The 52,500-nt window shown below is 40.6% G+C and overlaps 1 protein-coding gene across 3 annotated transcripts; it reads left to right on the plus strand.

The window, feature by feature from the left end:
* The first annotated feature begins 15,385 nt into the window (after positions 1-15,385).
* On the plus strand, positions 15,386-37,909 carry LOC123508228 (RAD52 motif-containing protein 1-like). 3 transcript variants are annotated; one of them, XM_045261781.1, is made up of 9 exons: positions 15,386-15,602; positions 15,637-15,738; positions 18,243-18,338; positions 22,687-22,766; positions 22,928-23,147; positions 24,195-24,361; positions 24,635-24,779; positions 26,668-26,830; positions 37,424-37,909. In XM_045261781.1, exons 2-8 carry the CDS (start codon positions 15,700-15,702, stop codon positions 26,788-26,790), a joined length of 870 nt encoding a protein of 289 aa, XP_045117716.1. In that variant the 5' UTR covers positions 15,386-15,602; positions 15,637-15,699; the 3' UTR covers positions 26,791-26,830; positions 37,424-37,909. The 3 variants fall into 3 exon arrangements, with proteins under 3 accessions (XP_045117716.1, XP_045117718.1, XP_045117717.1); XM_045261782.1 differs by lacking the exons at positions 15,386-15,602; positions 15,637-15,738; positions 18,243-18,338 and adding exons at positions 20,120-20,289; positions 20,595-20,692; XM_045261783.1 differs by lacking the exons at positions 22,687-22,766; positions 22,928-23,147 and having other exon boundaries at positions 15,386-15,738.
* Positions 37,910-52,500: the final 14,591 nt, after the last annotated feature.

The raw sequence follows: 52,500 nt of genomic DNA on the forward strand, positions 1-52,500 counted from the left end.
TAAAAAAAATTCAATACATAGAAATAAATGCGGAAAAAAACTATAACTAAACTATTACAACTTAACCTAACATTAAAAAAATAAATAAATAAAACCTACTCAACTTTATCCTACCCTAACCTAACCAAACCACACCAATAAGACACCTACACACTACAAACTGCACTAACAACACCCTTCCCCTTCCTCTGAGCATCAAGGCAGGGAGCGATTACCCTAAAATAGAAAGCAAACAAAACGCCTCGCTACTGACAGCCTCATCTCGGGCCCCGCTGGCTGGAATATTAAGAGGAAATCCCCGGGGCTATATTGGTGTATTACTGCTAATGGAAGCTCATGCAGCCCGCGTAATTATATAATCAAATAGACAGTATCATATTAGACACAAAAGCGCAATAAAGGAATGATAATGATGATGATGGTGGTGGTGGTGGTGGTGGTGGTGGTGGTGGTGGTGGTGGTGTTGCTCTCTTTGTGTGTGTGTGTGTGTGTGTGTGTGGTCATTCAGCATTATGCGTTTTAAGATAATTGTAATTACATTTCTCTTTTTCAGACACACACACACACACACACACACACACACACACACACACACACACACACACACACACACACACACACACACACACACACGATTCCATTTCATAGACATTGAGAGAGAGAGAGAGAGAGAGAGAGAGAGAGAGAGAGAGAGAGAGAGAGAGAGAGAGAGAGAGAGAGAGAGAGAGAGAGAGAGAGAGAGAGAGAGAGAGAGAGAGAGAGAGAGAGAGAGAAAGAGAAGAGAAGAGAAGAGAAGAGAAGAGAAGAGAAGAGAAAAGAAACGATAAAAGACGCTTTCATTAATGCTACCAATCACGTAAATTTCAAAAAGTGTAAAGCAGAAAAGAAAAGAAAAGAAAAGAAAAAGAGGAGGAAAAGAATAAAAAAAAGATAAGACGCTTTCATTAATGCTGCCAATCATGTAAATTTCAAAAAAGTGCAAAGCGAGAAAACAAGAATAACAAAAAATATAATTCTGTAAACACTTTTCCGCATGACTATAATGAGCAAGGATGAGAGAGGGAGAGAAGCGGATGAAGAGGATGAAGTGGATGACGTAATGAGGTAATGTGGTGGGTGAAACATTGTCCGGGACTCCCTTTACTCCCGGCGCCTCCCCTCGTCCATCAAAAGCACGACAGACTGAAGAGAACAGGAACTCAGGTAAGCGGTACAGTCCAAAACGAGCGAACTTGGGCAGGAGAGTTTGGCGTGATGTTAGCAGCTCTTAGTGTGTGTGTGTGTGTGTGTGTGTGTGTGTGTGTGTGTGTGTGTGTGATTGGGCGACACGAGGTGGTGACTGGTGTGAGGGGAGAAGGTAAGGATGTGCACCTCAAATCCTTCCTTTCTTTGGTTGATTTTATCTATTCTTTCACTCACTTGCTTGTTGCTTGTTTCTTTCTTCCTTTTTTCGTGTGTTGGTGAAAGTGTTAAATTATGTCTCTATTTATTGCTTGCTATTTTTTCTTCTTTACATGTTGGGAAATTAATTTGTCCTATATCTTTTCTGTTACTTGCTGGATTTTCTATTTCTATCTGAGCTTTGGTAAAATTGCCTTATTTTTTTCCTACTTCTATCTACTATTTGCCTTCTTTGTTTTCCTTTTTTGTTTTCATACGATGTAAAAGTACAGACTAAAACATTTATATAATTACATGGCACACTGATTTAGCAGCATCGTGCATTTGTTGTTGTGCTAGTGTGAAAAAGTAAAACATTGGAATGAAAAAAAGTTATCTCTCTAATCTAGAAATTTATGTTTTTCCAAAATAAATATATGCACATGCATAAATAATAATAAGTACATATATGCACATGTAAACAGTTGCAGTTTTGCGTCATATCACTTGAGGTCACCCAGCTCAACACATCGAGATCGCAAGCGTCCACTATGGCTCTGTGACCAAACTTCTTCCCATCTGGCGGCTGGGTTGAGACAGCAGGAGAAGGCAGACAGCATGTTGACACTGAAAACTTTTTAATGTTATGCTATTAGACAGCCACCCAAGGGGGTTCCACTTGATGCATATTCCTGAGATAAGTTTAACGAAGGAGATAATACGAGCAAAATGAGAGCGTATATGAAACTATGCCGTGCTTATTCGTTATTTCGCTGCCATATGGAAAAAATAAAAAAATAAATGAAAACCTAGACTTGGATTTCAATTCAGGTCATATCTAGTGAAGAGAATCCGTGAAAATTTGACACTTTAGGTGAATGAGGAAGGCTAAATGAATTGGAATACAAAGGTCAATGGGTGACGAGGAAAATAATCACTTGAATTCAACTTTTTTTTTCGGCGGAAAGCACACACGCACGTTTACTACGGTGCAAGACGGAACCCAAACACATCTCAGGCGTCAGTGAGGCACCAAACAAATTACAGGTTTCAGCGATAATCAGGCATTTATACCGAGACTCTTGACACTGCCCACTCCTTGCCCCACAATGCACCGGACACTCTTTCCCTACCCCACTCCTACTCTGCCTCACTCCCCGTTCCGTCCCAACATCTATTCCTTATTTTCCTTCAGCGGAGTTTTCTCGGAGTGTTGGTCGCCGGCGGGTAAGTCTTTACCTATTCCGTGGTAATTGAGTCGTTGGGAGTTCTGGCTGCAATAACAAGAATTAATTATGAATCCGACGAGCCAGCTGTGTCCTTTGTGCCAGGCGTCGACGAACCTACCGTATGTGTGTTTGTTGTACTCATATGTGTGTGTGTGTGTGTGTGTGTGTGTGTGTGTGTGTGTGTGTGTGTGTGTGTGTGTGTGTGTGTGTGTGTGTGTGTGTGTGTGTGTGTGTGTGTGTGTGTGTGTGTGTGTGTGTGTGTGTGTGTGTGTGTGTGTGTGTGTGTGTGTGTGTGTGTGTGTGTGTGTGTGTGTGTGTGTTTCACTGTTTGATCTGCTGCAGTCTCTGACGAGACAGCCAGACGTTACCCTACGGAGCGATCTCAGAGCTCATTATTTCCGATCTTTGGATAGCCCTGAGACCAGGCACACACCACACACCGGGACAACAAGGTCACAACTCCTCGATTTACATCCCGTACCTACTCACTGCTAGGTGAACAGAGTGTGTTTATTGTACTCATGTGTGTGTGTGTGTGTGTGTGTGTGTGTGTGTGTGTGTGTGTGTGTGTGTGTGTGTGTGTGTGTGTGTGTGTGTGTGTGTGTGTGTAAATGCATTCTAATGACTTTCCATTCTCAGTCACAAAGGACAAGTCAGAATGATATGTTTTACGCATTAATTTGAGCGGTGATAGCAGATTCCGTGCATATTTCTGAGTCCAGTTCGCTGATACCCGAGGAATCCTTCTGAGGGTATAGTAACCGTCTAGGACGGAGAAACAAACGGTAATACGTACTACTATTCATATTTCGTGCTGATCTTGACAAGGCAGCACGAGGAATGGCTACGTCTGCTGTTAAGGACACACATCTTATACACCACATACAAATGAGCCTCTGAAGGATCTTGAATTAAATAAAGGTCAGTGTACGAGTATCAAAAACACGCGTTATTTGAAAGAATTTTAAAAGCTGAGTTTCCTGGGAGAATACACAATTTCATATCTTATCTAGGTAAGACTATTAAAGGTTGTTAATTAGAGAGTTTATCTTACAATCTGGTAAAGTTTTAATGCGGAAAATGTGAGGAGAGTTAAAAGTTCCAACTGGGTGAGGTTCTGAAGCCAAGACTCCCAACATATCTCACGTCATTAGTGTAATCAGTGGATCCATGGATGAAATTGTGGCCACTAACTGTTCATCTTGCCAACTTTTTGCATTGCATTAAATTCATCCCAGCAAAGTCCTGTCAGTATAACACAGCGTCACCTTGGATAACAGAAGGGAGCAGAAATGATAACGTCCGCAGTGAGTGGCCGACGACTCGCTTTACCCGCCCACCTCTGTTTCTCGTCTCTGTATTGACGTTCCAGTGGATGTGTCAGCCTCCCTTTGAAGACGTAGCACATGATCTTCAAACATAAAGCATCAACAAGTGAAAACACAGGAAAGCAAATTACACGGAAGAATAGTATATTGAGGCCTCCATTGTTTTAACGTTCCTTTTCACTGACACGTTCACTCCCATGAACTTCAAGATAACCCGTGTTTTGAAACGCTTTGTCATATAATCACCTAACTCTCAAAGGACACAGAGACGAAGAGCAGGATTTTCATGAATACTATTTTCCTAACAATGGCGCAGGATCCTTGTTTGAGAACCACTATAATCATAAAGGCACCTTCGAAACCTACTCCCCCTTCTGTTCTTCAGATCACTTCCTCAACTATCAGTAGGATCATTAAAACACCTTAAACTTTCCATCTCCCATGTCACATCCAACAAACCCAGACGTAAGTGGTCGAGACAGACGCCGATAGCTTGACAAGTTCATACCATAACCTTTCGACTCAATTCACTTCAACTTGAATGTATCTGTACCTAGACAGCAAAGCAACAAACAGAAAGCAGAATAGTTGGAAGTATTATCTAAGGCGATTATGATTGAAGATTCCACTTGTTTTCCCCAGCCGTCGCCCCGCTGCGTTCCGCATGACGGATGGCAGCGTGTAACAGCCTAACAGGACGGGAGAGAGGGCGGCAGAGAGAGGCGGGCTTCCGGGTCTCTCCCAGCCAACAATCCTAATCGGCTTGTCCATTAGCTGGCGCCCGACCGGCATCTCCTCGGCTCGACGTGACTCCCACTGGATTCTGAAGTTTGATCCCCAGAAGGAGGGGAGCCACGGGGAGAGAATGAGGGGAGAGTAGGAGAACGAGGAGATGAGGGGCACCAGGGAATAAGCCTTCAGGCAGTTTGAAAATAATATACGTAGAACATAGTGATGGGGATTTGTCTGCCAAACTTTACGTCATCAATTCAATGCAACAGACGAGAAATGAAAGCGCTTTCGATAACTTGATTGCAACATCAGTTCCTGCCTCGCCTGCCCACCGCTGCACGGATGCTGAGGCGGCAAAAAACCAATCAGAATGAAGCGGATCGCACAGACAATACTTGCTATTGTAGTGATGAAATAAACACTCAACAAACTGATAAAACTATCTAAAACTATGTGGATATATATATATATATATATATATATATATATATATATATATATAGAGAGAGAGAGAGAGAGAGAGAGAGAGAGAGAGAGAGAGAGAGAGAGAGAGAGAGAGAGAGAGAGAGAGAGAGAGAGAGAGAGTAAACTATAATACATTTCTTTGATACCAATACCGAATAAGGATTTCTAAAGGCATGAGAGACGAAGATTGTAAGTCAAAAGTCAGAAGTCGCCACTATACAGAACCCCTTCATAACTCACACCCTCAAAACACACCAAACCCTCACGGTCCACACCTCATCCTCACACCTCACAGCCCACACCACACCCTCACGGCCCACACCACACCCTCACGGCCCACACAACATCCCAGGGACGGTTTTTGCTATGGGCAATGTGGGCGACCGCCCAGGGCGCAATTTTTTTGGGGCGCACGAACGCCCCTTCCCCCGCCCCTCCCTCCAAAAAAATCGCCAGTTTTCTACACTAATACCGCTAATTTTCACGTCAAGTTAGAGAAGTGGTGGGTGGGGCGCCCCTGCTATCACGTCAACTTACTGCTGAGTCATGCATACAGGTTGTGTGTCAAAAGAAAAGACAAGGGGTAGGGGGTGCAGGGTATCAGCTTTCGCCTGTGAGTCTCACTCTCAGGTGAGGTTCGGCGGTGGGTTTGGGTTTGGGCTTGAGGGGCCAGAGAGAGTCCGATGAAGGATTCGCCCAGGACGTAAAAGTAGCCAGGGCCGCCTCTGCCACACCCTCACAGCCCACACCATACCCTCACGGACCACACCACATCCTCACAACCCACACCACACCTTCACACCGCACATAATGCAATCACGCCTTCCCTTCAATCGGTTACTCCAAGATAAGAGGATCACGACAAGCATCATTAAGCTGTCTTGAAGAAACCTAAGATAATCAAATGGTGTGGAAAAAAAAAAAGCGTGATCCTAAGAAAGTATAATATATTGGAGTGAACACAGAGAGTATTTGACGTGTTAAGTAATTGCTATACCAAAGAAAATCAACCTTCAGGCCAACTTTCACCTGATATACAGTTTATTTATCCTTCATTTAAATGCACATGTATATGTACATGTTTACATCTACATGCCCATGTACATTCACATGTGTACTGTACATGACCTTGTTCAGTCATACATTTGCTCCAAAGATAGCTTCCCACCTGTCACCCAACTCCACCAAAGCTGGAAAACACTGTATTATCTCATTTTTATGTATGATTTACCGTCTAAATCTTCGTGGCACGGTATGCCACGACTGTTGTGAGTCTATTAAAGTCACATATATGGAAGGTAGCCTCGAAACATAAGAAGGAAAATAAGGGGCGTACCTCGGATGTCCCCATGTATTTTCAATGGGCGGTCGGCAATGTTTTGGGTGTGGAGGGGGGTAGGGGTAGCAGCAGACCAATAGAGCGCTGGTTTCACTTTTGTGACGTCATGCCGCCTTGTTATAAAACCTCCTTGGAATCTTCCATCTTCTACCTAAGTTTCTATCAATCCCGTAATTTTATTATTCTTACTTTTTACATTCTTTTAGTCTGTGTTTCTGTTCAGCGCCTTTGTATATTCTCTCTCTCTCTCTCTCTCTCTCTCTCTCTCTCTCTCTCTCTCATAGCTTATCCTTAACGTTCTCGATTTTCTTCTCTCACAAACGTTTTCTATATTCCTAACAAATTACTCTCTCTCTCTCTCTCTCTCTCTCTCTCTCTGAGGCTAAGATGTTTTATCTGCAACTGTATTTTCTCCATAGTCATTTTCTCTAACCATTAACAGTATTATAACTCTCCCTCCACTCCATAGCTTCAGATAACGCCAGATAAACAGCCTTGGATACTCTCAGAGCCTCCTCCTGTTTGACTGACAGCTGCTGAGTGGAGGGAGGCCGAGTTTGGGACGAGTTTGGAACGAGTTTCTCCATTAGGTTAATCTGAACAGTCTTGATAAGTGACTGTGTGATGGGAGTAATCAAAACTTCTCTCTCTCTCTCTCTCTCTCTCTCTCTCTCTCTCTCTCTCTCTCTCTCTCTCTCTCTCTCTCTCTCTCTCTCTTTCTCTCTCCTCTTCTTCTTTTCTTTTCTTCTTCCAGTCCTTCCCTCCTTCCTCTCCTTTTAGTCCTTCTCTCTATCTTTCCCCTCACATCCCTTTCATCTTTCCTCTCCTATTCCTCTTTCGGGTCTTCTCCCTTGCGTCTTCTCTGACCCTTTCAAACTCTTAAACAAACTGAAATGTTAATCAACCTTTAGGCAAAATTGGGGATGTGTCAAAAAACGTCCTACCTATAGAATTCTTGTGATGCCTTTCCTTCTCTTCTCTCTTCTTTTCTCTCTCTCTCTCTCTCTCTCTCTCTCTCTCTCTCTCTCTCTCTCTCTCTCTCTCTCTCTCTCTCTCTCTCTCTCTCTCTCTCTCTCTCTCTCTCTCTCTCTCTCTCTCTCTCTTTCACTTAACTGATTGAATGAAAGCCTACATTCTCTCACATCTCTCCGCTGCTCTCTCCCCTTCCAGCATGATATGTGAAGCCACACAGGAAGGAATGTGTTTTATGAGATTCTTCGAGTGTGGCTCCCGTGTACGTAATAATGATGAATCCTCCACACTTATTAATTTCAGGTCATGGATCAGATATAATGTCAGAGATGAGGAAAAATAGCTCTAAAATCTCACTCACACTCACACTCACTCACAAACACAGACACAGTTATATACATTTACACTCTCACACTCTACATTTTCTCACACACACACACACACACACACACACACACACACACACACACACACACACACACACACACACACACACACACACACACACACACACACACACACACACACACACACACACACATTATCTACAAAATTCTGTGCATTGTAGATGTAAGCTTCTTAGCATTATAAATATAAGCTTGTATACTCAATACACCAGTAACATCCGCAAGCCCCCTATTAAAAAAAAAAATAACTCGAGACTCCTAGGAACAACTAAAAAAAAAAAAAAAATCAAAACTCGTCCAACGGAAAAAAGACTTAAGAACACATGTATATCTATTTACAGCCTATAAACTCACTCCTACCTTACCTACATATTAACCTGCAGCTCCTTACAGAGAGGCGCTGACATCACAGTAATGTTCAGCCTTGTTTTCTCGAGTGTTTTGCCGTCCAGCATCACACACGTCTCACCGCCGCTCTGTCGTCGCCATTTGCTCACTGGGAACTTACAGCCGGTAACCTCTTCCCCCTCAGGTTATCGACAGGATAAAGACTGTAAAGATTGCCAAATGAGAAATTACACAACACAAAACCCTGAATCCTAAATAAATCAAACAAAGCAGTGAAGTTTGCTTTCATAAGCTATTTCACCGCTATCTGAACAGTGTCTGGGATGTAGCAGGCTCTTGTGGGTGTAGTAAAGTTGATAAGGTCACTCTGTGTGTGTTATAGTAAGGTCAGGTGAGGTAAAGGTATTTTAAGTTACGTTATTCTTGGATGTATGTTGCCAGGACCCAAAAATACCCACAGAACACACCCCAACACACCCAAAACACACAAACTCATTCAAAACAGGCTTGATATATCCAAAACGTATCCAAACACACGAAGAATAAATTGAATCTCACCCAAAACACGCATAATAGACCTGAAACACCAAAAAATAAGAGTAATACACTCAAATCACACGCAAAACACATACAGTGCTCCGAAAACCCTCCCAAAATATATTCAACCTCACTCAAAACACCTAAACTTATCCAAAACATTCACAATATACCTAAAACACACCAAAAATAAGCGTAAAAACTCAAAGCACTTTCAAAACACGAGAAATACACGCAAAATTAACTGAAACTCACCCCAAATACACCCACCCTCACCAAAAATCACACCCAAACTTACCCAAAACACTCATTGATTAACTTAAAACGCACTCGAAACACACAAAAATATCTAAAATAAGCGAATAAAGGACACAAACTTACCCAAAACACTTAAAACACTGAAAATAAATCCCAAAACACTCAAAAAACACTCCACACTTTTATCCTCCAAACCCAACACACACACACACACACACACACACACACACACACACACACACACACACACACACACACACACACACACACACACACACACATCTGGTGGTGCAGTGATCGCACGCCCGACTCACATTCGGGAGAGTCTGGTTTCCATCACCGGATCAGTCTTTGTGCAATGCTTCTATTCATGTCTGTGGTCGCTGTTCACCTAGCAGTGATTAGGTATGTACCTAGGGACGGCCGTATTATACAAACCACCATAGCTGACGTGGTCATAGGGAGACAAAATGATATATTTCAGATACAAGTCCATCTATGACATATATCTATCTATAAGGCTTTAACGGTTTGACATTGTCATAAGTGCTAAGACAGGGTTCACCCTCTGATAGCACAACCAGTGACAACAGAAAAGAAAATGTCTGTGGATACGGTCCTGGCTAAGTAGAAGAAAAGAAAGGAGTGTCTACCACACTCTAATCTTAAGACTATGCACAATTGCGATCAAATTAAATCCTGACAAGTCTTCAATCCTCACGTTAATAACACCCTGCGTTGAGGGAAACCGTTTTGGAGAGTGGCAGCTATTTCGTCGAACAACGATTTGCGTAAGCTTTTTTTTTACTGTATAATTAATTTGTGGGGCCCTAGATGTGTTATTTTCCCTCACCAATTCTAACATCTCTACACCTGGGGGCCACATCATAACGTAAATAAAGTCGCAAATCGACTGAACAAGACCAACATGCTGGTCGTGTTTTGCGATTAGCTTCTACAGTCGCTAGGCCCTGTACCGACTTGCAATTTCAGTCGTCGCAAATTGGCGCGTGTGAACCCGCCTTTAAGCAGAAACACGGTCTTGAAAACCCAGCTAGTTGTCTCTGTGGCTTTGGAAACTTGTCGTAGTGAGAGGGGAAGGCGTTTGAGTTCATTGAATGTCTGAACTGTAGCCTGGATATCGACACTTCTATGTGTGTTTTGGGTTTGGTTTTTGTCTGGGTCTGTCAGTAAGGGTGACAGGCAGACGAAGCAGCTTGGAGGGAAGGGATGCACGCTTAATTAAACTATACTGGCGTTTATTGTGTCTCCAATCTTTCTAAGCAAATATCAATGTATGTATCTATATATTTGTGCATTTATACGCTTATATACAATAAATCTTTCATAATAATATCACATTCAGAATATCCATACATAGTCCCAACCATACGCAAAACACTTAAAACTCTTAAAACTAGTCTCAGATACACTCAAAAAAAAAAAAAAAAAAAACATGCAACACCTCAAAATACAAACAAACACATTTAGAATTCACCCGAAACACAATATACACCAATACCATCCCCACACCACAATACACAACAAAATTTACTTAGAGCATTCAAAGCTAAAGCACATTCAAAACACCATGCAACACCTCAAAATACCTATGAACACACATAAAACTCACTAAAAACGCCAAGCTAGTATGCAACAAAAGCACTCACACATACCCAGATCACTTACAACACTCAAAAGTATCCAAAAACGTACGCAAAACATCATGCAACACCTCAAAATGCCTCCAAGCACATACATAATTCACTAGAAACACCCAATATACACCAAAAACCAATTCCATACACACCCAAGCATATCCAAAGCAGTCCTCACACACCTAATCTACTTAAACACTCATTACTAGCCCAAAACACACTTTAAACTTCATACAATCCCCTCAAAAACACACCACACCACACTCAAGATACGTAAAATATAGCTAAAAACCTCCAAAACAAACTGAAAATACATCCAAAAACACATTTATAATACCGAAAACACTCTGTAACACCATCAGACACACTTAAAATACCCCAAATTTACCTCAAAAACCACCAAAATGCATTACAAAGAACGGCAATATTACAAGGGAGACTTAGCTAAATATTGTGGCTTGACTCTTTCTTTTCCTCCACTTCTCTTTCCCTTTTTTTCTTCTTCCGCCTGATTTGTTTCTCCTTTGTTCTTCCTTCCATTGCTTCCACCCACACGCCTGAGCCTAGAAATACATCAAAACTTTTAGAAAACTCAAGGGCCGGGGAGAGGGGTGGGCGGCAAAATCACTGCTCTTTGTACCTACCATCTATTCAATATTTGAACTGTTTTCACTATCATATGTGAAGGAAACATAAAAAAAAAACAAGTGAATGACCTTAAAAATACCTATATAGATGAACGTGAGGCAACGAATAGGGTTGTGATGAAAGCAAGTGTTGCTGACTTGGCTTGCAGTACTGGTTCGCCTTTGTCTTGAGACTTGGTGCAGCTAAAATTTGCTGGGAATATAGCAATACTTCACTTTGTTTTTTTTTGTTTGTGTGTGTAGATAGGTAGGTAGTGTGTGTGTGTGTGTGTGTGTGTGTGTGTGTAGGCATGTCCTGGCTATGATTGGGCGTGTTTGGATGTGTTTACGATCAAGTGTTTGGGTATATCAGACTATGTTTGTGAGAATGCATGTCTTTGTGTGCCGTGGACTGTGGATGTGTTTGGAGTGTGTATCAAGATCGACTAAGCAACAGTAACATTAAGCACACCAACCACTATGTGCACCACTACCACCACAATGCACAATCACTACGATCACTACGTAGCTGAAGCCTAAAGCAAGGTAAAAATGAATACGAGAGTCATATTCATTTTACCTTGGCCTAATGTTTGTGATGGCAGTACGTGTCTAACATAAATGTCTACGATAACTATCTGTTTCTTCATCTATTATTAATGAGACACTAGACATGTAGTAGTTTCATAGATCGTTTTGTTGGTTATTGTGACATCTTTCTTTCTGTTATCGTGTCGTCGTGTCAAACTATGGTTATTTGGCGGATTATTAAGTAATATCTAGTTTTACAGCGAGTGTTTTCATCTCCCGTTTTGAAAAGAAAGAAACGATGTAGCTACTACATGGAAGGCAATCTAAAATATATCATTCTTTCTCTATTTCTATTGTCTCTGTTCTTGATATACGTGTATTTCTAACAATATACCATTGTTAACTGATAATAAGTAGAGGAATATATACATTTTCTCATGCATATCTATATCATCTTGTCTATTAATGATATATTTACGAATTTATCTACATATCATTAACTTAACTAATTACACTATTTTGTACATTATTTCCCAAAATTATACAAAAGCTTTTGGAAAGTTTTACTCTATTTGTTGAAGCTACGCATCGAAATAAAAACATGGCCATTTTTTGTTGTGTAACAGGCTGGATCACAACACAGGTAGTACGTGGTAATATGGCACTGGTCTATAGCCATTTGTGGCAAGTGACCACTGAACGATTGAAAACATTTCACTAGGTGGGCCTGTCTGGGCACAAAACAGAGGGCAAACTCACAAACTTAAGGCGGTTTCACACGTGTCAACATGCGACTGAAATTGTAAGTCGCTAGAAGTGTATCGAATGAGCCCCTCTAATCAGAACACACAGCGACTGGGAAATATCAGCTGGTTGGCGGGATGTGAATGTAAGCAAACAACTTCTCAACAAGATGTATGTCTTCCTCTGTTGACGATGACGATTGCGATCAAATTAAATCCTCCCGCGGGGCAGCTTTTTGGCCTGGCCTGGGTCTCCCCTCCCTCCTTCCTCCCGCGGGGCAGCTTTTGGCCTAGCCAGGGCCGCCCCTCCCTCCTTCCTCCCACGGGACAGCCTTTTGACCTGGCCTGGGCCGCCCCTCTCTCCTCTTCTCCCGCGGGGCAGCCTTTTGGCCTGGCCTGGGCCGCCCCTCCCTCCTCCTCTCCCGCGGGGCAGCTTTTTGGCCTAGCCCGGGCCGCCCCTCCCTCCTTCTCTCCCGCGGGGCAGCCTTTTGGCCTGGCCTGGGCCACCCCTCCTCCTCCCTCCCGCGGGGCAGCCTTTTGGCCTGGCCTGGGCTGTCCCTCCCTCCCTACCCTTCCGTGGGACAGCCTCTTGGCTTAGCCTAGGCTACCCCTCCCTTCCCCCCTCCCAAGGCAGCTCTCCCTCCCCCTCCCGACTGCCTTCCTTCACCCCTCCCCCTTCCACCTAACCCTTCCCTCTCTCCCACAAGGCAGCCATGTGGGGCAGGCTGCTCCGCTCAGTCAGGGAAGTACTCCTGCAGGGTGGAGTACGCCAGGGTGATCAAGGTCACGGTTTGCCCAATGGAGAGTAGGCTGTCCAACAGACCAAGGGACAGCCTGCCTCCAGCCCCGACCCTCCTCTGGCTAGCCTTCCCTGACCCACAGGGTTCCCGATGCGGCGGTTCCCCACTCTGCGGTGAACGAGCCCTGCTTCAGCGGGGTTTACGGCGCCCCCCTGCCTGCTCCTCCTCCTGCCTCTCTTCCGAGGTGGGAGCCGAGATCCACAGGCCCAGGCCGTCCGACCCCGGGCTGGACCCCATCTGCCCAGCCTCGGTGGGGTCGGCCTCCTGCCCCGGGCTGGCCCTCACCTGGACGGCCTCGCCAGGCTGGTCTCCACCTGACCAGCCTCGGCGGGGCCGGCTTTCCGTTCCGGGTTGGCCCCCACCTGCCCAGCCTCCGAGATGGGGCCAGCCTCCTTCCCCGCCTTTGGGACAGGCACGGCTTGGTCCTTCTGGGGGAACTCTGGGCTGCCCACTCTCTTGCCATTGCAAAAGAGTATTGGGCAGCCCTTTCCTTGCCCCCCGCGGACATCCTGGCCCCTGACCAGACAGAGGACCAGGACGGCGTGGCGCCCCGCCGCCCTGCTCGTCCTCCTTAATCCGGCCAGGAGGTCCTTCAGGGTCATTTCCTGGCAGAAGACAGTCTCGTTTCCTGCCAGGTATTCGACCCTGATGGGTGTCTCCGGATCTTTGGTGGCCAACCTCCCCACCTTCAGGCTGGCCACCTTATCCGACACGAGGGGCTTGGTGCCCTCCTCGGCTCCTCCCCGGAAGGTGAAGGAGGCCATGGTGCGCCTCCTCCAGCAGCAACCAGCTGAGCGGGTGCGGGACAACCTCACCGTGTCCACCCCACCCTCGCCCAGCTGGTTCAGCCTCGCCTCCACGTGCAAACGACTGCCTTGGTTCCCCTTTTCCTAAATCACGTGAATTAAAAAGAAAAAAAAAAAATGTACCGTGGTGATTCTTTGGCTGAATGTAGAAAAGTTGCTTGATGGTGAAAAGAACGTTTGTGTGCGTGAGTGAATGAGTGGATGAGTGAGTTCAACAAGGGGTGGAGATGGGAATGATGAATGTGGCCCGTATGCATCAAATGCAGAAACCAACTGAGGGTGTATGAAGTGAATGAGTGAATGACGGGACCTGTGATGAAAGGCGTGATGTGCAATGGAGAAAGCATCAATGTTGAAGTTGAATAGGTCGCCTTTATTCACCACGTTTTTCTTTGTCCATTCATTCTTTAAAGAAATTTGTGTTTTTATTTCATATTTTGAGTGGAGAAACCCAGACCAATTTAGTGGATAGTTTAAAAATCATATCATTGATCTTTGTACGTACATCAGGTTGTTAATGCTAAGAAATTAGGAAATTTTAGAACCATAGATTTATGAGGATGATAGGAGAACACAGCTTACATTATGTTCTTTTGTTCTACCTTTGCAAATATGATGATAATAAGATTAGAAACAATAATAATAATAACATACCTGCATATCGGACTGAGATATTCATTTAAAGAAGCCGGGCAAGATATGCGTGCTCATGAGTGCCGGTCGCCACTCCCCTCCCGCCTGTATCATTGTGGGGGTAAAAATACAGAAGCGGGGGGTGCCAGTCCCCTCACTGCCTCTCGGAGTCACCCTTCACGACGGGTAGGAAAGTGGTGGGATTCCTCTGACGTGACCCCCGAGTCCCACCACAGAGAGGTTATTACTGCTGCTGTTGCTGCTGCTGCTGCTGCTACTACTACTACTACTACTACTACTACTACTACTACTACTAATAATAATAATAATAATAATAATAATAATAAGAGAGAGAGAGAGAGAGAGAGAGAGAGAGAGAGAGAGAGAGAGAGAGAGAGAGAGAATAAAAGAGGAAGAGAATAAAAGAGAGGGAATAAGAGGTGGAGAAAATAAAAGAGAGGGAATAAGAGAGGGAGATAATACGAATGAGACAGAAAGAGAGCTTGGGAGGGGGGAAGATGCTTTTATTTTTGTTTCCGTTTCATATGAAGAGAAAGGGCATCACCAGAGAAAACGGTTGTAAACATGAGAGAGAGAGAGAGAGAGAGACAACCATTCAATCAGCGGGGTACGATATTTTTCCCTGACTGGCGCTTGCTCATTAGGGGTCAAGGTTGTACACGATTTTACAGGGAACATGATTTGGCGCTACAGCCGCGATAGTAAACAAACGTCACCTGAGAGCTGCTTCCTAGTCCTTCAAATCTCTAGGAGTGTGTTGCTGGAGAGAAGGGGCAGGTGAACGACTGTCAGAACTTTATTTACCCATAGTAATGCGCAGAAACAAGATTGCAATGTATTAAGACAATAAAACAAGACTGATGTAAAAGGAACCTGGAACTTGACTATGATTGTATTAGACCACCTAAGAAGATCCTGCAGAATGGTAAATATGCCAGCTGGTTATCCTGTTCCGTGATGTGACTTGATACTAATGAAAGATGATATGATTTTTATTACTAATTTTTTTTCTTTTTAACCGTTAACTTTCTCACGCTTACCTATTATTGCTGCGAGACACCATGTATGAATTCAGTGATGAAGTTAAGTTGGTGAGGTAATTAGGCATTGACAGCCTGTGAGTCACTGGCCAGAAGTATGTAGTATGTGAATGTGAACAATTATTATCTTGATATGAATTGTCTGAAATGCCCAAAGTTGTGTTAACTGTCTATTTAAATCAATTCGTTACAATGCCTCCATCTAACGTAATCAACAAGTTCCTAAAAGTAGATTTTACCATATGTCATAACCTTTTTGTTGCTATATTTTTTTTCCTTTTCATGATATATATTATGGATTGTATTCTGATAGGTTTTGTTGAATCTTATTAAAAGCATCTCCTAACGAAGCAGTAAATTACTAACATTAAGTGATGAAGAAGTTTATGCCCAACACATTTTTTTGGTGTTTTATTTGGTGGTCGGCCTTAGTGTGCCCTACACAGGTTCTCAAAGTTTGGTAGGTGCCTCTCAAAAATTATTTCCAAAATTAGGAAGCCTGTTACGTCGTTCACAAGCAAGGCGAGTTATGTGTGTGTTCGAGTGTTGGTGACCATGTGGCCACTGTGACATAGTACAACGTGACGTTGGAGTCCTTGGATGGGTCTGGGGAGAAGATATTTAGCTTAGGGTAAAAATCCTAGGGGGCGTAGGGGGTATGTAGGCCCTCCTGCTTGAAGATGCTTAGGTTAGGTTTGGTTAGGTTAGGGCAAAGACCCTAGGGGGGAATCTGGGGAGCACAACCCACAGCTAGTGTAGGGGGTGGGTCTCAGGGGGGTGCAGCCACCCCTTTCTAGAAAATGTTTAGGTTAGGTTTGGTTAGGTTAGGGTAAAGATCCTATGGGGGCGGGCCTGTAGACTTTTTTGGGGGGACAAATTCTGCAAAATTTTTCTCTCCCCCCCCCAAAAAAAAGCAAAAGATTCCCCACATGCCTCCAAGCTTGCTGAGGAGGAAGGGGATATTTAAAAATACTTAAGGAGGTGCTATTGGTAAGATTTACCAGCCAGTCAACCTAACGACTGTTATATTTGAGATCTTTGAGACCATAATAAGGGATGAGATAATGACACACATGAGGATATATAATTCATTTAGTGAAAAAGAAAATGGTTTTATCCCAGGATGGTCAACGGTGTTCCAGCTTATATAAGTTCTTGATAAATGGACTGATGTTATTGATGAGGGGGATGAAGCAGAAGTGATATACTCTAACTTCATAAAGTCTTTTGATAGAGTTGTACTTAGAAGGCTTTTAAATAAGTAAAAATAAATAGTTATGGTATTGGAAAGAAATTCCGAGAATGGATTGCAGCGTTTTTAACACAAAGACATCAAAGAGTGGTGGTGAAGGGAGAAAAATCAAGATGGAAGCCAGTGACAAGTGGAGTGCCACAGGGGTCTGTTCTTGGGCTTTTGCTGTTTGTTCTTTTTATAAATGATCTCCCAGATATTATAACAAATGACAGTGAAATTTACATGTATGCAGATGATACCAAAATCTTTAGGCCTAACAAAGAGCAATGGGACTGTCAGAAGCTGCAGCAAGATTTAGAAGATATGTATTCTTGGAGCAAAAAATGGTTATTAAATTTTCGCTGATAAATGCAAATACATATGAATTGGGAAAACATCCATCGAAGATCAAGGCTATCAAATGGGAAAAAATAAATAAATAAGGTGGACTCTGGGAAAGAGATGGAGATTATTATCAGTGACAAATTATGTTGTGCTAACCATCAGGTATGAAAAGCAAATAAAGCCAATAAAGTAGTTGGGTTGATAGGGAGAATTTATGTTGCACTAGATGCTGAAGTTTTTAAAGCTGTTTTCAAAGCAGTAATAAGACCACATCTAGAATAGCTATGCAAATTCAGTCTGGAATCCTCACCTCATGAAAGACATCAGTATAATAGAGAATGTGCAACACATAGCTATGAGGATGGTTCCAGAAATAATAAGTCAACTATAAAGAAAGACTCAGGAAGCTGAAATGACCAATATAAGCTTACAGAAGGGCACGGGAAGATATGATAGAAACCATGTAGTACTAGGGTAGTAAATACGTGGAACTTTTTGCTTGAGTGGATAGTTTCAGCAACTTTCGTAAAAAAATTTGAGGCAAAACTAGATAAATTCTTGGCAAATCAAGAGTTATATTATGACTATAAAGCACTTAAGATCTTCCACATGTTACCAAAATTTGGAAATGAAGATCTGGAGCCACAGGTGTAAGCCTCTTTCAGGTCAACTGTAAGAAATTGTAGTTATAAGGAGCTCTGTAAGATTTCTATAATAGGCATAAATTTAGATAGGCAAGTAGACAAGTAGGTGGGTAGTCAATTATGGTGACTAGAATTAATATAGCTATGCTTGGTGTCTTGGTATCAGGATGTGGACGTGATCCCTCTCAGGATCCCCAGTGACAAGGACCATCAGGTTTCTGTGTCTGGCCTCTGGTGGGATGGTACTCAGGAAGACCTGGAGGTAAGTGGGTAGCTTATTTAGTACAAGTTAATGTGTTTTGAAAATTTCCCGAATTGTTGCACATCAACATACACTGCTGCTTTTTATGGTGCTACTGTACCTGCTGCATGATCATTTTGTATCTTTTTCAAAGACCTTGTGTAAAGTGCAATCATTGTACATTATCCTTAACAGATTAGGTTGAAGTTTTGCTAGCAGTGTGTGTGTGTTTGCAAAAGTTATGAGAATTATAAAGTTTTGGGTCTTTGGCACTTTTATCACAAAGAAACAAAAATACAAATTGCAGTTTCTTTGTTATCAGTGTTGACAATACCAATACTGTGGTTATTGGCTAGAAATGAATTATCAATTGGTATTGGAGGGAAAAGTGTTAAGCAATGGTACTGCTGCACTCACTATCAACTAGTGCTGTTTATGTGGTACTTCAAAGGTAGGATGAGGCAGTTAACAGTTGGGTTAAGTCTTAGTATTCTAATGTGACCTCTGTCATTCAGCAGAATCACTATTTCAACACATTACAAGTCTTGTTGATGCTGAATTAGTGATAGCCATCCTGAATGTTTTATTTTCTTTCATATTCTAATAGTATTATTTTTTTATTTTCATTTCTCTATTTTGTTTTCTTCTTATTTTCTATATAGTTAATGTCTAGTATATGTCTGCAGTCTATGGGAATGTTGTGAAGTTCAAAGTGTTCATAATCTGGGATCCTGCACCTGCAACAACTCCACCCCCTAAAGGTTATTGCATTAGTATTTTGTTACATTTAATACACCATTATGTAAGTCACTATAATTCCTTACATTTTTTACTTCTTTTATTTGTTTATATTTATTTGATTTTCTATTTGAATCTTTACAACTAACATCCAAAGACATTTTGTATAAAGTATATTTTTGGTTTCAAATGTGGTTTGTTATTGCACATACAAATACCCATAATTATTAGTTATCATTTAATGCTCATTCACACAAGATACACTTGTATCACTGCTACATTATTTGGGAATGAAAGAAAACTGACCCCATCATCTCCTCTCCTGGCTGTCCAGTTGCAGGTTGTCACCATTACCCCAATTACCCACTTGTGTGGTGTTCAACAGACATGTTTCACAGCTGTGTTTTTTCCAGAGGCTTTTCTCTCAGGCTTTGTCACTAGCCAGTGACATTCATCAAGTGTAACTTGTGTCTTTGTATTAGTATGTTGCCACTGTTGTACTCTGATATGTGTTAAATACAATAGATGTCTCCCTGCAGTGAAGCTTGATCATTACAAGTACACTTAACCCTCGGCTATCGCGCCCAATTGGGGCCGAAATAGCCGTGCCATAGCCGAAAACGCGATAGCCGAATTGATCTCGGTGAAAAGGCGGTTTTGGCCAATGAGTGCTCAGATATTCCGTGATGTCATGGCTGGGCGCGCGATAGCAGGCATCTGAGATCGCGATAATGAAATTTTAGCAGCTTTTCATGGGTGCGTGATAGCAATAAAACTCGATAGCCGAAGTCGCGATAGCGAGGGTTGACTGTACTGCATCTCATTTAGAGAAGCATTTTGTCCACAGGATTCTTACTATGTATGTGTGTACATTTTCATGTGCTCAATATAAGGTTTACCTTAAGAGGATAAAGGCAAGATAAGAATCTAGGAAGTCTTCTAGTTCATCGAGGAAGAAATGGAGCCATGGGAAAGTTAAAGCCACCTCAGAGTATTGCATTAAAGATGAGTAAAATGGAGATGTTAGAGCTGATATCCAAAGCTCTCTCCATATCCCTTCTCAGATTTTCAGTAGTTGAGTGAGCCAGGTCCAAGTGGTTACCACATGCTGTTTACTGAGGCCTTGGAAGGGACGAGCATAGAAGCTGCCATGGACTCCAGTGCAACACTGCAGCAACTTCTGTGTTATTGGCAGCACCATGTGTTGTGCATCTATGGATACTGTCACTTCAAGGTTATGTGCTGTACCGGGAAGGGTGGTACATTATTGGATAAGCTTTTGATAAGCAGTTGTTTAGCTGAGGTGATTTGTGATACCTGTACCACTCCTGTGCCTCATATTCCAACTCCTTGCATCTGTTTACAGATAGGATGTTTTTTTCCCTCTTTCCACAGGTAGACTTTCCTCCTTTCATTAGCCTCATTTACTTGGTGGGAGGTTTCTCTTATCTTTCCACAACTGAAGCATCTTCCTCAATTCTTTGTTGTAATAATTTGATTTTGAACTTCTGCATCAAGATTACTGTGATTTTTTTCCAGACTTCCTATGTAATTCCAGCCATGCTTCCAGATGAAGACAGACTGACACATGGTGTGCCTTTATTCCTTTATCTAATGTGCTGCCTTGTAGAATGTGGGTGAACATATATATTATATTTTACATTGATATATTCATAACATATGTGAGTGGATTGATAATGTGATTTTATGTTTCTTTGGTTACAATGGTATGTGAGATAGGTTTGGCTTCTGACATCACTTTATCTGCCTAACACACTTGCAGTGACTGTTGGCATTTTTTGTTTTATTGTATGTATAGTATGTTGATTATTGTATTTTTTTTCTATACAATTCCTTGTACTTATATTTTGTATAATGATATTACAGTTAGGTTCTATACTATTGGTTATTGTATTGATGTAATATTTATCATCCTAAAGTAGGCCTATTGTTTGATTGCTATTTACTGATAAGGATGTCACTGGTGGTGATGTCTCTAGTCCTCTGACTATTACAGTGGTAACATGCTGGCCTGGCATTGCTAAGGTTGGCATATCGAGTCTTGCTTGGGCCCATGAGCTTAAGCTGTTTCCTGGGAGGTTACTGCTGTGGTTGGAGCACCACAGTGGGGAGTTGTGTTCACCTGGCTGACATTCTGGAGAGCATCACGTGTGACAGATACCAGAACTAAAACCAACAAACTTTAGCGTTAATATTTACTAGTGATGTCACCAGTACTGATATTTAATAATGATGTCACCAAAAGGGATGTCACCAGTACTAATTTTTACTGATAGTGATATCACCAGTATTATAAATACATATAACATTTCCTACTCACAAAGAAGGGTTAGGGTGTGGAGAATGTATTGGAAGGTTACACTGTAGGAGCATCAGCCATGGTTTGAGTTTCGCTGGGCATCTAGGTTTTGGAATGTTGATCAGGGAGTGAAAAGTGCTTTACTTGGGTTTCTATTTAGCAGTACATGCTTAATTATTATGGGTATATATATAATATGTGTAATAACAAACAAGAATTTTAAAGTGAAACTAATCTTCACATATATATATATATATATATATATATATATATATATATATATATATATATATATATATATATATATATATATATATATATATATCACCTCTCATACCTCCATGAGGTGAAGGAAGGTTTGGGTTTGTGGTGTCCTGCCTGTGGGTGGATGCAAAGGCACAAAGGTGGGGTCAGTTCTCAGGTGAATGAGAATCAAGGTGGTAACTTTTGTTTTCTTTCATTTCCAGATCAGAAAGTTGTGATACATGTACGCACGCTTGCTGTGTAAATGAGTGTTTAGCAATATTTTATTGTTATATGTAGTATGTAGATGAAAATAGATTTTTACTTGAAAAATCTTATATAGGTTTAATGCATTGCTTTTTGGTCTTCTATGAAAGTAGTGGTTATTATTATCCATTGCTAGTTATTGACATTTCATAAGCTATGAATTCTTAGTGACTGGTGTTACAAAAATAATGTGATAGCCAGCTTTTGTTGAAGAAGATGGTGGTGGTTCTGCCAGAAGGACACATTATTGATGCCTAGCTCCATATACCTCTGGAATGAACTTGGTCATCTGTTCATCTTTAACAGCTTATTGCAGCACAGTGGTACTTCACCTCCATCAGGACAGCTAGTGATGCATGATGAATGTCATTAGGAATTATCAGCATATGCTGTTTTGTTGTCAGTTAGATGCTGTTACTATAGCAGTGATGATCCTTTGTTTATTCCAGCTGAGAGGTGATCAAAAGTGCTTTTTACAGGGTACTTGCTACAGGGAGTCTGTGGTGTGTACTGAGTTGCTTTATTAGATACAGTTCTCTCAGGAATGGATTGAAATATTTTACATTGATTTCGATGAGGAAAATGGAACCAGGAAATTGGAACAGTTAAGTTCAGTAATCATGTTCACTTTATTATTTTTACAATATGCAATCCCATTCTGTACGTACCTACAAGAATGGCAAGGGAAAGTGAAGTGAGGGAACAGATGATACTGTATATCTGGATAAGGACTTTATTACTAAATAAAATCTTTTCATTATTAGTACATTAACCTTTGAATTCTTCTTGTCAATTTATCAGCAAGAAATAAGGAAGTTGTTTGCACAGTATGGTCCCATTCACCGAGTGACGGCCAGGAGAGAGGCCTGTGGAGCAGAAGGGTATGGTGATTATAACTATCATTAGTTAGTTTCTTTTGAAAATATTTATTGCTTCTTATAAAACAGCACAAGTGAATAATGAAAACCATAAAGATAAGACATGAAATGTACAAGTTATTGATTGTATGATACTTTTACTTTGAAGAAAATATCCTTTTCAGGGATAATGTGTGGTATGGTTATGTGGCATATTTCTCAGCTTTTGATGCTGAAGAGGTCTTACGACAAAGTGGTAAGATGATATTTGGTGGAAGGAGGATAAGACTCAAGAAAAAGAATAGATTGAATGGCTTTGAAAATCATGGACTTTCTCTTCATAAGTCTCAAGAACTACTCATGCATTACTTTGGCTTCAACTGCTGGACCTCCGAGATTGTTTATGTAATAAGCTTTGCAATTTTTCAAGTTTTTGTTCATTGCATGCACAGTGGGTGCAAAAAATACTGGGATACAGATGTACCATTTGTTGCTTTATATATTATTATATTATATATTATAACCATGTAGAATTTAAAAGATATTAGAAAAGAGGAAGCACAAAATCTACTCAAATGCTCCCTAATACTCTATCGTCATTTTAGTCCTGATGACATCTGTCTTGGTGAAAGTATGACAAGTCCACATTCTGGCTCCAAACACATTCAGTGATTTCATGAAAGTTTTCTCTCACTTTTTTTTTTTTATTTATTTATTTTATTTATTAATTTTTTTTTTTTCTCAGCTTTGCTGTTATCTTTTTTATGTATTTTTCTTTGTGTTCAAAATAAGATTTGGTAGGTTCACTCCAAAACATTAGTATTGCAGTCATGTTCATTCTTTAGCAGTGGGATATGGGATGCCATGATTAGCATAGTTGTCCTGCATGATCATTAAGCACCATGATATATTTAACATTCATAGTAATGCTCTATGGTGGGAAATGCAACCCACCTCTGCCTTCTATACTAGTAAAAGGATGTCAGATCATTATGGATGCACTGCACTTAATTGTAATATTGTGGGAGTGCTTCAAGCAGCAGCAAACAACCTCTTCCTACAGGATACCAGAACAAGCTAAACCCTCCTAATTCTTCCTCCTACTACCATATGACCTTGAGGGTTGCCTGGATGCCTCCAAGGTCTCAAAATTGCTCCGTAGGATGTCTGTTACTATTGTTACCAGGAACATCTGAAATGATACTAAGTTAGCCCTGTACCCCAGTATTTTCGTTACCCATTGTACGTGCCATGCTATTGATCAAATGATCAAATATTGAAAGTTATGTAGTTTCTTCTCATTTATTATTCTAACTCAAATTCACATTATATTCTATCAGTTATCACTAAATCATAAAAGTCTTCTAATACGCCATATGTTTGAGTCATTATCTGGTTAACCTCAAAATGGAATAAACAGTTTTCATGTGATAAATTTTCTTTGTTTTGCAGCTTGAAAGGGATGATGAAGAACAAAAAGACTCGGTGCGATACATATGTTTAGTACGGGTCAGAATGCCAAAGGAAGGGCTATGCAGCGAGGGTCTTGGCCTGGGTGAAGCACCATGCACCACACAGTCCCCACAAGGCAGAGGACAGTCTGTAGCATGTGCACGAAGGTAAATCTTGCAAGATACAACTTGATTATGCACATCACAGTTTTTGAGCAGTGAACAATATCATAGACGATTAATGTTATACTTCCAGCATGTTATATGTACATATATGAAGTTGTATTTATTCCCATAATATCATGTGTACTTGACACCATATATTGTTATAAAAGCAACCTGCTTCTTTTCATAATTTTGTTGCTCTTGATTGGTGCCTCTTTCACATAAAAAGATGAAATCTACAGTGCAGAAAATTTTTAAAAAATTTCAAAATTCCAGGTTTGCTATCAATTCAGCAATGAAAGCAGCATTTGGAAAATTTGTCATTATAAAGCTGAGAAATGGCAAAGTGACGGTGGAGGTTGATACAACGCAGACAGATCTGCAGATGTATGATCCATTGTGGGACAGCACAGAGGTGGAGGTAGTGAAGGCCCCTTACTGTGCTCTTTCTTGTAATACCATTACTAATTTTATTCATAGCTACTTGGCATATGTTTAATTGGATCAATGACCACTTATGATATTCTTACAGCACTAGTGTATCTCGATTTGTGGTGCGCATTTTCTACTGAATTCATATGTGATTGGCTTCAGATATATTTTAATAACAAAGAATAATGTCTGATGGCAATATTATAAACTCCTTATATCCTCCGGATTGGAGTTAAAAGATGACAATTCAGATGGAAAATTAATGTTGCAGTGCTGTGACGTGGAAGGCTGTCTGCTTAACAAATATATTTTTTATGCATGCTCTTTATTGAGTATGTTAGTTGAGCTGCCGCCTCTTGTATTAGTTGATTTCCCACTGCTTACCACTTACACTGGTGTTGATTTCCTGGTCACCACTTGTATAGGTAGCTGTGGACTTAGAGATGAAGGCTGGAGGTGTGTGGGTATTTGGTGGAAGATTCATCTACTGTGAATCGTGGGGATTTGGATTTGGTATGATACATTACTTTGGATACACAGCATAGCTTGACGATAGATAACTTGACTTGTGTGATGAGATGACAATGTGAGTGCTGAGTGAGTATTCAGATGCCAACGAGAGTGAGTGACTTGAATGAGAGTGAGTCTGGCACAAGAGTGAGAGAGGGAATGAATCGGAATGAGCAGCGAAGGGTGAATGAGGGTGAGGAAAAGATGAGGATCGTATTTATGTGGGAATGGGAGATCGGAATAGGAGAAACAGAAAATAGAAGATAACCAATGGGAGAGCTGAGATGGACAGATTTGGGGCAATGAGAACTAAGAAGAATGAACCAATCAGGTGGCAGAACTTGGCCCATCAGAAAAGGTCAGGCTAGAGGAAGGAATCTAACCTGTGAGGTTTCTAGGGAAAACTGGAGGAAGGAGCGGAGTGTTTTTAAGATACACATGTGGAACAGAGAGGGAAGAGAGAGAGAAAGAAAGAACACATGGTACGTTAATGATGAAAGAATGATGATGGCTGATACAGGGCTTCCCCCAATAAAAAATACATCCTCTTATTTAATGAAATTTCCTCCTGGTGTTTTTTTTTTTTTTTTTTTTTTTTTTTTTTTTTTGTTGTCATGAAAAGGATGAATAGACAAAGATGGTGTAAGATTATGTGCTGTATGATTCGTTTTCTAAATGTAAACAAATCTTTGCCTCTGCTACCTATTTGTCTTAGGCTGTCAGCCATATTTCTCTCATATATGTCATGTTTCTTTTCATTGGACAGACTGACATTCTTGAAATTTTGATTAGTGTTTATCTGTATTTTGTTTCTAGAACATTGCAAGCAGGAGAGATTAATTTCCTTTTTTTTCCTTTGCTGCTTAGCTTGGATTTGATGCCTTGAAGGGTTCTTTAGCTTCTTCAGTGTTGTAAAAACCAAGGAATATTTGCACATCCTCCTACTTTGTCCATTTGTAAACTTTGCCAGCAGAGTATTCTAGTACATCAGATTTTGTTCACACATTTTTAATGGGAATTTGTTTCTGTGCATTTTCTCAAAATGGGTTTCTGTTTTACTGTTAAACTTTCCCAAAAGTCATAATATAAAGTTGTTTATTTGCAATGGTATTTTGCATAAAATTTTGAGGTAGCTCTTTTCTGTCTGATGTATTGGGAATCCGTCTTGTCTTTTTAAAGTGATTCAGTGTCATCTTATATGCTGAAATATATGGTATTTTAAAAGGGAATGGAAATTAGACTAAAGAGTGTTTGATTGCTGGACAGGTGGAAGCATTGAGATGCTTTGTGTGGCAGTTAACATACAACTCAGTGCAAAGATTTACAGATTTGTTTTTATGGTGAAAATGTTTTCTTTCTTTTCTCAGGTGAATGACATTGATCATGATCCAGAGGAGGAGGACAGTGATGAGGAGTTTGCAATGCTTCAAGATATTGATGATGAAGAACTAGGAGCTCTACTTGACATAACCATCAGTAAAGATGCTTAGTACATCATGGAGTGTGAAAACCAACACTTGTGGTACAAAAGTAAGTATGTATCAGGTATTGTTACTGTATCTCATATTTTTATACGCATCACTTATATATCAAATCAGTTTTCCTCACAAGAGTGTAAAGCAATACAGTGTTGTGTTCTTGGGTGTCTTCAGACATCTCACAATTTTTTTCTAGTATTCTCATGATTCCCAAAGCTCTAAAGATGCCTGAATAGGTCATTCCATTACTTACCAGTACCATTGTCCAAACAGACATAGTAACTGTAAACAATGCTCAAAATTGGAAGCATGAGACTTTCTGCTATGTAATAATAATGGCACGACTGAGGTGTTGCATGGATCATAGATGACATTAATTCTAAACTGCACTTTCAAATTTCATTCAATCAATGCTATTTACATTTCTTGTGAATCACCATAAAAAATGTTATCCTCATATATCTTAAATTTGTTCAAAGTTATTTGATATCACTATGCATCTCTCTTGAAACATCAATTATTCAGTAATTAATGTAGTATTGATTGTCAAACATGAAACCTACAATATCAAGTTCATAAATTTATATTTGATTGATGTAATTTGGTAATGTTCACTTAAAGTAACACATGATGTTAGCATTACATCAATTTGCATAAGTTGATCTTTGTATATCATACAAATCTTTACCACACAAAACAAAGCAACATGTATGTACATGTCCTACAATAATTATTCATTTTCCTTGTTTTCATAGAATATGTACTTGATTTCTAGACTGCATTATACTTGCTTAAACTGTTTCATTCATCTTGCCTTTGCCCTGGTCATGCCCTCTGGAAACTCTGCCTCTCTGTCTGATACTCAAATTTTCCTGTCTCACTATTCATATATAAACTGTTTTCTTGTAGGCTAATCTTTCTTTCTCCTTGTGCCTCAATTGCTTCTTGGCCAACTTTTCTAACTTTTTTTTTCTGATCACTTTCTCCACATTGTCCTCAATATACTTCTTGTTTATTATCTCTTTCTTGTGAATTGTGCACATGTTTGTTGTGTGATTTCTTCTCCAGGGTTCCCTTGTTCTTGACATCTGGTGTGATTCATCTTCCAGTGGGTAATTGTCTTGTTTTCTGCCAATTTCACATTATTTCTCCATTTGTTCTTTGTACTTTTCTGTCATCTTTAGTTCTTACTTCTTCCTTATTCTGTCTTGTGTTAACCACAATACTGTGCAGATGCAAGTGAAGATACATCAAACATCAAACCTGCGGATTGTAACCTCACTCTCTTGGTGTGTTGTGGTTTCATTCCTACCTAAAGATCAGTCAGTATGAGCTCTGTACTCATTCTATAAGCAAATGGTTGACTGGGTGACCAACAGTTGACCATGGTTAACACACGCACACATACACACACACAAGAAATTGACGAGGAGGTGGAGGAAGTGATTAGGCTGGGAAGATATAGTGAAGGGGTAGGAGACTAATGAAGGTGAAAATGACATCTCAAGTGGCTGTAGAGGAAATTATGGCTAGAAAAGAGAAGCTGGCCGATGATGTAGATCACAAGGAAATATAGATAAAAAGAGATAAGAACTTAGAGGAAAGGGAAAAGGAAAAAGTGTTAAGAAAAGCTAAGGAAAAAAAATGAGAGAAGGACAGAAATAGAGAAGAAGAATTTTTATTGGAGGGTTCAGGATATGAGACTAAAGAAGTGGTACCTAAGGAAAAAAGAGGAGGTTATGGAGGCAATAAATTAAGAGAAACTTATACTAACATAGATGGGTCGTTATCAAGTATATTGGAAGTTTGGGATTATTTGAAAGAGAAAAAGCTGGATGTAATGTGCATCGTTGAAACAAAACTGAAAAAAGAAATCCATGTTGACTTTAAAGAGGATGGGTATAATACCTGGAGGAGGGACAGGAAGGATAAAGGGGGAGGAGGAGTGCTAATAATGGTTCGTGATAGTATATGTATGGAGGATGTGCAATATAGTGAGGACAAAGTGGAAGTAATGGGAGTAACAATCAGAACAGAAGATTTGAAGAGAAGAAAAATTATAGTTACATATGTTCCACCAAAGACTAATACATGGGGAACAAAAGAACATAAAGATATGCAGAGAGAGACGATAAAGTGCCTAGATAACATGATAAGAAGAGATAGAAAAATACTCTCAGTTGGAGACTTTAACAGTAAAAAAATAAACTGGAGAGAGATGGAGGTAATGAATAATGTTGGGCAGTGGAGCGAGAAAGTGTTACAGTTGACTATGGTGAATACAATGGACCAGTGGGTGGAGGAGTCAACAATGTACAGGGGGTAAGAAGAACCGTTGTTGCTTGACTTAGTTTTCACAAAAAAACCAGAATCTCCTCCAATCATACAATACCTTAGTCCAATGGGGAAAAGTGATCATGTGACATTAGAGATGCAAATGCAGGAGGAAGATGAGATAAGTTACAGAGAAGATTATAAAGGAGAGAGATTAAATTATGCAAAAGCAGATTTTGAAAAATTAAGGAGTTATTTTGCTGATATTGAGTGGAGTAATATTATATGCAGAAAGACTGTACAAGAGAAATATGATATATTCTTACAGAAATACAATGAAGGAGTATAAAGTTTGTTCCTGTTTATAGAGTCCAGAAAAAAAATACATGCTTGGTACAATGGTAGATGCATACAACCAAAAAAAGACAAAAGATAAAGCATGGAAGAAACTCTTAAAGCAGGGAAATGACTATAACAGTTGGCAGTACAAAGATGCTAGAAATGAATGTATTAGAGTAAGGAGAGAAGAAGAAAGAAATTTTGAGAAAGATGTAATGGAAAAGGAAAGATGAACCCAAACTTTTCTACAAGTTTATAAACGGCAAAACAAAGAATAAGGAAACAATTGAAAAAAGTAATTAAGGAAGGGAAGGCATAACAAACAGAAAAGGAAATGTGTGAAATAATGAATGAGGGCTTCAAAACAGTATTCACTGCAGAAGATGATTTCGCAGAACCTAATAGGACATTGGATTGCCAAGAATTACTGGAGATTGCATTGCACAAAGAGGATATTGGAAGATTACTGGACAAGTTGGAAGTTAGGAAAGCAATGGGGCCAGATGGTGTATCAGGCTGGGTGTTAAAAGAATGTAAAGAACAATTACTGGATCCAATTTAGGAAATAATTAAAAGTTCAGTAAATGAAGGGAAAATCCACTAGAGTGGAAGCAAGTCAGTGTAATACTGATATTTAAAGGAGGAAAGGCAGCTGAACCACTAAACTACAGACCAGTGTCACTTGCAAGTATCATAGGGAAATTAAGTGAAATAATTATCAAAGAAAAGTGGGTTAAGTTTCTAGAAGAGGAGCAAGTCATATCGAACAGACAATTTGGGCTCAAGACAGGGATGTGTATCAAACTTATTAGCTTCTACTCGAGAGTTATTGCAGGACTTGAAAACAGAGATGGATGGGTAGACACAGTATACCTGGACATTAAAAAGGCTTTTGATAAAGTCCCACATGGAAGACTTCTTTGGAAACTAGAGAACATAGGAGGACAGCGTGGAACCTTGCTCGAATGGACAAGAGATTATTTGAAAGATACGGAAATGAGAACTGTGATCAGAGATACATACTCATCTTGGAGTAAATTAACTAGCGGAGTGCCACAAGGGTCAGTGTTAGCTCCCATTATGTTTCAAGTTTATGTAAACGACATTCACATTGGGATAAACAGTTATATAAATTTATTTGCTGATGATGCAAAGTGCTAAGAGTTATCAAAACCAGAGAGGACTGTCTGCTGTTGCAGGAAGATTTAAACAAGATATATGATTGGAGGAAATTGGAGTTTAATGCCAAAAAATGCCACATAATGGAACTAGGAAAGAGTAAGAAGACCAGTATGGAACTATTTGATGGGAGAGGAACAAATAATGAAGACTAAAGAGGAAAAAGATCTTGGAAAGACCATACAAGAAAATCTGAGCTGTGATAAACACATAAGCAAGATATTTGGACTATAATATAAGAGTGACATTTCATTACATGGATAAAGATATGATGAAAAATCATTACAAGCATGATATGCCCAAGGCTGGAATATGCAGCAGTGGTATGGTCTCTGAGCTCTAAAAAGGATATAAGAAAATTTGAAATGATACAGAATATTGCTACAAAGATGGTGTCGGAATTAAAGGACCTCACATATGAAGAACGAATGAAGGAAATGGGACTGCCAACCTTACAATATAGAAGAGAATGTGGGGACATAACAACAAAATATAAGATAGTAAATGATATTGAAAAGATAGACAAAGAAGACCTGGTGATGTTGATGGAAGGAGATGGAAGGATAAGGGGACATGAAAAGAAGATCAGGATGAGGCAGTGTGTGAAGGATGTTGGAAAATACAGTTTTCCACACAGAACAGTGGAAAAAATGGAATGCATTGGATAATGGAATTGTTGCAGCACATAGTGTGCATAACTTTAAAGAAAAATTAGATAAATAAAGATATGGAGACAGGACACTATGAGCCCCCACTCAAATCCTGTACAGTACAACTATGTCAATACAACTAGGTAAATATATATACACACACACACACACACACACACACACACACACACACACACACACACACACACACACACACACACACACACACACACACACACACACACACACACACACACACACACACACACACACACACACACACACACACACACACACACACACACACACTCTCTCTCTAAAAACAATGTGCTTGGAGTGAGAACCGTTTCTAGTACAAAAGGGCAACCAGAGCGAGTGAACGAATGTACAAAGTGAGTGTAGCCTGGTGGCGTGTACATAAGAGTGATCGGAGGTGTTGGAACCTCCACACTCCAAACGACAGCGCAGAAACCACACAAAGGCCAGCCATAAACAGCCGCCAACGCATCCCACCACACACACAAAGCTACCAGGCCTGACCGCCAGTGCACACCACCACACACCCACACGCTCCCAGGAAGAGTGAAATTAAATGGATAGACCCATAAAAAATAAGTTGCCAAATTCAAAATGTTCCGATGAGGCCCAGGGAGCAAAACCAAAAGTAACCATTCAAAATATGAGTCCATCTTCAACAGGGGCAACAATGCAAGGAAGATTGGTAATGCTAAAAAAGAAATTTGAGGAGTTGAAGGAATTAAAAGTTCAGAGGAGTGAGGAGGAGCAGGATAGAGAATTCCGCAAGGTTTTGAAGGAAAGAGTTAAGAGACTGGAGGAAAATGAAAAACGATTGGTGGATGAGAATGCACACTTGAGAGTGGAGGTTGAAAAATATAAGAGACGGTTGGAGGAGAAAATGGAGAAAGTCGTAAAGGAGAAAGATGACTTTAAGGAAATGATCAGTGAGCAAAGTGAAAGGTTTAAAAGGGAATGGGAACTGAAGAAAACACAATGGACTGAGTCGAGGGAAGCTGAGATGGTTGGATTACAAGAAATAATTAAAGATCAGAAAAGACAAAAAGAAAGGTCCAAGGAACTGGTTAATGTTGAAGAATAAGGAAACATTGATAAGAGAAATAGCAGAAAAGAAGAAGAGTGTGTTAATATTTGGGATGAAAGAACAAAATATAACATATAAGCCTAAGAGAATTAAGGATCTGTTCAAAAATCAAGAAATAATTAAAGATCAGTTGAATGAAGACAAAAAAAATGAAAGGTCTAAGGAACTGGTTAATGTTATGAAGAATAAGGAAACATTGATAAAGATATAGTGTGTTTGAAGACAAAATAGGATAGAAAAGGATAGAAGAAAGGTGGAGGAGGAGTTATGATTATGACGAAGAAATTAAATGTGGAAAGTGATGGAAAAGAATTAATAATCATGGTGACCTATGTACCTCCTAAAACAAATTCTTGGACATTAAGGGAATACAACAATATGATCAAGGATACTTTACAGAGTTTGGAAAGTGTATTATCTGGAAAAAGAAAGGTGATACTAGTAGGAGATTTTAATTGTAAGGAGGTGGATTGGGAAAATCTAGTAAGTGGTGTTGGAGAGGAAGCATGGGGAGAGAGATTCCTTAATCTAATGATGGAAAATATGATGGAACAGAGGGTGAAAGAAAATACTAGATATAGAGGAGATGATGAACCAGCTAGACTGGATTTGGTGTTAACACGAGAAGTGTACCTATGTGGGGATATACAATATAAATGTCCATTGGGGAAGAGTGATCATGTGGTTATGGAAATGCAGATAGCAATAACACAGTGAATGAGAGATGAGACATACAGGAGTGGTAGATTGAATTATAGAAAGATGGACACAGAAAATTTGAAAAATTATTTCAGAACATTAGATTGGGAGGAGATATTACAAATCAGAGAAGTGCAAAAAAAATATGACATTTTTATGAAATATTATAAAGAAGGAGTTATGAAATTTGTACCAAAGTATAAACCGAGAGAGGAAGGAAGAAAGGATTGGTTTAATGCAACTTGTGTTAAGGCTAAAGAAAAGAGAGATGTGGCTTGGAAAAGATGGAAAAAGCAGGAATATACTAAATAAGGAGAATTATAGAGTGGCAAGAAATGAGTATGTGAGGGTAAGGAGGGAGGAAGAAAGAAAATTTGAAAAAGATATTGTAGACAAGAGTAAGGAACATCCAAAATTGTTTTACAGGTTCATAAATGGTAAACTTAAAAAGAGAGTCCATTGAAAGATTAAAAGGAGAGCAAGGGATAGTAGATGACCCTAAGAATATCGTGGAATTGCTAAATAATAGGTTTCAACAAGTATTTACTAAAGAAACAATGTTTGTAAAGCCTCAGAATGTAGAAAGAAATGTGCACATGGATGACATTAAGATACCTAAAAAGGAGTTATATGAAATGTTGTAGGAACTTAAAGATGATAAAGCGATGGGACCAATTGAAGTTTCAGACAAATTATTGAAGGAATGTAGAGAAGAATTGATTGATCCATTATATGATATTATAAGGTGCTCATTAGAAACAGGGAAGTACCAGTAGAGTGGAAAAGAGCTGAAGTGGTGCCCATTTATAAGGGAGGCAGTAAGGAAGAGCCTCTTAACTATAGACCTGTGTCTCTAACAAGTGTGGTCGGTAAGATTTGTGAGAGGGTGATAAAGAAATATTGGATACGGTTCCTGGAGGATCATAAGTTATTATCGGATCATCAATTTGGCTTTAGGAAAGGGAGGTCATGTGTAACAAATCTACTGAGCTTTTATTCAAGAGTGGTTGACAAAATACAAGAGAGAGAGGATGGATGGACTGTGTATATTTGGATTTAAAAAAGCTTTTGACAAGGTACCTCACATGAGACTGCTATGGAAATTAGAGATTTATGGAGGACTGAAAGGAAAAGTGTTAAAGTGGATGGAAAACTACTTGAGATGGAGGGAGATGAGAACGGTAATAAGGGATGCAAAGTCGGACTGGTTGGTGGTGGAGAGTGGAGTCCCACAAGGTTCAGTGCTGGCACCAATACTTTTCCTTGTATATATTAATGACATGCCAGAGGAGTAAACAGTTATATTAATTTGTTTGCGGATGATGCGAAGTTGTGTAGGTGTGTGAAGAGTGAAGAAGATTGTGAAATTTTACAGGCAGATCTGGATAAGATTTGGGAGTGGAGCAAGAGGTGGGAAATGGAATTTAATCTGAGCAAAAGTCATGTGATGGAGATGGGGAAGAGTGGAAGACGGCCAAGAGGGTCATATAAGATGGGTGAAGAAGTAGTGTTGAAAAAGGTGGAAAAGGAAAAGGATTTGGGAGTGATAATACAAGACCATGGGCAGTTTGAGGCTCATATTGACAAGATGTTTGGAGAAACATATAATTTGATTAGAAATATTGGATTAGCCTTTCATTATATGGATAAAGATATGATGAAGAAATTAATTAGTATGGTAATTAGACCAAGATTGGAATATGCTGGGTGGTTTGGTCCCCTTATAAAAAGAAGCATATAAGGAAGTTGGAGAGATTGCAGAGAATGGCAACAAAAATGGTTCTGGAATTGGCAGAAATGACCTATGAGGAGAGATTAAAAGAAATGAATTTGCTTACCTTGGAACAAAGAAGAGAAAGAGGAGATTTAATACAGGTTTATAAACTGTTGAACGGTTTGGATGAAGTGGATAATGAGCAAATGATGTTGAGAGAGGAAAATTTAAATAGAACTACGAGATCGCATAGTAAAAGATAGCCAAGGGAATATGCTTGAAGGATGTGAAGAAATATAGTTTCCCACAGAGATGTGTGGAGGTGTGGAATAGTTTGAGTGAGGAGATGGTGTCAGCGAGGAGTGTGCATAGTTTTAAAAGAAAGTTGGATGTGTGTAGATATGGAGACGGGGCCACACGAGTATGATACCCAGGCCCTGTAAAATTACAACTAGGTGAATACGACTAGGTGAATACACACACACACACACACACACACACACACACACACACACACACACACACACACACACACACACACACACACACACACACACACACACACACACACACACACACACACACACAGATCATCATCCCATGTTTCTTTTTCTGCTCAGTAGTGTTGTCAAATTAGTTTAGTGCATTTTTTGGCATGATAGTGTACGTACATTTCCTAATGTCTTAATGAACATTTTCCATTTTTGCCTAGCTGTCCTTTCTCTTGGCCTCACTCACACCATTTATGTTGAAATTGTTGTAGTTTTTCACCATGGGGTATCAGGGAGATAGAGAGATAGGTAGATTACATAAGTGTTTGCAGCTTTATCACTTTAGTCAAATAATCGTTTTGTGGCAGTTTTATGTTAGCATTTGGACACCAAAGCCAGGTTATATGTATAGGGAATTTACCCAATGTTAGGGTAATGTTAGGGCTTAGTGAAAATAGCACAGGCCTTTGAGCTATAGTACATTGCTAGAATGGCTGTGTTGGAGCAATTGTTGGTTGAGTAGAACTGCTCTATGAGAGTAACTGAGTGACTGCTGTGATAGCTGGAGCGTAACTATGCTGTGTTTGTAGTGGGCTTAGGAACACTTGATTTCAGGTGTTTAGATTTTGTTCAAATCCAGACCATTGCTATTTAATCTATTCTTTAAGGTGTGGATTTTAAATGAATTGATATTAATACCCATCATCGTTTATCTTTGTTCTGTTAGATGTTGATGCATGTATATTTCTGACAACTTTTTCTACTTTCTCCCTTCCAGTTCTCTTCATAAATGCACACTTGCCACCTGATTATATCATACAAAACACTCTTGCTTCCTTTACTGTGTCTCCTCATTCTAAACAATCTAAATGGCTTTTCCATAAACCTTCCACTTCCTCCCTGCTACCTACAGGAACTCTTTCCTCTCTCCATTTCCATACTCATATGTTCTTCTATCTTCCATCTCTTAACTTCTTTTGAGAATAACTTTTTATCTTTTACTTTTTGTTAATTGTCTCTCATTGATGAACTTGATACATTTTCCTTTACTTTTTCTAATTAAATCCTTCACTTTCCTATTTTAAGACATTAATTTTTTTTTAAATTTTGGTTTCCTCTTGGACATTTGTTGAATTATTTTCACTTTTCACTTGTATAGCCTTCACAATTTCAGCTGTTGATCCACAAGCCTTTTATATTCTACCATCTGTATTGCTGCTGTGGCCATTGTACCTTCAAATGCATTAAACACCATTAGCTGTTATTTCCTCTCCACCTGTCATTTTAATTTCTTTCAGTATACTTTTTTTCATATATTCCCTTCTATAATCTTTCCTGTTCAACTTTTCACAAGCCAGTGCTGTATTTATTTTCTCTCTACCAACATCTCTACTGTACTCTTTCAAATCCCATTTTTTTTTCCTGACTGGGTCTCTGGGAGCAAATTGATCCAGGGTCATTGGGACCATGAGACTCACTCTCTTTTCTGATGGCAGTGTAGGTCATTTCCTCAAAGGGACTGATGTAAGGGGGATAAATGGAAAGAGGTTGGGGGTTCATAACATGCTGCCCTGGTGGCAGATGGCATAAAGCACACTGTGCTGCATTGAGGGATGCAGTGTGTCCAATAGCATATTATTCATTGTTATGAGAAGTTGATGTAGTATAATTTCTCTAAATGCAAACATTATGTGAATGAGATATTAAGTTTCCCTCTTGAATTTAAAGAATAATCAGACGAAAAATGTTATTACTTGCGATGTGTATCACTGACTATGACTAGTGATTTTTTGAGAGGAGAATATTTGAAATTTACATAGTTTCATTTAGTTTGGCATCATTTTACAGGGGTTGTGGGTGAGCAAGTTTGAAGAGCACTCCTCACTCATGTACTGGTTTTAAAAGAAAAGGATAAAATGACAAGTGGCAGTGCACCATACATTTCTGGCAATGACATAAGTTTTTCCATTTGGTCCAGTTTACTAGTTGCTAATGTGTATGGATAAACTACAAAGATTACTGTTTTTATTCATATTGAAGTAGCTGATGTGAGTAGTGCAAAAAAGTATGGCATGTCATCAGGCTGGTGAGAGTTTCTTGAAGCTCACCTGTATTCATGTATTGAAGGGAAATGAAGTGCACTTATAAAGTAGTTTTAATTGAGCTTTAATTTTTGCAGATCCCGTTGTAGCTGAAGCAGCGAGGAGGGCTGGGTGGTGACTGGTGGATGCTGTGCTAGTGAGAACATGTCCATCTTTCAGATCTCGTCAGATAAGAAAGGTAGTTACAACTTCACTTGTATGTTGTCTATATTGTGTCATATCTGGAGGCAGGAGGCTACCTTTTGGTCCTCACCTCAGTCCTGTAAGCAACCTACAGTATTGTATAGTACTGCTGTTTCTTCATGATTACCTTAGGAACAGTTAATAATAAGGCTCTTGTTTTTATCTTAACATTTTAAACATTATTTTTATACAAATCTAACTTTTATCAATATTTTTAGTGCATGTAAGGTTTTTACGAATGCATATTTTTGAAGTTTTCTCTCTAAATATTCTTGTGTATATCATTATATAAGATATTTTAAGAAAGTGGCATCTGTCCGGTTTAGCATAAGTTAAAATATTTGTAAAGGTTAACAATAACAAAACTACTATATAAATTGTTTGGTGTTTTGATGAAAACCGTGTTGCTTAAAGTAGCCAGTAGAGGGAGTGAGGTGGCTGTTAGATGGCCACAGCCTGTCCTCTGCTAATATGGGGAGAATTGTAAGTAGCACTGGGAATAAAATAGATGCAAGGCCTTTATGGAAATCTGATGCAACATGGTAACTAATGGACTCAGAGTTACTTCATTCGGATCACTACATTTACATGAGCAATGGTTGAATTGCTCATGCAAACTATTGTGATTACAGATGTATCCTGTTTGATCATCATGCTGCACTTGGTGGGTGGAAAAAGTTAACTAGGTAATTCAGGGGCATGCGGCCATTGAGGAAGAGGGAATGCTTCATCATTGTTGATCATGATCTATGCTATGGTGTGAGTTGGTGCAAAGCAATAATTGTGAGGAAAAAGGATTGGAGGAAGACAAGGAGGCAAGGAGGATAAGATCGGGGTGAAGGGAGAGGCAATGTACAGTACTGCCATAAATTAGGGAATGGTGTCAAGTAAACTGTGCTGAAAATAGTATTTGGAAGACCATTTGTGAAAACGATGCCTAACGGGATCTCAAATTAACAGTAAGTTGAGTGAAAGAAAACTTGAAAATACAGCATATATAAGTTAGTGCCATGACTGTTGGCTGGAATCAAGTGGCATAGCCATCTTTTTGTCCCTCACTGTTATGGATGCAAGAGGACACACCTCCATTCTCCCCCTCCTTCCCCCTCCCTGCAAAAAATAAAAAGTAGGTAAGGAAAACATTTGAGGAGTGAAAAGTGTTGGTGTGATGATAAGAGATGGGAAAAGTTAGGATGAAATTGGGAATTTAGTTGAAAGAAAAGAAAACAAAAAAGTGAAGAAAAGGGTGAAGAGGAAATATGAGATAGGAAGGCAAAAAAAGTTTGATTAGTTGATGAAACTGTCTATAAAACAGGTGGCAGTGCACATTACAACACTTTCATTGTGAGAGAGAGAGAGAGAGAGAGAGAGAGAGAGAGAGAGAGAGAGAGAGAGAGAGAGAGAGAAACTCTATGTATTTACCTAGTTGTATATTACAGGGTTCGAGTGGGGGTCATAGTGACCTGTCTCCCTATCTATATTTATCCAACTTTTCCTTAAATTTGTGCACACTTTCTGCTGCCACAATCTCTTCACTCAATCCATTCCAAATATGATCCACCATCTTGTGTGGAAAAACTAAACTTCTTTAATGTTTCTCAAACACTGGGTTTTCTTTATCTTCTTGAAGTGTCCTCTTGTTTGCCTACCTCCATCCTCCATGAGTAATATCAGATCTTGTCTTTCTATCTTTTCCATATGGATTACTAGCTTATACATCGCTATTAGATCTCCTCTTTCCCGTCTGTCCTTCAAAGATGGTAGTTCCATTTCCTTCAGTCTTTCTTCATAGGGAAGATCCTTTATTTCTGGCACCATCTTTGTAGCAGTCCTCTGGATTTTTTCAATTCTCTTGAAGTCTTTCTGTTTGTATGGTGACCACACCACTGTTGCATATTTTAGTCTAGGTCTTATCATAGTAGTTATGATTTTTCATGATACTCTTTTCCATGTAGTGAAATGCCACCCTGATGTTAGTGTCCTGTATGATGAAGCAAATAACCCATTTATGTATCGCGCATATACTTGCTAGTATTGTAGTGGTGCTCCGATTTTCATGCATATTATTGCATGAAAAAAGACTCACTGACTTCTCAGTGAGCACAGTAGTGTATGAATGTCCTGTGATGAAAGAAAAACAGGAACATTTATGGAAAGTGTTATCGCTAGATAGAAAATAAGTGAAAAGGAGTGGAAGACTCCAAGATGGCGGAGAAATATGCCATTTCAGCATTATTACCTTCATCCTGTTATAAGTGTAGCTCTTATTCTGGAGACATAACAAAGTCCATTAAGTGTTGTCTGTGTAACTGGTGGGCTCATATGAATTGTGTGAATTTGGCAGGGATTAAATCTGAAAATATCTGCAACGTGAGGTATCTGTGCGATGTTTGCTTCATTGAGGTGTCGTCTCTGAAGAAATTCATCAAAGATGTTGAGGATTTTAAGTCTGATTTGAAGAGCATTACTGCTAAAGCTGACAAGATGATGGAAATAGTTGATAATAAGATGGCAAGAATGGAAGAGATAACTATCAAGGTCGATGAGGCAACAGAAGGCTTGGCGGGAGTTGCTGAGTCGCTGAATTTTGCTGACTCGGAACATTCCACACCTTGGCAGGATGTGAAGAGGAAGAGGAGGATGAAAAAGAACCTGCTTGTTGTAGGGGTAACTCAGGATTCTGAAGCAAATCTGAAGAATGAAGTTTCTCATGCTTTGGATGGAATGCAAATTAATGATACAAAGTTTGCTAATGATGGCAAAAAAATAGTGATGAATTTTGCCGATGAGAGTCTGAGAAATGAGGCAGCCCAGAAACTGGAGAATGTTGAAAAGTTGACAACTAAATCTGTTTAGAAAATTAAACCCAAGATAATGCTATGTAATGTCCATAAGGAAGAGACTAAGGAGGGTATCATTGATACAATCATTGCAAGAAATGACTACCTTCAAGCAGTTCCTGATATGAAGTCAAAGATTGAGAATATTTTTTGCAAACCAGCAGCAGGGGGCACAGTTCATTACATCATGAAATGTGATCCAATGATAAGACAGTTGTTGCATCAGCATCAGGATAGGATTAAGCTTGAATGGGGAGTTTACCAGGTTTGCGACAGGTATCATGCACTTATCTGTTACCATTGTCAAAGGTATGGTCATACTGAGGCAAACTGCAATGCCAAGAAAAATGGTGAGCATCCTGTTTGCTTTAAATGTGCAGGCAACCACAAGTCCAAGGATTGCACATCTACAGAGAAGAAATGCATAAACTGTGTGAGGTTTAAGAAACAGAATACTGACCACTCGGCAAATAATAGTTGTTGTGTTGTGTTGGAAAGTGAGATTGACAGGATCAGAAATATTACAGATCATGTCTACTAATGCTGTGAGTTCTATGTTGAAATGTGATTTATTAAATGTCCAGTCAGTTGGAAACAAGACAATAGAAATCAGAACTTTAATTAATGATGAGAATCTGGATATTCTTGCTTTGATTGAAACATGGCTGAGTGAATATGATACTGCAAAAATTAGAGAAATGACCCCTGACACTCATACATTTGTGCACATACCAAGGAGCGCTGCCTCGCAGTGGAGTGGAGCCTTGAACAAACACCACAAGTAACAAGTAAGTAAGTAAGTATAATCTTTTCTTCACTACTTTTCATTATAATCGCTTCTCCCGTTTTGTATTCCCACATAGGTCTTGTATAACTTTTACCCATTTCCATTACATGGCATTTCCTGGTATTGAATTCTAATTTCCACTCTTGGCTCCACTTCCAGATCTTGTTAATATCTTTTTGCAATTCCTGCAGTCTTTGATGTTCGTTACTACTCTCAAAAGTTTCGCATCATCTGCAAACAAATTTATATAACTACTCAGACCTTCTTGCATATTGTTGATATATACTTGGAACATAATTGGTGCCAGCACTGAACCTTGTGGCATGGCACTAGTGACTCTGCTCCAACTAGATGGGGTGTCTCTTATCATTTTCCTCATTTCCCTATCTGTTAGATAGTCTATTCTAAGATATTTCCTTTTATTCCAGCGATGTGTTCTATTTTCCATAGGAGTCTTCCATGTCGTACTCTATCAAAAGCCTTTTTTCGATGCCCAAATACACTGTGTTAACCCATCCATCTCTCCCTTGTACTTCATCTATTAGTCTTGTATAGAAGCTGAGTAAATTTGTTATGCATGATGTTCCTTTCCTGAAATCAGATTGTGAGTTTTTATTATTTCATTTTCCTGCAGATATTCTAACCATTTTTCTTTAATTACAAATCATGGATCTTTCCGACAACACTAGTCAGAGACACTGTTCTATAAATTAAGGTCTCGTTTTTTTTTCTTCCTTTGTATATTGGGACTATATTTGCTCTTTTCCACTCCCTTGGTACCTTCCCTTCCATTAGAGAACTGTTGATCACATCCAAGATTGATTCCAACAGTTGTTTTCTACATTCCGTCAGTGTCCATCCTGACACTCCATCTGGCCCCATTGCCTTCCTCACATCCACCCCTTCTAGCAGTTTACTGATTGTTTTTGTTTTTGGACCACAACGTTTGTTAATCCTTCTTGTGTTGTTTGGTTGTTTGGTTCTATGAAATCTCCCTCTTCATTAAATACTGATTTAAAGCTCTCGTTCATAAGTTCACTTCTTTCATTTGTTGTTTCATATGTCCTATTTCCCTAATTAACTTAGTAATGGTCTCTCTGTTTGTCATTTTTCCATTTATATACTCATAAAAAAAGCTTGGATTCCTTTTCACATTTCTGCACTACATCCTTTTCAAAGTTTCTCTCTTCCTCCCTTCTTATCCTAATGTATTTGTTCCGTGCCTCTTTATACTGCTTCCTATTTCCTTCATTCCATTGCTTCCTTAATTTTTTCCAAGCTGCTTCCTTACACTTCTTAGCTCTTGCACATATAGCATTATACCACGTGTGTTTGGTCTCTTTTACTCTGTATGCGGGAACATATCTTTTATTCCTTCATTATATTTGTCTAGGAATATATTGGACTTCTCTTGAATGGTCTTGCCTTGAATAATTTCCTTCCACTCAGTACTACCAAAGTAGCATCTTAACCCTTTAAAATTTGATGTGGCGTGGTTCTGTCTTTTCGATTGTGTCCCTCACTGCATTTTAAAAATTTCTGATCTTCTTAAGTCAATTTTCAAGACCATTGATGACTTTTTTCCATTTGATATTTTTTTATTATTGCCAGATGTGTGTGTGTGTGTGTGTGTGTGTGTGTGTGTGTGTGTGTGTGTGTGTGTGTGTGTGTGTGTGTGTGTGTGTGTGTGTGTGTGTGTGTGTGTGTGTGTGTGTGTGTGTGTGTGTGTGTGCGTGCGCGTGCTGGTTGCAAAACTCGAAACTCACGGGAATTAATGAACTTATAGGAAATGAAGGGTCGTGTACATTTTAATACACTGCTGCCTCGAAAATGTAGTGCACCACTTTTCAAAAAATATTGTATTAATTGACAAAAAATATCTATATTGCAGCCACGGTAAGCGGGTGCGACTCTCGGTGGTCACATCCCGAGCTGTAATGAAACGCGTTATTGATTCATTTCAGTGTCAAGGGCGCGAGGTACAACAAATTGAAAGAAAAATAGTAAAGTCAATTTTGTATGTGTGTGTGTGTGTGTGTGTGTGTGTGTGTGTGTGTGTGTGTGTGTGTGTGTGTGTGTGTGTGTGTGTGTGTGTGTGTTTTTTCTATATTAGTTGTCAGCTTTTTTTTTTCAATTGTGTCTTCTTTATCCACCTTCTCTCTTTCCACCAACGTCTTTATCTTTCTTATTCTCTCCTTTTATTCTTTGTTTTTCGGTCTGTTAAGTGTGTCTGCATGTGTATGTCTCTCTCTCTCTCTCTCTCTCTCTCTCTCTCTCTCTCTCTCTCTCTCTCTCTCTCTCTCTCTCTCTCTCTCTCTCTCTCTCTCTCTCTCTCTCTCTCTCTCTCTCTCTCTCTCCAGTCAGTCCTCTTATCAGTGTTTGTGTGTATGCTTCGTCTTTGTCTTACTATCTTTCAGCCAGTGTACTCCCACATATTCTCTCTCTCTCTCTCTCTCTCTCTCTCTCTCTCTCTCTCTCTCTCTCTCTCTCTCTCTCTCTCTCTCTCTCTCTCTCTCTCTCTCTCTCTCTCTCTCTCTCTCTCTCTCTCTCTCTCTCAGATTCCTTACCATCTCAGCCTCAGAATTGATTACCTTGAAAGGGGACTGGAGGCCGTAAGAAGGAGGAGGAGGAGGAGGAGGAGGAGGAGGGGAGAGAGGGAGTAGGGGGGTAGGTATTACTTTCTTAGACGGTTGGGAAGAGATGGAGGAGTGGGAGGGTGAAGAAAAGAAGGTATTGTCCTGAGGAGAGGTAGGGAGGCTGGGAGAGGACGAGTGGGGGAGGTGAGGAGAATAGCCAAGAGAAGTTTGAGGTGAGAAGTTATGACTAGCTCGTCGATAAGTGTAAACTGGGATAGTGTTAAGATCATTGTTTTTTTTTTTCGTATCGTCTTTGATCGTTATTGATTTGATTTGATTTGATTTATTTTGCATTTTATTTTTTTGAGGGAGAGGGGATTTCATGTTATGCGTTGTTATCTTGAAAGTGATTTTCTCTCTCTCTCTCTCTCTCTCTCTCTCTCTCTCTCTCTCTCTCTCTCTCTCTCTCTCTCTCTCTCATGTGAAAACTTTATTCCCTTTTTCTTTGTACTTTTCTATCTCACACCCTTCATCTCCTTCCCTCGTTAAGACAAACTAAATGAAACAAACAATCAATCAGCGCAAGTAAAACAAAAGAGAAAGAAAAGAGAAAAAAGAGAAAACTAATTGTATCTTCCCAGTTCTCTTTTCTCTTCTTGTTTCCTGCTGGCTTCCTTTCCCCTCCATCCTTCCTTCCGTCCTTCCGCCGCCTCCTCTCAACTTGTCACCTCCTCAGAGATGCAAGCGTTGAGAAGAGCACGAGCAGCCGAGGTACCTTACTGAGAGCTAATTAGAATACCAAGCGTACATACCTTCAAACAACACACACGCACAGACACACGCACAGGCACACGGACACGCACACGGACACGCACACGCACTCTCTCTCTCTCTCTCTCTCTCTCTCTCTCTCTCTCTCTCTCTCTCTCTAGGTATTATTTTGGGTTTCAGGGAGTTAAGTTAGCTATTCCTCCTCCTCCTCCTCCTCCTCCTCCTCCTCCTCCTCCTCCTCCTCCTCCTGTACCTCATCTTAGGTAATCATGTGAGCAAAGCATTCAAGTTATTGCAAAGCGAACGAAGAAGTGTGAGAGGAGAGAGGAGACGAGGGTGTGAAGGAGTGGGAGGGAGTGAGAGACGAGGAGACGAAGAACGAGGGTGGAAAGGAGGTGGAGAGGCAAGGTGGGAGGGAGAGTGGGGGTGAGTAGACGTAAGAGAAGGAGGGTTAGGAGAGGAGAGGAAAAGGAGAGGGAGGGAGGGAGGTAGAGAATGCGAGGCAGGCGCGTCTGACGTCCCGAGAGAGCCAACTAAGTGGGCTTCTTGACACTTAGACTATAGATTTTTACAGCTTAAAGAGGAAGCTGTCCATTGTTACAGCTGGTCGTGTTCCGTCCCCCTCCTCCCCCCACACCCCAGCCCGCAATTCCTCTCCCACCCTGTCTCCCGTCCCGCCTCCCCCTCTTCCCTCCCATTCCTTCACTAAATAATAAGAATGAGCGAAAGGAAATATACATAGATTAATAAAACTTACCTTCCGTTCACCTGCGTTTCTACGGACGATGGAATGGAGAAGAGTGTACTTAAGATTACCTAAGGTCTTTCTGGCGTGATGAAGCGCAATGACCCTCAGAGGACGGAGAAAAGAGGGACAGAATAGTGGATCTTCGTGGCGCTCTCTCTCTCTCTCTCTCTCTCTCTCTCTCTCTCTCTCTCTCTCTCTCTCTCTCTCTCTCTGTGTGTGTGTGTGTGTGTGTGTGTGTTCAAGCGTCAAAATTACACACTTTTAATCTCGGCATTTTCTTTTCTTTTTGTCAATGTAAGCACAGAATCCCTGCCATTAATGAAGCCTGTAAGTCTTGCAGTAATTAGAATCTTAGAAGAAATTTATTTGGAGCTTTGACGGCATACCATTGAGAGAGAGAGAGAGAGAGAGAGAGAGAGAGAGAGAGAGAGAGAGAGAGAGGGTAGGGGGAGGGATGCACACACGCACAGGCACACGCACACGCACGCAAGCAAAGTCTCGCGCCGCTCATTCACTCCCACTAACACTCCCACTTGTGCCACTACAAAGTATCAAAAGGAATGAGGAGCGTAATGAGAGACGCGCCTCATTTAAACCTCACTTTGACACTTCCTTCTTAATATTAAAGAAAAAAAAAATCATTCTCGTGCGGTCTTTTCATCTTCCCCTGACGAGCTAAATTCATCCAAAGCGCGACAAAGATGATGCTTATAATGAAATGCTCTTCTGGGATTTCTTGCAACCACGCCGCGCCGCCTCTGTACGTCTCCGCCCCCCTTCCACCCCTTCCAACCACCTCCACCTAAGCAGCCGCCACCTCCTCCCAAGGGAATGGATGAAAGACGACTACCAACATAGTTCATTAACACCATCTTCCTCCCTTGGGCCAGTTTTCAACGCGATTTGCACTGGTATTGTTAGTGGCGCTTCACACGACATGTTGTATTGGGCTGGCTGGCTGGCTGGCTGGCTGACTGGCTGACTGGTTGGCTGGCTGACTGGTTGACTGACTGGCTGATTGGCTGACTGGCTGACTCGTTGACTGGCTGACTCGTTGACTGGTTGACTGGTTGACTGGTTGACTCTCTCTCTCTCTCTCTCTCTCTCTCTCTCTCTCTCTCTCTCTCTCTCTCTCTCTCTCTCTCTCTCTCTCTCTCTCTCTCTCTCTCTCTCTCTCTCTCAGGCAAAGAAGGATGAATATCCTTCTTTGCTTGAAACTTGCCTCTTCGCGCACCAAGTACAGAAAGTTTCGAAGTCAAGATATATAAATGAAAGTTCTTTAGATTCATTATGTAAAGGATCTCTGAAGTTTTATTGCCCCGTTTATTTCTTTGCTAACCTGACCATCACTTGTTACTTAGATATGGTAAAAGTAAATACTAAATACTTTTTTTTTTTTTTTTTTTGCCATGCGAGTGAATATCTCTCCTTCGTTGCCGTCATAACCAGCATGACCACCACCACTGCGTTCCATAGTGTGTTGTGAGGATTATTTTAGTTTTGTAAAAATTATTGATATTTTCAGTCAACCAGTTACGTAAATGACACACACACACACACACACACACACACACACACACACACACACACACACACACACACACACACACACACACACACACACGGTGCTCCTAGTATCAAAGTGCCAACGTGTGGTGGTGCAAGTAGTTGTGGTGTCACTTGAGTGGTATGTGAGCCACTCCTCCCTTGTCCCACCCACTCCTCTTGCATCTCACTCTTCCTCTTCTCTCTCCCCCTCACACTCACACTCCCTCCCTTACCTCCTCTTTACTTCTGTCTCCTCAAAGCGTCTCCGCCTCGCTCGTTCAAGCGTTCAAGCACTTTTCACTGCTTGCAAAAACCACACTCCAAGATTAAGTAGTTGTGGTAATTTCACTTTTGCGTTTAGTAATTTTTCCTCCTGCCTTCTCACCTACTTGTTTAAACACACACACACACACACACACACACACACACACACACACACACACACACACACACACACACACACACTTTCATCAATGATAAAATGAAAACCAAGTCAGTGTAGTGGTTAGCATGCTTGACTAACAATCGAGAGGGCTCAGGTTCGAGTCCCGGGAAGCGGCGAGGCAAATGGACAAGCCTCTTAATGTGTAACCCCTGTTTACTTAGTAGTAAATAGGAACGGGATGTAACTCGAGGGGTTGTGGCCTCGCTTTCCCGGTGTGTGGAGTGTGTTGTGGCCTCAGTCCTACCTGATGATCGGTCTATGAGCTGTGAGCTCGCTCTGTAATGGGGAAGACTAGCTGGGTGACCAGGAGGCGACCGTGGTGAATTACATACACACACACACACACACACACACACACACACACACACACACACACACACACACACACACACACACACACACACACACACACACACACACACACACACACACACTGGGGATGAAAAAACTAAACTTACCAAATCGTACACGGGATGATCAAGATTCTAAAATGACTCGCAAGGTGACAAGTAATTTTTCATCTCGATAATATACTTGTTACAATTAAGGAAACTACTTAACTTGTGGCGAAGCGTGACGGTGCGTGGTTATGTGCTTTAACTAGGAGTGATATGTATTGTTTTCTGAGTAGATGTGACGTGCATTATGATGTTGATTTTGTAGTATATGTGTCAGTTGTATGTGGCCTGAGCGTGATGTGCAGTTTGTTGTGGTTTAATGTGGATTATGTTATGAGCTATACTGTGTTGGTCTTTCGATGTGTGATGTGGCTGGGATTGATATGAGTTGATGTGATTGGGTGTGGTGTCAGATTTTTTATTTATTCAAGAGGGAAGCTTACCAAGGGCAACAACATATTAGAAAAAGGTCCTCTAGAAGATAGAAGAGAAGTTAGCCAGAAAACGGACAAATGTCTTGATACCTCCCTCTTACAAGTAGTCAAGTCGTAGGAAGATGGAAATACAGAAGCAGGCAGGGAGTTCAAGAGTTTACCAGTGAAAGGTATGAATGATTGAGATTACTGGTCAACTCTTGCATTAGGGAGTTGGACAGAATAGGGGTGGTGTGGGTTTTATGTGACGTGATGAGGAGTTTGAGAAGCTGTTTGTAATGTGGCTAACGGCTATATTCGTATACGCCTTGCTCTCACACCACGCCAGTTTTTCAAGTTCCCATAGACTAGTGGCCGGATTTTCAAGACAGTTTCTCCTTTTGATAAACTAGAAATATTGCTACCTCATCACTCTTAAAAACATGAGTATCTTCAACTAAAGCCTTTAGAAACAATCGATGTGAGAGAGCAGAGCGTTTCTGAATAAGGGTCTAAGTATGACGGTTGTGTTGTAGCTTTTTGTTTTGGCCATGTGATGTGTGTTGTTGTGTTGCTACTTGTGTGTGATGTGTCTTGTGGCCCTGCGTGTGATGTGTGGTGTGGTGTGGTTTGTGGTGTTCCTAGGTGTCATATGTGGAGCGGTGTGGTTTATAGTGTGTCGGGGTGTGATGTGTGGTGTAGTGTTGTGTGGTTAGTGTGTCAGGGTGTGATGTGTGATGTAGTGATGTGTGGTTGAGTGTAATATGTGGTGTCGTGTGGTTTATAGTGTGGATGTGTGTGGTGTGTGGTGTTGTGTGTTAAGGCTGGATGTGATGTGTGATCTTGTGTGGTTATGTTGTGTGTGATGTATGGTGGTGTGCGGTGTGGCTAGGTGTAATGTGTGGTGTTGTGTGTTAAGGCTGGATGTGATGTGTGATCTTGTGTGGTTAGGTTGGGTGTGATGTATGGTGGTGTGCGGTGTGGCTGGGTGTAATGTGTGGTGTAGTGTGACTGGGTGTGACGTGTTGTGTGGCTGGGTGTGATGTGTGATTTTGTGTGGTTAGGCTGGGTGTGATGTGTGGTGGTGTGCGGTGTGGGTGGGTGTAATGTGTGATTTAGTATGGCTGGATGTGATGTGGTATAGTGTGGCTGGGTGTGATGCATGGTGTCCTCTCCATCTCAAGAAAATAAAGGAAATTGCAACAAGAATGCTGTCTCCTTTCCGTCGTCTTGGGTTCGGGCCAGCAAACGACGGCAACGATGACAAAGCAACATTCACAGTTCCCATTTGAGTTCAGATCTCCTTGGTAACAATGCGGAGGGACAAGATAGAGAAGCCATGAGAAAATTAATGAGCATATATTTGTTACACATTAAAAACAAGAGCACTCAACACACCAACACACAGAACAGTATTTACAGCTGAATATTAATTACTGTTGATTTCGATGTTCACTCTCGCCTGCCCGAAGTCCCGCTGCCTTTTGGTAATGATAATAGGTAATAATAATAATAATAGTAATGATAATAATAATAATAATAATAATAATAATAATAATAATAATAATAACAATAACAATAGTAGCAATAATGTTGAGGATTAGTACAAAGACTCAGTCATCCTTGTAAAAGTTTACTGTGGAGGAAGTGACGTCATAACCTTGTTGCCAATAACACAGGGGGGCGTCCACTTCTTCCGGTGATTGGCAGAGAGGGATGTAGCGTCAGGACGTCACTTCCTCCTCGCTGGCTCACAGGGAAGCACGGTAACCACCTTCGACCTTTCCATTTTACTGAAATAGAATCGTAGTACACAGGCTCTTCAGCGCTTTACTGTTCATCATCACCCTGTTGCTTCCCTGCTCCCTTCACCGCTGTGGCCGTTCATGCCAACGAGGAAGTGTCTTGGTGAATGTCAAGATGTTGCTACAAAGCTGATGAACATTGATAGAGTCATTGATAGAGTCATTGATAGACTCATGACCGTTGCGAAGGGAAATAATAATAATAATAATAATAATAATAATAATAATGATAAAAGATGAGCGTGTACATAAAAAGATAACAATAACAGAACATGATTGCGAATCGCCGAAGATTTTTCGCAAGGCTGATTAGTGATTAATAAAGTGGTTTGTGGGCGCTACAACAACGAGGTGACAAGGCTCCAAGGGGCAGGGGGAGGGTTACCGGAGAGGCAGTCGAGAAGGCGACACGCATAGCAAATCACTGAGGTGAACCAGAACACGTCAAAATAATAGTAATAATAATTCTCGTACACGTCCTTTAGCTTCGTACATAGGCGGTCTGTTGTTCCTCAAGGGCCGAGGGTTGTACACACACACACACACACACACACACACACACACACACACACACACACACACACACACACACACACACACACACACACACACACACACACACAGTTGGTATGTAAGTTACGGTCACGTGCGCATTATTTTTCATTGTGTGTAAAATTTAATATTCACATCCGAGAAATCCTTATATATTATGTGTTGATTGAGAACAAGACAAAACATGTCGGTGCCTCTAATGAGACAGTTGTGGACAGGTGACGTGTTGTATCTTCACTTGTATTTCACTTGTTGAAAAGCGTTCATCTCATGTCATTTGCTTGGTAATTTGCTGCCCTTTTGAGTTCATCGGGTGCATCATGGTGGCGCCTGATGTACCGAAATAGTCTTTTATTTATTTATTTTTTTTTGGAAATTGCAACTATTTGTATGGAAAAAACGTGTAGACAGAGATATCTTAAGAAAGAAAACCAGGAATTAAATATCCGTTTCCGCGATGATGAAAAGCTTGCATTTGCATCTGTATTTGTAATTTTTGATATCAGATACATCTTTAGCGTGCACACACACACACACACACACACACACACACACACACACACACACACACACACACACACACACACACACACACACACACACACACACACACACACACACACACACACACACACACACACACACACATTCTCTCTCTCTCTCTCTCTCTCTCTGTTGTATATGTTTAATGTGTGACTTTGTTTTCATACATAACTTCACGTTGTATCAATCTTTGTGTGTGTGTGTGTTTGTGTGTGTTGTATTAGTGTGGTGTAATGGATATATTCTGTGAATCACCTTCGAAGAGACACGGGCCCTTGTAGGTATGAGGGAGTGGTTCTCGTGGAGTGAGTGGTGAGTGGGTGGAAGGGGAACGGGTGGAAGCGAATGATGGGAAGAGGGAAAGCAAGAATAGAGATTACTGTGTTAACAAAATGGCCTAAGAGAAAGAGAGGCTTGAGGGAGTGGAGGAGTGGAGTGGAATTATCCCGGGGCGTGAGAGTGCTGTTGGAGGCCCGTAAAGACCTCGGGCGGTGAGTCAGAACGAACCATAACAAGAGCTATGCAGGTGCAACGTAATAAATAAAAACAACAAGGCGTCGAGGGCCTTCCAGCAAACAGTCAGTGAGTCGGTCTGTCAGTGATGCGCCGGGACTCTCTTCCCGGCACTGGTAATCCAACACACACACATACACACAAGGAAATAATAAAAACTATAAAGGGGTCTGAAGTTTCTCCATGGAATAGCTACTTAATTTCATCTTTATCTAAAAGCACCGACTGAGTGAGGATTATGACGCCTCGAGAGTGGGAGAGGGAGCTGCTTGTCCACAGCGGAAATCACGTCTAACTTGACCCTTAACTAAACGGCTACCAACGTTGTGACGTAATGATGACGTAATGGTGACGCAAGCACGAGATCATTTATGTACATGTAGAGGAAGTTAATTGTTACTGTGGCACCATCACCTAGACCGTTAATTCAACACTTGTAGCAAGAGAAAATATTAATATTTGCTGAAACACAGAAGACATCGAACGTTTCCTCGCCTCAGGAAGACGCGAAGATTATCTATCACTTGCATTTCAGCTTCACTTTGGCTTCAACGCGTGAAAGGCGGATCTCAATGTTCCCTTGGCAGCTCCGTCACTGGAGGTGCTGGGCCGCCAAACACCTGAACAACACTTAAGGAACAAAATTATTACAAAGTGGAGCGTTTGTCTTCGCTGAGCAAGTCGGTAAAACTGAGCGAATGATTCCAGCATTGCCTGTGCGTCCGCTGCAGGCCGCCCTGCCCCATTCACTGCGTTATGTCCGAATGGGGCTTATGCTGATCCGGGTATTTTCCGCCGGGATTGTACTGGTGTGCGCCCTGTGCTGGCACGCACCACGCAGTGGTACACTGTCTTCCATTTCACTGTCATGGTGCACGTGGAGTGACGGGTGATCACTGAGAAGCACAAGTGCGTTTAAGCCGTACAGAATTTCTAGGTGGCGACACACCTGCGAGGAGAACTTCTCGCTGACGCGCTGAATTAAAATGATTGTCATTCAATAGCGAGGTTCAGCGCCAGGTCTGAGGTTCA

Source organism: Portunus trituberculatus, chromosome 24, assembly GCF_017591435.1.
Source record: "Portunus trituberculatus isolate SZX2019 chromosome 24, ASM1759143v1, whole genome shotgun sequence".
Lineage (NCBI taxonomy): Eukaryota > Metazoa > Arthropoda > Malacostraca > Decapoda > Portunidae > Portunus > Portunus trituberculatus.

What these genes read in the sequence shown, in the direction of transcription:
- LOC123508228 (XM_045261781.1), top strand. Translation starts at nt 15,700, where the DNA reads ATGATTGTATTAGACCACCTAAGAAGATCCTGCAGAATG. An exon ending in GTACTCAGGAAGACCTGGAG is followed by an intron (nt 18,339 to 22,686) that starts GTAAGTGGGTAG and finishes TCAATTTATCAG; the next exon opens with CAAGAAATAAGGAAGTTGTT. An exon ending in GAGGCCTGTGGAGCAGAAGG is followed by an intron (nt 22,767 to 22,927) that starts GTATGGTGATTA and finishes TATCCTTTTCAG; the next exon opens with GGATAATGTGTGGTATGGTT.